The sequence below is a fragment of the Hordeum vulgare genome, chromosome 2H, assembly GCF_904849725.1.
Source record: "Hordeum vulgare subsp. vulgare chromosome 2H, MorexV3_pseudomolecules_assembly, whole genome shotgun sequence".
Taxonomy (NCBI): domain Eukaryota; kingdom Viridiplantae; phylum Streptophyta; class Magnoliopsida; order Poales; family Poaceae; genus Hordeum; species Hordeum vulgare.
The window spans coordinates 10800031-10872119 of NC_058519.1; the positions used below are offsets into that span (position 1 = coordinate 10800031).

General features: G+C 42.2%; 4 protein-coding genes across 5 annotated transcripts; 2 read left to right on the plus strand and 2 right to left on the minus strand.

The window, feature by feature from the left end:
• Window positions 1-15369: 15369 nt before the first annotated feature.
• On the plus strand, window positions 15370-18311 carry LOC123424400 (chalcone synthase 2-like). The gene is made up of 2 exons (XM_045108009.1): window positions 15370-17002; window positions 17112-18311. Exons 1-2 carry the CDS (start codon window positions 16813-16815, stop codon window positions 18107-18109), a joined length of 1188 nt encoding a protein of 395 aa, XP_044963944.1. The 5' UTR covers window positions 15370-16812; the 3' UTR covers window positions 18110-18311.
• A 521-nt stretch (window positions 18312-18832) lies between these two features.
• LOC123424401 (glyoxylate/hydroxypyruvate reductase HPR3-like) lies at window positions 18833-21013 on the minus strand. Its single transcript, XM_045108010.1, has 2 exons — window positions 20502-21013; window positions 18833-19723 (listed from the first exon to the last, which is right to left on the minus strand). Exons 1-2 carry the CDS (start codon window positions 20955-20957, stop codon window positions 19187-19189), a joined length of 993 nt encoding a protein of 330 aa, XP_044963945.1. The 5' UTR covers window positions 20958-21013; the 3' UTR covers window positions 18833-19186.
• A 2808-nt stretch (window positions 21014-23821) lies between these two features.
• Window positions 23822-27578, minus strand: LOC123424402 (glyoxylate/hydroxypyruvate reductase HPR3-like). Of its 2 annotated transcripts, XM_045108011.1 has the most exons (3): window positions 27008-27578; window positions 25334-25823; window positions 23822-24425 (listed from the first exon to the last, which is right to left on the minus strand). In XM_045108011.1, exons 1-3 carry the CDS (start codon window positions 27473-27475, stop codon window positions 24367-24369), a joined length of 1017 nt encoding a protein of 338 aa, XP_044963946.1. In that variant the 5' UTR covers window positions 27476-27578; the 3' UTR covers window positions 23822-24366. The 2 variants fall into 2 exon arrangements, with proteins under 2 accessions (XP_044963946.1, XP_044963947.1); XM_045108012.1 differs by lacking the exon at window positions 23822-24425 and having other exon boundaries at window positions 25222-25823; window positions 27008-27577.
• Window positions 27579-28878: 1300 nt separating this feature from the next.
• On the plus strand, window positions 28879-29832 carry LOC123424903 (probable carboxylesterase 15; the record flags this gene model as incomplete). The annotated part of the gene is made up of 2 exons (XM_045108595.1): window positions 28879-29339; window positions 29565-29832. Coding segments are annotated over 2 exons (729 nt in total), but the record flags the coding sequence as incomplete, so codon positions are not given.
• Window positions 29833-72089: the final 42257 nt, after the last annotated feature.

Genomic DNA, 72089 nt, shown 5'->3' on the forward strand with positions numbered 1-72089 from the left:
ATAAATAAATACCCGGAAGGTTTTCAGAAAATTAAGGACGCATTCTAAGTATGTGTGCGGATTTAACTTTTTCTCTAGAAACACAACACATGCATAGGGGCTCATAACACGTACACAGACAATCACCACTATGAACACACACACACAAACACACTTTTTGTACACATATGGACAAATATGTGGATCAAATTGGGCTAACTTATGTTGTTTTGGCTAAAAAATTGTCTCTTTTGTGTAGCCAACGAATCATTGGACTATTTAATGAGTTTTACTAATACGTAGAGTACATCTATATGTACCGGAAGAAAATTGCGTAGCTACTAAGCCCAAGAATCAACTCAACCGAAACAAATGTACTCGAACAATTTTTTTCTGATTTTTTGAAACTTTCGGGTAGTCTTTTCAAATAAAATAGGGGTCGGGTCAAATTGCGTCACAAATTCAGGCAGCTTTATGATTTGCACCGGTTACGTTGATGATGTGACTATCCTTTCAATTTTCACTTCTACTCGGTACATCTCCCCTAAACACAAGAACGGTTCAGATTAATCGATACCTCTTCATATTAAATGGTAGGATGGTCATATTCACGTATACGCTGTATTTTTTTTCATACGTGCACGTCCTCCGGGCAGGCATGTTCATGTTTTCTCTATTTTTTAAACCGTGAAAAAATAATGTTAGAAGCATGATTTGAACCATGCACCTTAAGGTATTATCACAACTGCAATAACCATCTAGCCAATAACCATCTAGCCAACAAGACCTCAAGGGCTATAGTTATTTTTTACTCTAATAAAAACTCCGGGAACGCAGTATTCTCTATATCTTTTCTTTTTCTCTTTATTTTTTCCTTTTTTTTATTTCCTTTTCCTTTCCAAATGTGTTAGCTTTTTAAACCTCGCTCCATTTGTTTTTTAAAATGATGATTTTTTCAAGTTTGTCATTTTTTCTTTAAAATAGGTGATTTTTTTAACAAATTGATGATTTTTTTTTCTAAATTCGTGAACTATTCCTCAAATAGGCGAACTTTTCTTGAAAGTTAATAAACTTTTTATAAAGTTGATGATCCGTTATTTTAAAAATTGATGAACTATTACTTAAACCGTAATTTTGGTATTCTAAACCCTAAATTGTTAGGAAGTTGTTAACAACTTTGGAAAATGAGCATAACTTTATAAAAAAATCATACATAATTTAAAATTCCAAAATTGTGCACAAACTAAAATTGGGTCCATTTCATGACTCAGAGTAACATCATCGCATTATAACACCCCTTTCGCCGTTACCAACATGCGCGCGTTTCACATGATGTACATGCATACGTTTATCAAATCTATCCAAGTTTTGCCAGCAAGTTAGTATGAACATACAAATGATCCATGCAAAATTTGAACTATTACTTAAATAGTAATTTTGGTATTCTAAATAATTTTTCAATTTATTGAATAAGTTTCTAAAGAATAATAAATATCAAAAAGGAGTAAATGAATTTAAGAAAAGTTCAAGATATTTAAAAGTCACGAATTTTAAAAATAAAAATAGGGTGAAAAGGAAATAAGAAAGAAAGAGGTGCTGACAGGCAAAATTTAAACCAAAAATTACGAAACATGGTACAGATATAGGAAAACCGCTATGGTTTTTATATAAGAGAGATACCATACTTGAATTTGTCACATCTAGTAATGTGTCCTGTAGGTCGCTGTCTCTTGCATAGTGGCTAGAGGTCAGGAGTTCAAAACTTGGGTCCACGGCCGGGCGTGTGGGTATGTAGAGTGCAGTGCACATGATCATAAGAGCATCTCCAACAGCCGCCTCAAAAGGCGCGCGCAGTAAGTAAACCGAGTTTTTTGCGCGCGGGGGGCATTTCGGCGTGTTCCAGCGGTGGCGGGAAACTCGCACGCGGGGGAAAAGTTTGCACGCGCCCGGGAAAAGGCGACAGCTCGCGCGCTATTTTTGGCGCATCGTTTCCGGTGCGCCTTTAAATTGTGGCGCTCGCCACACACCTATTCCACACACTTCTCTTCCTCTTTCTCTGCCACACGCGCCTCCACCGCTTCCTCGTTGCTTCCGCTGCCACGCGCGCCCCCGCCGCTCCATCGCCCCGTCACCGACGCGCCATCATGCCGCCGCGCCGCCGAGGAGCGTCGGGCTACCGCGGCGTCCGCGAGCACCTCGACGGCGGTTTCTACTCAGAGATATGGTCCGGCGAACTTCGGCTCGGCGTCGGCACCTTCGGGACGGCGCGTGAGGCTGCCCACGCGTACGACGTGGCGGCGTGGCGCCTAGGCAGGCCGCGCGCGCAGATGAACTTCCAAGACGTCTACTCGCTCCAGTAGACGCTAGACCGTGCCCCGCCGCGTTGTGTTAACACGACAGAAGACCGTGCGGAGCACGCCGATCGGTAGCGCCGCCTCCTCGTCGCCCAGGACGACGTGCTGGTCATGGCGGAGTGGCGCCGGTGCCACCCGGAGGACGTCACCTACGAGCAAACCTACTGGGCAAGGCGCCGAGAGGAGGAGGCGCAAAGGCTCCACGACCGGCGGTTGGACAGGCGTCGGCGGAAGGCCCTGGCAATATCGCAGTGCGAAATCGTTGAGAATGCTGGGCAGTCGATCTTTACGTCTGACGATGATCGTTGGACGGACATATTGCTCGATACCTCGGACGAGACCAACGAGGATGGCGACGATGATGATGGTGCCGACGACTGGGAGTAGGTTATAGTTGCGTTTTTTTTATCTATGTAAGCTATGGAACTATGTAAAATATATATGTATCTTTTTTTTATCTATGAATTTTATTTTAGTTATTAAAAAAATGTACGCAATGTATAGCGTGCTGCCTTTTTGCGTCGTCGTTGGAGCTACGCGTGCGCGCTCAATTTTCACGCCGCTGCTGGAGCCAGCGCTAGCGGCCGCGCAAAATCAGACGAAGCACGCGCGGCAAATAAATTTTTAACACGCGACGCGTTGCGCGGCTGTTGAAGATGCTCTAACTCTGGGCGACATCACACTCACGGGTAGTACGTGCGCGGCCGGCCAACCAACGAAAAATCCACTCATCAATCATGAGAGAGCCCGCGAACCAGGCGCGCACAATTCAAACTTCAAACTTGCGCGTACGTACGTACGTATGTTGTACTAGTCGTATATATGCTTCATCGCAGCCGTGCCGTACCGTGCATTTCCGTGTCAACACGTCCATTCGACCCTGTCTATGCATGAATTGCATGCACATCCACGCTTCGTCACCAAATATTTTTATCAGGAGAGACAGCAAACGTACGTACTACTCCCTCCGTTCCAAAATACAAGACCTTTTAGAAATTTCACTATGAGACTATATACGAAGCAAATTAAATAAATCTATAGTCTAAATTATGTCTATGTACATCCGTATATAGTTTAAAGTATAATCTTTAAAAGGTCGGAACGAAGCGAGTACCTACGTAGGAGTACGTGGGTACGTACGTGGATATGGATATGCATGCACGCAGACAAGAAGGCGCAGACCCATGCATCCAGTGTGTCGCGTACTCCTACGTACATGCACGGCGTTATTCACGTGCGTTACTGCGTGCATGCCAGCATGTGTACTGTGTACATACTTCCTTCGTTCCTAAATACTTTAGAGATACAAGTCTTTTTAAAGGTTTTCACTAATAGATTGCTTATAGATGTATATAGACATACTTTAAAGTATAGATTCACTTACTTTGTTTTGTATGTAGACTCTTGATAAAATATCTTAAAATACTTATATTTAGGAACGAAGGGAGTAGAAAGGAACTAGCTAGGGAACAAAGTAAGCCGAAAAGGCAGTGCAGAGACTGAGCTCCACATAGCTCGGTATCTTTTTTCCAGCCAAAATACTATTTCCGTAAACTGAAAAAATCTGAAAAAAAAGTATATACATAGAAGCATATTCATAGTATACACGTATAAATATTTGCGAGCATATATGCTCTCATGTATCGTATACAAAATAAAAACGTTGATTAAAAAGGGCTTTATCTTTATTGTATTTGGGCCAGATATTTATCTTTTTTATGTAACATGCCAATAATCAAATTGTCCGATGAAACTTTTTACATACTTGACTACCATGCATATGTATTTGTATAAACAAAATTGATAATTTTGAAAAAGTTTTTAATATATGTTGATTTTTTATATATATAACAGGTTCCATGGAGCCCCGCCTCTGCCAGGCCGCTCCCCAAGCGATTTAAAAGGAACAGAAAGAAAGAGCCCGACTGGCCGCCACTCGTGATGGGCGAGACGATTGCCGTCGACATGGCGGAGGGACTCACTGAGGCGATGTGGCTACATTTGCATGGTGGTGAGCAACACACGATTGACGGGGAATGCGCTGCGACTCATGAAATGAACCACACTCGAAACGAAGGATGTGTTTGGTAACATTTCCAATTTAACATGGTTGTTCTCCTTTGATACATGTTGAGTGTAGACACACGCTGAGCACGTGTATTTACTGTTGTTTAATAGCGGTGCATGTGTTGAGACATGCCAAACTTAGATTATACTCCCTCGGTCCCAAAATAAGTGTCTTAAGCTTAGTACAACTTTGTACTAGCTCTAGTACAATTTTGAGACAGTTATTTTTAGACAGATGGAGTATTTGACAACTTGCATCTGTTTAGACATGTCAATCTGTACTGTAGTAACCAATATTTTCAAATAAGTGAACAAAACATTTCAAAAACGTGATCAATTTTTTGAAACATGAATAAATATCATTTTTTGAAATACTATTTTTTTTAAAAAAAATTAAACAAAGTTTAAAAGTTTGATTTTTCTAGGAATTTAAACAAAATTTGAAAATTTGTTATTTATTCTAAGTTCAAAATGTAAATAATATATATATTAAAAAATACAATAATGTTTATGAATTGTTTTCGACAAATTTTAACAAATTTTTTTGAAAATTCTATGCAGGTTTTGAATTTTTTTCACAAAATTCAAAAATCTGGTTTTTAGAAAACAATTGAAGAAATTTCGACGATCTGAACATTTATTGGTATTCTTACTATTTTGTAAAAAATAAATTATTTTTTAGAATTCGAAATATTTTTCGCAACACATTGTTGCTCGCTTTGTTAATGCATGCTCACCAGCGAACCGTTGTTAAAGCGTTTCTCTTGGTGTATGTTAAAAGGGTTTTTTGGAATGAGTCCATGCACGCTACCAAGCATCCTTGGTCGGTGCGTCGCGTAGGCCTGGCTAGCTCGCTAGGAGAGGAGAGGAGAGGAGAGCCGACCCGTGGATGAAAACGACGATCGACATGCATGCCAGCATGTGACTTTTCGAGCAACGCCAGCCGTGTATGCATGCATGCCTGCCTGCCTGCCTGCCTGCCCTACCCTTCCATTCCGTTCTTGCATTGGCTTCCCAATTCCCATGCTCGAGTAGCCGTTGATACGCTGCCAGCAACCCTAGGCTCTGTACTGTACGTACGCACCTGCACTGCATGCGATGGTCATGTGCACCCGGCAGGGCGCGAGTCAACTAGCTAAGTGCTCCTCCAAGCTTGGACGGGAGGAGGAGGAAAATGTGTGAATGAGGTGGAGTTCATTTGTGCGATAAGGAAGCAATGCCTTTGTTAAAGAAGAAGGAAAAAAACGATGGTGGACGTCACAGCCAAGCTGATCCGTTAGCGGAGATGCCTGTACATCAGCAGGGTGAATGAATGGAAATAATGGGACATGCCGGCCAGCAAGGACGGCTGCCACTGCCGTGGCCCCGTCCAGCCCCATCAAATTAAACTTTAAACAGTGGATAATTCTTCCCATAAATTTGATCCAAGTTTGACTTTTCAGATAATTTATATGCAATACATTATACAGTAAAAAGGATGGAGTAGGAGTAGGAAATGCATGCAGTGGGCAGATGCATGACGTATTCGGTGCCTGCTGTGGAATGCAACATGCATTCGCGCCTCGCGCGCAGCGCTGGACACGCCGGCAAGGACGCGTACGCCTCTCTGACAGACCAACGCAATGTGCTGAAATTTCGTGTTTTGACCTTTTATAGAAGCTGATCCAGATTTAATCCCGGTTTATATAAAAATTCTGCTCTGACTCTTTTTTACCGTCGGACTCCTTGACGATAGGGTATGGCAACCTACCGCCGAGGTTCCTGACGGTAGAAAAATGGCATACCTCCGCAGGGATTGTCGGTATCATGTGTGACCTAACCGTCAAGGGGTTTCGTCGGTAGGCACTCAAGCACACTTTGTGTATGTAACTTATAAATTTTTGGCGGTACGACATGTGACCCTACCATCAGGATACGTTATTATTCCCCATCGTCATGGATCCCGACGGTAAAAAAAAATCAGATTTAAAAAAAATTACACATTAGGGCCAGATCTGAATAAACCTCATCAAAATGTCAAAACACGAAATTTTGCCATGGCTGCTTCCGTGTCGGGGAGGAGGGATGCTGGCCGGCGGCGACAGGCGAGCGCAAACGGCGGAGGAGAAACCGGCACGTACGGACCGGACAGATGGAGGGAGCTACACAGTGACACAGTCCCAAATACACTACACTACGAATTCAAATCTCCACGTCGATCCTCACGGGACCGACTCTGATGTAACGAGTGTCAGCCGTGCGCGTGCATGTGGACTGTGGTCCGTCTCTCGTGGTTGCATGCACGCATCAGATCGACCATCACCATGGAGTACACGCACTGTACATACGTACTCCATGGCCATGTCGTAGCCATGCAGGTCTAGCTAAGCTCGGGGTTTCTGTAGATGAGGTGCGTGAACGCATTCACTCACTACCCCGGCACTGAAATGGAGCAGCCTTTGTGTAGCTATATTCTCGCGCGAGCGAGACGAATCGGACGTACTCCAGCACTGAATTGCAATGTGCCAAACGAACATCAATTGGATTGATGGCGTGTTAATGTTGTGAGCGGCAGGCAGCGCCGCGCGCAGGCCGGCTTGCCGGCCAGACAGAAGCAATTTATTGTGTTTTCTCTGGCAACAGTTCAGACCCCTCATTCACCCTCATTCAGTACTCCCTGCCTATCTATTGGCCACATACATAGTACTTCTTCCGTCTCGGTTTATAAATCATCTTATAAATACGAAATAATCTCAAAACACTAAGACACGGTGCATTTATTTTCACCCCGTTTCTTGTTTTTTGACATGAATAAAGAAATCAATCAATAAGAGATGTGGGACGTGTATGTTTTTAATGACTTGAAATTAACTAACACTACATGCAGTGGTCAATTCATTGCATGCAATGGGATTAATTACTCCCTCTGTCATGGTTTAGAAGGCGTGCATGTAAATTCTCTAGGACCTAGGTGGTTATTGATTGACTGTGAAATGAGTTAAAAAATAGCATTCACACTACACATGCATATAGAAGTAGTACAACGAAGTACTAGTTAGCTGCTAGGAATAAATGCAACGTGCCTTAATCTTTGTCTATTTTAGAAACGCACGCAAGTCTAACTATGCCTTCTAAACCGTGACGGAGGAAGTAGCAAATTAACATTATTTTTTCTTGTTTTCATATCCGTCTTGGTCACGATGCACAATCTAAAATGACTTATAAACCGAAAGTCTGGTCATTCGTACGCCTGCCTGCCGGTGGACTTGGTGCTTCCCGTGTGCCCTGAGCCACGCCCATAGGCGTCAACTAGCGGACCTGCTATATTTCGTCTACTGCGGTCCCGCACCAGCAGCTGCCTATAGCGCTCGTATTTTAAGTTTTCATTCTAGTTTTTTAACACATGCCTGCCTTTTAAATACACATTATATTTATTTTAAAAATACACATTATATTTGGTCAGCATAGCATTAAATACACATGGCCGTCGCCACCACCATCGTTGCCGGCTCCGCCACCGCTAACGGCCCGGCTGCTTGTCCCCCCCCACCCCCCCGGCTCGACCGAACTAATGTGGCACTTGGTTTAAGTTAAATACACAGGGGTGCCTTGAGTTGTCTAGCACGGTTACTTTGATGCATAAACCTGTAAAATACACAAAATTGGTGTTATAAGTTGGCATGTGGTGTAAATACGGTGCCTCGTACTGTATCTGAGTATATGCTTTGCCCATTTGGCTTGTCAGCATAGCATTGCCCCACATGTCAGTGGGTGGGAGGACGGAGGAGTTGGGTGATCCGTGTGTAATGATTTTTTTAGAAAACCCTTCATGTTTTATTAATTTATTTACATATAACTGTATCTCAAATATGGTTGCAGGCAGACTGGTCCCACCTGTCAGGTGCGGGTCGCGCATGTTAACACGTGTTGGTGGGTGAAATATTAACAGACAAGAGTCTGAGCCTCCCGATTTCGAACACATGATCGAATGTGTAAGCTATACACATGCTAGCCACTACACAACGTACAAGCATGTATCAAGTAAGATGACGTAATTCTCGTTATAAAATGGAACGATACCGCGCGCAATAATGAAGGAAGATAAAGAAATAAAAAGCTGACAAAAAGAGATCCGAAACCATGACCTGAGGTGAAGTCCTTGCCACAAAGCCAATACCGGCTTAGTTCACGTAGTAGAGTTGGAGCAATATACAACATACCTATTACATCTTCTAACATTTCCCATTTTATTTTCACCCATGGAAACTATTTTATCTTTTAATTTTTTACATATGACGCCCCTATGGGTTTGTGTCAGTTTTCTTTTTATTTTTTTCAAATTCATGTTCATTTTTAATTATTTTGATGTTAATTTTTTCCCATTTGAAAAAATAAATCTCAGAAAAACTTACAACTGCCATAAGATTCAAAGGAAGTGTTACTGCATTTATAAAAAAATGTTCACCATGTTTTTTGAAAATGTTTTACGTGTATTTAAGTATTGTAAACGTGTTCGTGAAAAATGTTTTCTCATCCATTTGATATTTCACAGTTGGTCACCGTGTTTATAGAAAATGTGCAACATGTATATAAAATTATTTTGAGATTGTTCTTACATTTCTGCAAACGTGATTAAGATGTTAGTACATTTGTATATTAAAAAATAATTTTTAATATATATTCAACTGTCTAAATCCACATAAGTTTTAGAAAAGTTCATATTTACCTCTTCAAAGTACACAATAAGGAAAACAGAATAAATTTCTTACTGATGACTATTGTATTTTAAAAGGGGAAAATTATGTATCACAAAAGGTAAGGGATAGCAGAGCGATAGACGGCATTGGTCTATAGCTCGTCCTGCTGGCCAGATTGCGCTTGCACCAAGCTCGCATGTTGGAACCCATGATAGACGGAATTATACAGTAGTAATGTGATAGGTACAGGAGCTCCCATGTTGGAACCCAGCTCGCTGCATTTTACTTTAGTGATTTCTGTATCTGCCATTGATTGCATTTTTTTTTTGGGTAGCTAACCAAGCCACCCGTTTATTGATTTCTGTATCTGTCAAACTGACACATGGGGCCATGAACATTTTTTGAGTATAAATACTATGTTTTGTTAACATATGATGACATTGTTTGCAATATTTGTAGAACATTTTCCCAATAAAAATAAATAAATATTTAATATACCGATAATTGTTTTTGTAATATATGGTGAGTATATTTTTAATGTATGATGAACATGTTTATAATACACGGTGAACTTTTTTGTAATTTACGGTGATTGTTTTTAAAATACAAGCATAACTTCTTTTAGGAACATACTGTTTTTTTGTAATAAATGGTGATTTTCTAAAATATGTTTGCTTATATTATTTAAATTCCTAAAAAATTGTAGAAATAACCAATTATTTTTTGGAAAAACAAGAACCGGCAAGACCGTAGAAACAAAAAAAAAGATAACTACTCAACACCGCATGCCACAATTTGCCAAAGTGGGTTGGGGACTATTACACATAAATTCCACGAAGCCTCATCTTCTCGACGCTAACGAGCGTCAAAGGGGGGTTGGAGATAGTGTGGGAGTAACTAGTGCACACAAATCCAATGCAAATGGTTTAAATCTCCTTTCGCCGACACACTTTTAAACTACAACCTTGCGAAGGTGTGCAAGGGGGGGGGGGGGTCGCACACGATACGGGTTTTATCGTCAGTAATAGCACAAGCATGTATACATTTGGGAAAATTAAATCGTATGTGATGCCCAAACATACCCCACACGACTCGTGCGTTGAGATAGTGATATATAAAATGTCTCAAACACTTAATCTGTTGTACTCATGTGGGATGATATACCTATCACATGTGCTCTTCTGTGCAATGTTTACAACGCACACAACATTGGAAATGGTTTGTGATTATAGAGTGTGTGCGATATATAAGAAGCCTACCACAAACATTTAACTCTACTGTGCTATTTGTGATACGTCAAACATCATCCACGTTTTGGAAATGCTAAAAATTATCCTTTGTTGCACATGTTTGCCAAGGAAGAAATGTTTGTCTTGTTTTCCGTGACACATGTTACTCCTCGGCAAATCGCGTGCACTAGGGATTCATCGTGCATGTTATGATTTGAGAAACATGTCTGTTGTCGAGGTTGATTGCAGAAGTTTCGCTTTCTCAAATTGTGAGCACCATAATGACATGCATAGCTCATTTTTCTCCACAATTGATTCTTAAAAAATTAAAATTCTTCAGAGTTTATACTTGTGAGTAGGATATCACTTATTTCCTATCCATCTTATATACATATCTAATCTACAAAGGTTCAATAACCAATGCATAATTTTATTCACAAGTAGCAAATGTTCAAGAATTACAGAAGCATCCAGTAGACAATGATGATCCACAATAGGATTGACGATGGTAAAGAGAGAGACGAATACATTCTGGTTGTTGGACAAGGTGAAGTGGAATGTTCATATTATGCCCTCCTCCTTGCTGAAGGCATGCACAACTTTAGTCCAATTCCTTTTGAGGCTGATCACAATAAAAGTATCATAGATAGTATTATGCATGCTAACTAGTCATTTTTACTAAGACAACACACAATTAAATGAGAAAAGAGAGGACTCACTATCATGATATGATAATGTATCATATTAAAATGGTGTACTAGTATGTGTCATGCATGGCAATAACTGAGGTCACTATGATACTAGTATACGATACCATGCATTGTGAATGTAGGATAATACACTAGTATCATATGCATAATACTAGTATATGATAGTTTCCATCGTGCCGGTTTGATCTCCTCCCACCCATCTTTCACCATTTCGAGGAAGACTTCCATATAGTAATTACAATGTAGGTGAAATACTTTAACTTTCATTGCATCAACACCAATCATGTAGTTTGCAAGGTAATCTTAACTGCTTTGGAAACCATTGAAAATAAAAAAAAAATATAAAAATCATTGTCTAACAACTCAGTAACACGAAGGGTACATTCTCAGTCGAGTAGAATATGTTTTGCTAGGTTATATCAGCTCCACATTTTGAGGGTTACCCAACCACTCTTACAAGAGAGCAAACATGATTTGCTTAACCCGAGAAGGTTCACACTGAGTTAAATCAATGTGGTCTGGTTCGGTTCATCGCGAGGAATACACACATAGCTCATGTGGTCCGTTCCTTGTAGATCTAGGAACAGATCTTGAGATTGAGTCAACGGCCAATATTTCCATGACACATGGTCCCAGGGCCACCCGCCAGCGACTATGGCTTGCGCTCCGCCTTGATGGAAAACACCATGCACACGTGCACCGTGTCAGCACCCCCTGGCCAACTCATTAGTGATAGCGGCTACCTAAGTGTGGGTTAGGAAAAGTTTTTGGACTTTTTGATTAAAAGTTAATCTATTAATTTCATAAAATAGTTAAACTTCTATAAAACAAATTCATGCATGTCCTATGTCCATTTCCATGAGAAAAAAGAGGAACCTAAATTTGTCACTAGTTGCCACTTTTGCCCACCTTAAATTTCGTGTTATAACTCTGAAACCCATGAATTTTATGTTCATTTTGATCAGAAAAATGACATTCACTTATGACATTATCATGCATGCAAGAAAATACCATATTGTTTAGTACTAATTCAGTTTTCACTTCAATGTGCATATGAATTTCTGTTGTGAACCAATTGAATCCTGATTTCTAATTGTATTTAATTTAGTGGGTGAAGTTATAGCTCAATTAAATCACATTAAATTGTCATGTATTGCATTGCTTGAACATTGCATTTAGTCTTATGTTCATTATTTTTGTGGATATTTGTTGCGGAACACTTTCTATTTGCATACTGATAGGAGGACTTCGTGAAACGCCTCCAAGGCCGTTGATTCTATAAATCCATCCTCACGTCATATCCCCCCTCCTATATATCTCCTTCCCACCAGCTACATCTCTCCATTCACAACCATCAAACCATACCCACGTATTTGACGGCTCTTGCTCCCGATCTCCTCGAAGATGTTGGTCTCTCCATCCTCAAAGCATCGACAAATTCCCACACACCAATCTGATCCAAGATAGGCCGTCAGACGCCTTTGCAGCGACGAGGTCAAGAGGCACTCTGCTAGAGGTAGTAGCCGGAGCGATGAAGCCCATGTCGGCGGACTTCCAACACAAAGGTCTCCACGGACTTGCTCCGCCACCAGACATCTCCCTTGGCGTGCTACCCCGCCGACAAGCCCATATGGCATCGTGCAAACCACCACTGCTTTGATCGCGACAACACACGACATCTCCCATAATGTGTGTGTGTGTGCTCTCGGAGACTTGGGATATGTTATGGTTACTGCGAACCAGTGGCTTCGCTCATGATGATTCGAAGTGATCCACCCTAAGTTTTATTGTGATTCTTGTAACAGATGAATGCTTCAAGGATATGTATATTGACTTTGTGTCTCTATATGTGCTTCCCTTTTTTAATAACACACGTGTGCTTATGTGTCATGCTTCCAAATCCTGTAAAATAAGCATGCAAGTGTCTACATATGTGACGTTGGCTCTTGCGCGGGATCCGACGCTGAAGCGAATTGAGGTGCAAGGGAGTTGTGCAAGAAGCCAATCAAGTCAAGGTACAGTCATGGGTAAACCTGAGAATGGTTTCATGCTTGATCCATACTTGAACCATATCCATTCATTTATCTCTCAAAATCATATTTGAATCATAACATTTAGTGTTATTTTTAGCCCAACCAAAATCAAACCCACTATTTTTTCACCCAAACCAATTTAAACCCAAAACATAACCGTGGGTTTAAACCCAGTACATAACCATGGGTTTGCTTTAATGTAGATATGATAACACAAATTGACATGTTAAGTAACAAATGAGATAGAAAAAGCATAAGTGCATCTACAATGGTTTAGAAACAAAGTAATCCTTGAGATACAGTCAACACACAGTAAGAGGCAAAAAGAATATACCCATGGTTGAAAAGCTCACTAACAAGTGTATTAAAACCAAATTACTTAGCGAAAGCACAAGAAAACACTTCCGATTTTCATCTGTTGTTTTCCCATAATACATAATTACATAGTGCTTACAGCATGCACTCGGATAAATTATACTCGTTCTCGGTCGTCGTTGATTATTGCATATAACCAATGCATAGAAACCGGTTTGGACCCATAGTTTATAAACGCTAATAACCAAACCGTTTAAACCTATAACCAACTATACCCAAACTGCTTTCTCCAGATACCCAAACTAAAAACAAACTAAAAAAAATCTCAATCCAATAAAACCTGAAGATATGCTTTCTATGAAGAGAAACATGCAATGGGAAGACACGGATTGTGGAAGCATTTAAGAAGCAACAACTAATTAGGTATCATATAATAACATAGTCTCTCGCGTGGAACAGTTACCAGATCGGGAATATATCCGACTCTCACATACTTCATGTATATATGTAGATTCCACACCCATATCCGACGACCTCCTACTAATCTGATAGATGCATACTCTCAATAGTTTGGTGTCCAGCGGTGCCATATTTGTTTGTTTCCTTGCTAGACTCTGTTGAATTTGGCTTATTTAAATATAATATTCTTATGCATGTTTATTAAGTGTTCATTAAATGTTGCAATTATTCATTTATATTCGGAGTCGAGCTGGAAAATAGTAACGATCCATTATTTATACTAAGCATTTTCACTTTTCTCTTTTGACAAGATGTTTTATCAATATTTATGACTTCATCATTAATTAGAAATATATACACCCGCAAAAAATAGAAATATATAATTTCATTTTATGTATGCTGCTTTTTTAAGATGTATTTTCTGCTAAAATGAAACAGCGTCTGAATTTATAATATTTATTTTGGTTAACTTTAGAGTACGAGTTTCCTTAATTGAATTAGAATATTTCTAGTTTTTTCTTCTAAAAATGTAGGGAGTTACTCCAACATGTTTCTGACTGTGGCAATTATAATTATCCTTATATGCTAGCATCTATATTAGTATTGATAAACCTTGGTACATGGAGAAATAAATATCTTAAATGTTGTTTCTAGAGCGTGTAACTGCCTATTCTTTTCATATAAGTAAATAAATGATATACGATGGTGCATGTGTAATCTATTATGGTAAAAAAGGGCAGGGGAGGGGGAAAAAGAATGTAGAAAATGTAAAAATAAAAAAGATAAATAATGAAACAAGATTAGAAAAGTTGTGCTGGAAATCTACAACTGGTCAGCTCAGGAGCGTACTCCCTTGTGCGTTTTCCCGCCTTCTTTATTTGAAAAATAGAAAAAGATTTGCCAAATTCATTACTTAATAAAAGTGTATTACAGATAAATCAGGTATGCAAAAGAGAGGAAAAAAAGCCTACTGTCCCAGTATACAACATCCAAATGTTTACCCCGACCCACAAGGTGGCCTCACTACAAATGCACCAGATGATGCTGAAAAGGCTGAAACGGGTGATCATCCATGGGTTTATCTGTTTGGCATGGGAATATGGGATTTAAAAAAAACTGTTGGGCATGTTGAACGAGTGCTTGACAATGAACTGATGGCACGAGAGACCAACATGCAGCACGAGAAACAATGAATTGATCTCGATGGAACATGCACGTCAAGCCAAGGTTTTATGAAGAAGATGAAGTGCGATGGTGGCGTTGTGGCAAAGAATGAAGAGAAGGGAGAGGTCAGCTCGATTCGTGAGGATGAAGATGTTGTTTTTGAGGGCGCATGAGTGGTGACCTTGGAAGGAAATATCGGGGGCGACAACCCTCGAGGCTCTAGAAATCAGATGCGGGAAGCGTTGGCTCTTGCGCGGGATCCGACGCTGAAGCGAATTGAGGTGCAAGGGAGTTGTGCAAGAAGCCAATCATGTCAAGGTACATTCATGGGTAAACCTGAGGATGGTTTCATGCTTGATCCATACTTGAACCATATCCATTCATTTATCTCTCAAAATCATATTCCAACCAAAATCAAACCCACTATTTTTTCACCCAAACCAATATAAACCCAAAACATAACCGTGGGTTTAAACCCAGTACATAACCAGGGGTTTGCTTTAATGTAGATATGATAACACAAATTGACATGTTAAGTAACAAATGAGATAGAAAAAGCATAAGTGCATCTACAATGGTTTAGAAACAAAGTAATCCTTGAGATACAGTCAACACACATTAAGAGGCAAAAAGTATATACCCATGGTTGAAAAGCTCACTAACAAGTGTATTAAAACCAAATTACTTAGCGAAAGCACAAGAAAACACTTTCGATTTTCATCTGCTGTTTCCCCATAATACATAATTACATAGTGCTTACAGCATGCACGCGGATCAATTATACTCGTTCTCGGTCGTCGTTGATTATTGCATATAACCAATACATAGAAACCGGTTTAGACCCATAGTTTATAAACGCTAATAACCAAACCGTTTAGACCTATAACCAACTATACCCAAACTGCTTTCTCTACATACCCAAACTAAAAACAAACTAAAAAAATCTCAATCCAATAAAACCTGAACCAATCAAATCCAAAGTAAAAAACCGAAGCGTTACATCCGATTTTTTAATAACCAATCTCACGTTTAGTCATGGGGCGTTATTGCATGTCGATCAAGGCCGTAGATCAATTCACAGCAAGAAGCTTGCTTGAGGAAACTATCATTTACTCAACACAACCTCGATCGATACCCAATCTGGATACATAAGTGAGCAGAACGCACAGCCGTGACGACGATGGAATAATAATCCCGACCGGCCGAGTAGAAGTGTAAAGTCGCGGCGAAATAGTACTACAGTAGGAATTAGCACCAAAATCTAGATGAGCTGTGTTGGACGGCTGAAAGCGTCCCAACCGCCCGGTCCGGACATTCTGAGAGCTCGATTTGGCGAGCCGCATTGAAGTTGCCCTGACCCGGAGCCATAGCGGGGCCTGAAAGCGCAAATCACTGGAGCAAATATGGAAAAAATGTTGTTTCGTTGGTGACGCAGACGGCCACACCCCACACGAGCCTATCATTATACCTGTGGTAGTAGCTGAGCGGTTGAAGCGTGCAACTGTCTGGCCAGATGAATGCACACGAGTGCGTGCAACCGGGAGGGGCGCAAAGCCAAGCGACCCAACTAACCCCGGCTCGTCCACACGGACGGTAGACGTGTCTGCCACACGCGCCGCCCGTCTCCTGCCCCAGCATTCGTGTCCCTCCATCCGCCCGTCCAACTGACCAAATCACTTGTCCCCTCCCTTCCCGCCTACGAGTATATATCCCTTTCCCCACACTCGTACGTACCACCACACCCAACCACTACGGCCAGCACCTGTCACTGTTGAACTAGCTAGTCAGCCGCTGGTACGTAGAGGTAGAGGACTAGCTAGAGATCAATGGCGGCGGCGACGATGACGGTGGAGGAGGTGAGGAAGGCGCAGCGGGCGGAGGGGCCGGCGACGGTGCTGGCGATCGGCACGGCGACGCCGGCCAACTGCGTGTACCAGGCCGACTACCCGGACTACTACTTCAAGGTCACCAAGAGCGACCACATGGCCGACCTCAAGGAGAAGTTCAAGAGGATGTGTAAGCTCAATCAATTCCATTCCATTCCATTCTTCTTTGCCGTCGTCTCCTTTGCCTTTTCTCTCTCTGATGATGGACACGCGACCTAACAAACAATGCTCCATTGCAGGTGACAAGTCGCAGATCAGGAAGAGGTACATGCACCTCACGGAGGAGATCCTGCAGGACAACCCCAACATGTGCGCCTACATGGCGCCGTCCCTCGACGCGCGCCAGGACATCGTCGTCGTCGAGGTCCCCAAGCTCGGCAAGGCGGCGGCGCAGAAGGCCATCAAGGAGTGGGGCCAGCCGCGCTCCAGGATCACCCACCTCGTCTTCTGCACCACCTCCGGCGTCGACATGCCCGGCGCCGACTACCAGCTCACCAAGATGCTCGGCCTTCGTCCGTCCGTGAAGCGCCTCATGATGTACCAGCAGGGCTGCTTCGCCGGCGGCACCGTGCTTCGCCTCGCCAAGGACCTCGCCGAGAACAACCGCGGCGCGCGCGTGCTGGTGGTCTGCTCCGAGATCACCGCGGTCACCTTCCGTGGACCGCACGAGTCCCACCTCGACTCGCTGGTAGGCCAGGCGCTCTTCGGAGACGGTGCCGCCGCGGTGATCGTCGGCGCAGACCCCGACGTGTCCGTCGAGCGGCCCCTGTTCCAGCTGGTGTCCGCGAGCCAGACAATTCTGCCAGACTCGGAGGGCGCCATCGACGGCCACCTTCGTGAGGTTGGACTCACCTTCCACCTCCTCAAGGATGTGCCCGGGCTCATCTCCAAGAACATCGAGCGCGCCCTAGAGGACGCCTTCAAGCCATTGGGCATCGATGACTGGAACTCCGTCTTTTGGATAGCGCACCCCGGCGGGCCAGCAATCCTTGACATGGTGGAGGCCAAGGTAAACCTGAACAAGGAACGGATGCGCGCCACCAGGCATGTCCTCTCCGAATATGGCAACATGTCGAGCGCCTGCGTGCTCTTCATCATGGACGAAATGCGCAAACGCTCCGCTGAGGATGGCCACACCACGACTGGCGAGGGAATGGACTGGGGCGTTCTCTTCGGCTTCGGCCCCGGCCTTACCGTGGAGACGGTCGTTCTCCATAGCGTCCCCATCACTGCCTAGGCCAGCGCATGATCGCTCGTCCTCCATTTATCTTGGTCATGGAAACATCTACTACTGTTGCTGTCTACACACAAGTTTGCACTATATTCTACCGTATATGGTTTGTAATAGAAGGGAGTATTTCTCTATATGCATGATATTTAGAGATTCAGATAAATTATTGCAAGCACCAGAGTATAGCAAATGATATAAATATTCTTGAAACTTCAATGTAGTATCAGTTATCTATTCCCTTGCGTATTATGGAATTTCCAGGTATACCTCCTCTTGAAACTTAGTTACAACGTAGTTATCTCTTGGCTTACGCATTCCAGAAACATTGTAAATGATATATCAAATGCTCAAGCAGTTACAACTTAGTTATACATGGAATTTACAGCTATATTTAATTGTGAAGCATGTTTTGTCAAATAAATATTATCTAGCCAAAACACAAAGGATTAAAGCACAATAATATATCAACAACAGAGCAGGAAACATGTTTCTCAAAGCATTTAGAGCAGAGTTTTCACTGCACAACGAACACAATACTCAAATTCACTGTCCACTACTGTGTATGGAAAACATCTAGCAACATAAATAATTGAAGAACTTTACCAAAATAAATTAGATGCTCCTAACACTTGACTCAGTACAAGAGAACAGGGGAATGGAGATTCCATCAGTTTTACACAAGAATAATTATTTATAGCACGTGATGCAAGAAATCAGGCACTATTTTTGTTATATAAACCAGGCATTACTAATGGTTGCGAAATAATATTCAAATCAAAATGCAGCAGCACATAAAGCAGATAAGCATGTTAATGGTAAGGACCATGCAGTTATCACCTTGGTGGCTCGTATTTGATTATGCAGAATACAAATAAAAGGTGTATAATTTGTACTCTATTATTCAAGAAAAGAGGACTACAGAGAGAATAAAGAGAGAAGGAAGTAGTGGCACCTTTGTGGGGTAAATGGCTTAGCCTTTCATGGAATATCTTATCCGTCATTTTGGTATTTTGCTTAGGTAGGGATTTGTGGCAATCTGTATAATATCACTCCCAAACAGATCTAGTAGGACCAGACTTGCCCTCACTGCACTAGAGAATCAGCATGCACTGGAGTGAGCAATGGCTGACCGGAGAAGAAGGCTTCAAGGTTGCCAATGGTGTGCAGACACAGGTCCGACCTGGACTCCTCCGTAAACACCGCCACGTGGGGCGAGAGAACCACATTGTCCATGGAGAACAGCTCTGCCGGCACCTTGGGCTCGTGCTCGAAGACATCAAGGCCCGCGCCTGCTATCTTCCCCTCCCTGAGTGCAATGACCAGTTCCTCCTCGTCGATGTTTGCTCCTCGGCCGATGTTGACGACCACACCATCCTTTCCTAGAGCCTCTAGCACATCCTTATTCACGATGTGCTGCGTGGCCTTGTTCAGTGCGCACGCGACAACGAGCACGTCGGATTCAGCAGCAAGATCATGAGCATTTGGGAAGTATTTGTAAGAGACCGAATCCTTTGGTTTTCTCGAGTTGTAGTGGATGATGCAGCCAAAAGCTTGAAGCCTCTTTGCAATCCGTGAGCCGATGTTCCCCAAGCCGATGATGCCAACACGCTTGCCACCAAGCTGAGACCATCAAAATAACAGAGAAAATGTTATTTAAATTTTTGTTTTTGTTTCCTCAGGCTAAATAATTCTTTGGCCCAGGCATGGGCTGTTGTGAATTTGAAATTGTCTTGTAGATGTGTTATGTGACACGACTGAGCATGAGGAATGAACTGCTGCCTCTAGTACAGCAGACCATTAGTCCATTACCCTGTCCAATATATCAGATAAGCTGATTCGGTTATATGAACCTCCTGATATCTCCCCTGCACCAACCTTTTATAAAATTGTTAATTTTGGTGGAATTTCCTCTCAATGGGGGGTCTCCATGTGGAAAATTTGTGTACCTCGTAAAATTCATGTGTTCTTGTGGTTGTTGATCCATAGCAGAATCTTAACTAGAGATAATCTTGTGGTTGTTGATAAATCTATTGTCTGTTCTCTACTGTACTAAGGAGGAAAAATGTGCAACAGCTCCGTTGCACACATCCTCTTGCTTAACCCTTCCTCTAGCTAATTTCCATCGATTGGTGCTAGACTCATAGAAGCGGTTAAGAACAGAAAAGGATGCTGCTTCCAAACGCTTTCTGAAACCATTCAGATTACTGTCTACAACAACTGGAGTATTTGCCACATTTTGCAAGTTAACTGTCATCATTTGGCATGTCGGTTTGTGTACTGATGATGATAATTTACCACGGATCTGCTATCGATTGCACGACGAAACGGATTTGGATCGGTTGCTGCTGAAAATTACTATTAACAGCAGGGAAATTCATCAGCAAGCAAACAGCCGAACCTTAGATCCGAGAGGATAATCCCCCTGCGCCGGCCAGGACCCGCGCCGGACGTACTGCTCGGACGCCGACACGCGCCGGAGCACGTCGAGAAGCAGGCCTACGGCGTGGTCGGCGACGTCGGTGGAGTAGACCTCCCCGGAGTTGGCGACGGCGACGCCGCGGCGCGCACACTCGGCCAGGTCGATGTGGTCGAGCCCGGCGGCCGTGCTGACGACACAGCGGAGGGAAGGGGCGGCATCGAGGAACGAGGCGTCCACGCGCACGCCGGCCCAGATGACCGTGGCGCGCGGGGGCTCCGGCACGGCGGCGGCCGCGGCGACGAAGGCCAGGACCGGGAGGGTCTGTCCCGGCGCGTACAGGTCGAGGACGCGGTAGCGGTCGCGCAGCGCGGCGGCAAAGGCCGCGTCGACGGGACGGAGCAGCAGGACGTGCGGCTTGCCGCCGGCTGCCGACATAGCCGCGAGCTCGAGAGTTGTAACCACTGGTGCACAAAGGCGAAAGCTTTGTTCATCCTTTAAGCAACTTTTTAGGCAATCCTTTAAGCTACTGTGAGTGATACGGCTTACTTGCCGGATGACCGTCTTGGCCCACTGGTGCTGGTGCATATGCTCCATAATGACCAGTAAATTTGAACTAAATAGTATTCCCTCCGTTTCCTAAATATTTATCTTTTTAAAGATTTAATTATGGACTAAAATGAATGAATTTACACTCTAAATTATGTATATATATATATATGTATGTATGTAGTCTATAGTAAAAAAAAATTAAAAAATAAATATTTAGGAACGAAGGGAATATTTCGTTGTCTCAAAATAACTATCTCAACTCTATACTAGCTTTCTATTATAAAATTATATTAAGCTTAAGACGTTTATTTTGAAATGAAAGAGTTCTAATTTAATCAATTCTGATTCTTTGTAGATGTCCTTGTTAGTGTAACAGACATGCTTGACAATTTTGATGCGAAACGAGAAAATAGTGCTTCATCGGTGATAAAACAAAAAATGTGCGTAACATCTAGAGGTAACATTTATTGGCGTTTGACCTGCTTAAACTTTTTCCCCACATTTTTTATGTAGCATTTGGAAGTTACAATGGACACATTCTTTTAAGGAAAATGACATTTGCAAAAGAATTTTTTATGCTAGGAACATATATTCCCAAAAGCCGAATTGGATTTTTGCTTACTTATCTTTTCTTTCTTTCTTAAATTTTATATTGATGGACAACTCTCGGCATCCATGCTCTCCATAATGGCAACATTTGAGGGGTAAGTGCCCTTCTGCTCCCGAACTCATTTGAGCTCGGTGAGCAGTAAAACTGAAAATAATTTGAAAAATAATGATTTTTTATGAATAACAATGACAAAAGTTTTAAGTGTGTGTAAAAATTTGGTCAGAAATAACATTTTTATAAGGCATGACAAAAAAATCAATACTTTAATAATGCGCATTTTTAGAGTATCAATTTTGTTTTTTACCATGCCTTATAGGAATGTTATTTTAGGTTGAATTCTTGCATGCACTTAGAACTGTTGCCAATGTTGTTAAAAAAATCAGATTATTTTTTTATTTTACTATTCACCGAGCTCAAGTGAGCTCGGGAGCAGAAATGCCGCATCCCATTTGAGGTGCCAATTGCTTGCCTTCAAGCACGAAACTTATGACAAGAGCAGTGAACTATTGAAAAAGCCCAAGATCAGAAATCATTTCAAGTGTAGAATGAGAGTAGGCAGGAAGTAGTTATCTGTCGGATGTGGAAGAGTCAAGCCTATCATGTGGGAAAACCCCTAACCAGCCACCAATCATCCGATCCTTACCTTCCGACCAATCCTTTCCAATCATGCAGTTGTTGGGTATATAATCTTAGTCCACCCCTTACCTTGAAGCCCTAACTCAGTTTTTTTAGTAAGAGAATATATTAATATCGCGAAGATACCAGTTACACCCAGCCTCTGCACCAACAAAGATGCACATAGCTGAAAACAAAATAAAAAAGTATCCATGTTCTGCTTTTTATTTTTCCTTCTTCCGAATGGCATCATAGCTATACAAGGAAAAGTGATGTTGCCCACTCTGCCTCAAAAGGGGGCAGCTTTCCTCCTCCCCAAAACATGTCGGTTCAACCATCGAGGTCTAGCAAGCATCATAACTCTGGGGAGAGGCTGCGTTTCATTCCAATAGCAATAAAAGATTCAAAGCGCCCTATTAGATAAAAAAAATTAAACTAGTATAAAAAGCGCCTTACATTATGGGTCGGATAGAGTATCATTCTTCTGGCTTTTATAGCCTCGACACAACCAAGGCCGGTACGGGGGTCCATGTTGGGCTGAGTGGGGGCCCAGGCCCTAGTCAATTTCTGTTTTTACTGCTATGAAGCCAAATATTTTACTAGTTGGGTCCCAAGTTAGCCAAATATTTTTGCCCCCAGTCAATTCTGCTCTCGCTGAATTCTTGGGCTGGGTTCGCCCCCTGCACCGGTCGTGGAATTTTAGAGGCCCCGGGGCAAGCTGAAATGAATAGGCCCAGCAAAGACACTAAAGGAAAAAAATTGATTCCATACAATGATAAAAAACAATCCTGGAAAGCTATAATTATGATAGCAATGTCTTAGTTCAGGTCTAAATCAAATGTCATAGAAGCTACAACGCATAACAAAAAATAAATGACATGCTAACGAACCTCCAAGCCTCCAATAATCATGACAAACGGCTCCTTCGTGCATGTTTTGATGAAAAATCATTAAAGACAGTGTCAAGATCAATGTTATCCAACACATTCTTCTGAATCCAACATATTGCCAATCCATTCAGTCTTTCTTGTGACATAGTTGACCTCAAATAATTATACTGTCATATCAATTACTTCCAAAAAGTTTCACTTACTAACTTGGTATAGTTTCTCATTTGATGCTCGAAAAGCCAAATTATGCTTAGCAAGAAACTTCACTCCAACAACAATTCTAATTAGAACATGTCTCCATTTCTCTTTCTCCTTTGCAATTTCTTGTTGCAGATCTTTATCAATTGTTACATTTTTTACTTAGCCTCAGTCTTACCTCATTCCAAGTATTCATGTTAGTGATATGCTCAACACTATTCTCATGAAGTTTGAGCTTCTCACTTAGATGCTTCCAATCCATCACTCCCTAAGATGCTAGTAAACTTTTGCTACTTTTCGATTTGAACAATTTGCAGCAAAAAGAGTAAACTTTATTCACATGTTTAGAGTACACCAAGCACTTCCGACCACTGACCTCCCTGATACTGGGGTTTCTTGAGTAGTAGGCATACGAAAAATGTATGCCAATATTGTCCTTTCAGAACACAAGATTGTATTTCCTTGTAGGCCCCTTTTTAATCAGAATATCTCATGAATTATTGTCAAGAATGCCCCACTTTCTAGGGTCATAGATTTCAAAAGGAGAAGATGCTTGTTCATCTAGAATTGCAGGATTCTCATGGTCACTCGAATTTGTAGGAGTCTCATGGAAATTATTCTCCTCCAGTTTGGTTTCGTTCCCATCAGGTTGTTGTCCTTCAGCTGCACTGACATCTAATTCCTCAAGATCATCAGTGGTATCAATCCTCACAACACATTTATTCATAGCCCTCTTCTGCAATCCGAATAACTCATCTCTTCGTTTCCTCTTTCTTCTTTTCTAGGAACTAGATAAATGTTTTTTTGGGCAACATGTTTGCAAGAAAAGGAACAAAGGGACCTGAAGGTTGCTGTTCAAATCAGTCAGAATATGTGTTCTTCAGCTATCCAAATCTAATCATCAAGGAAACTAGGAGTCGAGGACCAAGTCGGCAACACACGATCGAAATGACGAACCCTTGCACGAAAGCTATTACTTCCTTCAATACTGTTGTAGAAGTTCGTCGTTTACAACAGTGTTGGATAACATTGATCTTGACACTGTCATTAATGATTTTGCATCAAAAAATGCACGAAGGGTTGAATGACTTGAGGGATATATATAATAAAGGCGAGCCAAATGCAACACAAGATTTTCATCTTTATTAATTAATATCAGAGATATTCTAGTTACAAAACACATGATGTGACAATGCAGTAATTTCATCTAGCAAATGGGAGGCTGTAGTCGACACAAGCAGACCAGTATATAATTCTAGTATTCGAGAAAAAAGATCTAGAGTGAAAAGAGAGAGACGCAAGTAGTAGCATCTTTGTGTGGGTAATGGAATTAGCGTTTGTATATATACTACTAGCAGATTCAAAGACTGAAAAGGAATGATGCTGGTCTTTGTTTAGTTTACTTGTTTTGAATCATTTGTACGTACTTATTAATGAAATATCTTCTCCCTCATTTGCGTGGTTTGTTCAGGTAGGGAACTAGGGACTAGTGGCAATCTGTACTACTCCCTCCGTTCCTAAATATAAGTCTTTTTAGAGATTACACTAGTAGACTACATACCGATGTATATAGACATACTTTAGAGTGTAGATTCACTTATTTTGCTTCGTATGTAGACTCCTAGTGGAATCTCTTAAAGACTTATATTTAGGAGGGATGTTTGGTTGGGCTTCCAGCCAGCTTCCGGCTTCCGGCTTCAAAGCTAAAAGCTCCTATTTAGGGGCTTCCGGCTGCAGCTGTGGCTTTCGGCTCCGGCTGTGACAAGGGCGAAAGCCACAGCTGCAGCCCGAAGCCCCTAAATAGGAGCTTTTGGCTTAGAAGCCGGTAGACGGAAGCTGGCTGGAAGCCCAACCAAACACCCTCACATCCAATTGATCTGATATGAGTGGCCTGACTTGCCCTCACTGCACTAGAGAATCAGCATGCACTGGAGTGAGCAATGGCTGACCGGAGAAGAAGGCTTCAAGGTTGCCAATGGTGTGCCCGCGCAGGTCTGACCTGGACTCCTCCGTAAGCACCGCCATGTGGTGCGTCAGAACCACATTCTCCATCGAGAACAGCTCTGCCGGCACGTTGGGCTCGTGCTCGAAGACGTCAAGGCCCGCGCCTGCTATCTTTCCCTCCCTGAGTGCACTGACCAGTTCCGCCTCGTCGATGTTTGCTCCTCGGCCGATGTTGATGACCACACCATCCTTTCCTAGAGCCTCCAGCACATCCTTGTTCACGATGTGCCGCGTCGCTTTGTTCAGTGCACATGCGACAACGAGCACATCGGAATTAGCAGCAAGATCCTGAACATTTGCGAAGTACTTGTAAGAGACTGAACCCTTTGTTTTTCTTGAGTTGTAGTGGATGATGCAGCCAAAGGCTTCAAGCCTCTTTGCAATCCGTGAGCCGATGTTCCCCAAGCCGATGATGCCGACACGCCTGCCACCAACCTGAAATCATTAAAATAACACCAACAATATTGTTTAAGTTTCTATTAGTGCCAAAAGGAATAAGAAAAACATGCCTTTAAGCCATAGACATACATGCATGGTATCAATTACTGAATGAGGAGAGTACAAAGAAGTGCACGGATTGTGGACGCAATCACTATAACATATGTCAATATGGAGCTGCGCAAGCAGTAGCAGTAGCAGTGTGGCACACTAACAAGTCTTAGGCTACAAAAAAATAGGGAAATGAGATCAACAAAACCTCTTGGATATATGACAATGAGTTAGTGTAATTGATGCTCTAAGGTCTAATCAATATACTCATATGACGCTTGTACCATTATATTGTTGCTAATTAAGACTGGACAGGCGTTCCCTCTTCCGTTTCCCTGTTCCTCTCTCACATTACATTGTAATCGCCATTGATTTCCACCCCGAGTTTCCTACTCCATCCGGTCCTAAATATAAGTATTTTTAGAAGTTTCACAGGACTACATACGAATGTATATAGACATACTTTTGAGTTTTGAGTGTACATTCACTCATTTTACTCCGTATGTAGTCCTCTTATGGAACCTTTAAAAAGACTTATATTTAGGAACGGAGGGAGTAATATGTATTGTAGAGTCATAGAAGCGGTTAAGCAGCAAGGGTGCGCTGCTGCCGACGCCTTCTGAAATATTCAGTTCGGAGTCTGCAGCAGGTGCATTTGCAGTAAGCTGTTCATTTACAAAACTAACCGTGTTATTGACAGGTCGGTTTGGACTGATGATGATGTGTTACAGTCTTACAGACCTATGCAATGGATTTGGGTTGATTTGGTATTGGAAATATTAGGATGTTAAAAGGATAGTGAACTGTTGGGTTTTTGACATGATGTTAACCTTCAGAAAGTAACAATAAAATGCCCATTGTGAACCCCAAATTTAGTTTGTGACCGGTCTGCTCACTCAGATATAAACTCCACAGAGGAACTGGCAATTATACAAAGGAGGTTAATTTGGCGCATTTGGGAATCTTGTTCACAAGACTGAGGGATCAATTGACACCATATTGTCTCTGAATTCCTCTCAGATTATGTACTTCTACCAAGATAGTTTTGCCTACGAACATTGGAAGAACCAGAAACATAATGATGCCAAGGCATGCCTAAGCTCAACAGGGCAGGAAGTCAAGAACTGGACCTTGGATCCGAGGGGATAGTCGCCCTGCGCCGGCGAGGACCCGCGCCGGACGTACCGCTCCGCCGCAGACACGCGCCAGAGCACGTCGAGCAGCAAGCCGACCGCATAGTCGGCAACGTCCGTGGAGAAGACCTCCCCGGAGTTGGCGACGGCAACACCGCGGCGCGCGCACTCGGCGAGGTCGATGTGGTCAAAGCCGGCGCCCGTGGTGAGGACGCAGCGGAGGGAAGGGACGGCGTCGAGGAACGAGGCGTCCACGCGCACGGATCCGCCGCCCACGACGACCGCCGCGCGCGGGGGGTCCGGTGCGGCCGCGGCCGCGGCGAGGAAGGCCGGGAGGGGCTCGCCGGACGCGAAGAAGTCGAGGACGCGGAACCGCTCCCGCAGCGCGGCGGTGAAGTCTGCGTCTGACCGGCGGATGTGGAGGACGGCCGGGAGGACCAGCGAGTTGCCGCCGGCCGACGCCATAGCTGAGAGTTGGAAGCTTCCTCCTTGGACTTGTTATTTTTGTGCAACGAAAGCAACACCAAAACTATAACAAAAATGGAAATAGACCCACGGACTCAACAAGATGCTACGGTCGACTAGGAATGGCAATGAGCATGCGTTAGCCACCTACCGCGGATAAAATTCCTATTAAGATAAGAGTATGACCGAAAAAAATATTCATGGATACATCTATATCTCTCCTCTCTCCCTATCTTTACATATTAATAAAACAATTAGTGCTTCTGTCGTCCGTCATTAACATTGCCCATAAAGTTGATGAAAATTACCCACAATTGCCATTTATAAGTCATAGAAAACATTTCAAACATGAAAATCTCTGGACTAGGCCGGCCCATGTAGACACCTCCTATATTACGCTCTGGGCATTGAAAAAAGATGCATCACACCTATTTGGGCCGGCCCATGCGTGGCCGACTGTTCTTTTAGTTTAGTTTTTTTATTTTACTTTTCAGTTCCATTTGTTTCTACTTTAAATAATTTAGAACTTAAAATAACTTTTTTAAATTTTAAGAAACTAAGAATTTTGAAATAACATATTAAAAAACATAATTTTTTTGAGAATTCAAAAACTACTCAGGAGTTTTGAAAAAAGTTTGCATATACAAAAAAAGTTTAAGTTTTTAGAAAATGTCTGTAAAATGAAAAAAGTCAATAATTTTAAACAAAAGTCCGTGTAAAAATCTTAAAAACAGTTCGTGCTTCTGTTTTTAGTCTCATTTTTTATTTTCATTTTCTGTTCCTTTTTTAAATTTAAATAATATCGACTTTTGAAAAACTTTTGCAACTTATAAAACTGAGAATTTTGAAATAGAATTTTGAAGAAAACTTAAAATGTGTTTGAATTCAAAAAATGCTCGGGATATTTGTAAAAGTATTCCCATATTCAGAAAAATGTTCATAATTTTGAGAACAATGTTGGTGAAAACAATAAAAGTCCATGATTTTGAGAAAAAAGTTTGTGTATTATTTTTTGAGTGCAATTGAAAAAAATGTTTGCTAATTCAAAAAATATTCATGCATTTCAAGAAATGTCCTAAAATTTTAAGGACGTAATATGATCAACATCCTTGAAGATTATAATTATTTTTCTCCCGTTGCAACGCACGGGCCCTTTTGCTAGTAATAATAAAGCACGCAGTGCTTCTTCCGTTCGTCGTAGTCGTTTTGCAGAAAACCCCCTGAAGTTTCTCGAAATCAACCCGCAGTCCGGTTTTAAGTAAGAAACGAATCGTTTTTTTTCGTTTTTACATGAAACCCCATGTGCTTTCCCGAAATCAACCCGCAGTACATAATACAGTCAGAGAACGAATCGTTTTTTGGATTTTTTATGGAAACCTCCTTCAGTTTTCATAAAATAAACCCACCTCGTGGCCGCGCGCGTCGGTGAGGACGGCGCGGACGCCTGGGCGCCCCTCCGCGTCGCCGGCGGCGTCCCGATCCACCCGGGGTTCGTGCGCGCCACGCGGAGCAAGTCGGAGCTGCATGTGACGCCGGACTCGGTCTTCTTCACGCTGGACATGCTGGACAAGTTCATGGCCATGGCGCTGCCGGAGGGCACTACCAAGGACCACCCATACGCGTGCCCGATGGGCCCAAACGCATCGCCGCTCGAGTCCGTTCCCCTGCGACCGATGCTCGTCGCCGTCGGGGAGAAGGACCTCATCCACGACACCAACCTCGAGTACTGCGACGCGCTGCGTGCCGCCGGCAAGGAAGGGGAGGTGCTCATCAACCGCAGCATGACCCATTCCTTCTACCTCAACAAGTTCGCCGTCGACATGGACCCCACCACCGGGGAGCGAGCCCAAGAGCCACGCTCTGGGTATTGTTCGTTTCGTATACGTTGGCCCAAGGAAAGATCGTGTAGGGTTGACACAAGAACCAACTCATCAAGCCGGATCCTAAAATAAAATCATCTAGCGGAGGTCTACAAAACGAAAATCAAATTCAACTCCTGCTCCACCTTATGGACGGTTGCCATCGGGAACCTTCTCGCTCTCATATAACTGCTCTTCATCAATCAACTCAATGATCGATTGCAAGCTAGGTCACCAACATCTCAGGTGGTCGCACGCAAGAAGGGCAGCACAACATTCTCGATTGACAGGCGGACGGAGGGAGAACGCCCGTTCACTGCATCTGTTGAAACTTGGATTGAAAAAGAGACAAATAATGAGGCAATCGAAAGACTGCTCTTCTTTACCTTCGTTTTCGTGGCTAAATCCCAGCTACAGGACCGCGTGAAGCTCCGCCACCAAGTTGGCTCCTGTGTTCCAGGAGAAATTGAACTACAGGTTGTTGGTGGTGTTGCTTGATAGGTCTTCCGAGCCTGCCCAAGTGCCGATGTGTTGCCTCTCTCTCCCTCTCTCTTCCTCTCTCCCTCCCTCCCCCCTCTCTCTCTCTCTCTCTCACTGAGTACCTACCTACAATCGTATACTTTTTCATCCCCATATAGTTTAATCTATTTTGAATATGCTATGTAGTGTTTTTTGTGTGTGATATGCACCTTACATGGTTGCGTTAATGCTTATACAAAGGAAGACAAGAGAGATGGTAAGTAATTTCCAACGGGGCGAGACACGTGTTTATTTGTACAGTGTGAATATTCTCTTCTCCATATAGAATGATCTTTCAATTGGAGTCGCTTTGTTCTGGGATTAACTTTTTTAATGATGCTCTTAGTTTAGAAGAAAATAATGCTCACTTGGATTGGGCTAATTTGCATGTCTAGCTATGTAAAGAAGGAGCTCAACAATTTCTTTTTAAACACAATACAAACGGAAACGCTTATATACATGCGCATACACTCACTTGTATGAACGCACATACGACACCATATCCCTATGTTCATCTCCAAGAGACTGAACCGACATATCATTTTAAAATTTACGAAGTCATCATAGATACCTCGTCGTCGATGGAAACGTCTCTTCCTACTGAATGCACATCGCTGAAAATCCTAAAATAAATTCAGAAATAAATGCGAACACCGAAATTTAAACAAAAGGTTAGTTTGCTAAGGAGCTCAATAATTACATGTGCAAGCTCCCATGCATAGAATAGTAACATTTAATTAACACAATTTCATAGGGGCAATTTTCTTTAACACAACTTCATACTTTGAATTCAAGGGTAACAATGCTTGATACCATTGGTAGGAAACTATTCTATACCTACTAATAAAGGAAATAGGTATTCTTAGTCCGTCGTGACATTTTACAAAATCTCCTTTTTTAATAAACCCATGATACTAATATTAATTAAAAAAAAACGATTCAGATTTTGGTGCAGTTGAAAATAAAAAGATTCAAATTTTGGTGCGCCCAATCAGAATCAAACCAACGATCTCTTTGGACAAGCCACAACAGAATAACCAACTGAGCGCTACAGACTTCCTGCTCAAATTGATAGTCCGAGTTAGTTAAACTTATGCATCTAGCACAGCACGGGCACAACTCTTTCTCCTTTCTCTGAACTTGCACGAACACACTCACACGTTCACAACTCCTCCTTCCTCTCAACGCCGCCGCCGATCTGGACTCTCCTCCTTCTCTCCAGCCCGTTGCTCTTCTTCCCCTCCTCACCCACCCTCAATCCTACCCAGGGCCACACCCAGCCTCCTCTACGGCGATCTCCTTACGCTGGCGGCCATGTCTGATTTGGATTAAAATCAGATTCATTGTCAGGTCCGGGAACTACTCCAACAGGATTGATATGGGTGTCCGACCCGAATTCCACATATTCTTTGGTGTCATAAAAAGATAGCCTCCACCGGAATAGATCACAAGTTTTGAAGACCAACAAATCAATGTCGCCTTCGCGTACTTCGCCGTCGCCTCCGCGTACTTCGCCTGAAGACCATCAGCCATCGTCTCCGTCGACTTCACCGTCGTACAGATCAATGTCGTATCCGCGTACACTAGTGGGGACAGGGCCTATAGCCCCGGCCCGTAAGGGGCTTTAGTCCCGGTTCACCAACCGGGACTCAAGGGACGGGACTAAAGGCCTAACCTTTTCGTCCCGGCCCTCTTACACGCCGGGACCAAAGGTGCTCCACGTGGGTGCCTCGTAGCGCCCCAGGGGCAGGCCCTTTAGTCCCGGTTCGTTACATGGTCCGGGACTAAAGATTTTTAGATTTTGCTGGCTTCTGGGTTTTTTTTTGAATGAAATTATTTTTGGGTTTTAGGGGTTTAGGGTTTATGTGTTTAGGAGATTAACGTGATGCCTCGTTTGGTGTTCGGGAATTAGTTTTCATATAATTTAAAATAGAAATAATTATGCATATATATATATATATAAGATTAACTTATTTTACGAGCGATCATATATATACAATTATATGGAGATCTGAATTATCGGGACTAGAGCCCGTCTATTCGATTACATGGACGAACATCAGTAATGACCCTTAGCTACACTAAATCGTCCTTTGTCTTCTATAGCTTCCGTCCTCAGAAATCTCGCAAGCTCCTCTGCAACAGCAATCGCGCGTTGCTCTGGTAGGACCTTCGTCCTCATGGCCGTGTGCTATATAAGAAGAGGAGATGAATACGAATATCAATCATGATAACAAAGAATGACGGGTAAAAATAGAGGTGTGAATGTTCATTGCTTAAGTCGAATCTGTGATCCTTGAACTCAGAGGTAAACGTGCGAATGGTCTCGCAAACATAGTATCCACATAGATGCGTTCCCCGTGGCTGCTGGTCGCACTTTACGAGAATAGAATATATATAATCAAAATAATAATCTAGCATCATAAATGTATTGAAATTAATATAAGTATATCATACTACTACTTACCTGAGACGCTCTAAAGGTCAGTTTCTCATCAAAGTTATCGGGAGTCACGCACTTGAACCGATTCCAAACCCTGCCCGACAAGGATAATGATTTGCTAAGTTTTTCACTAATTGATATATCAGAAAATCATCGAAAGAGACCGATAGAGCGCAGGAATGATTAAAATTACCCTTGGAGCATGTCCTGCAGGCTTTGGAACTGTTCCAAGGGTCTCGATAATGGGTCGAAGGCATCAACTCTTCCCTTATCAATTTGAATGTCCAACAGAATCCAATGGAAGCTGCACATGTGTGTGTGTGTGTGTGTGTGTGTGTGTGTGTCAGTAACTTATCAATTACACTTATAAGTGAATGGACACAACAGAGTAAAGACCCTCACCTGAAGTTGTATGGAAACAGTATGTGGTCACAGAAATTTTGATCTCTTAAAAACCTTAGAAGGTTTTCCTCCGTCTCCTTGGGATAATTAGTTTGCGTCCCTATATGTATTTTATCTGGATCAATAAACCCAATATTTAGGATGCTCTTACTTTTACACTCCAGAATCTTCATTCTGCATAATAGAGTACAAGTTATATATAGACAATGAATTAAAATAACTAAACAAGTTATATGTAGACAACGAATTGAAAAACTTACAGACAATAGCAACTCATAAGCGATTTGTCGAGGGCGTCGCCATTGTACATCTGGAAGAGTTCATCAAAGTCGATATGGATTTCTTCGGAGCGGCCGTAGTACTCCTGTGGGACACTCAGCACGATTATCGTTCTCCCATTCTTTGATTCACTTAAGTACCATTTATGCAAGTAACGCATATTTGTTGGGAGGGGCATCGTAAAATGAACTAAAAAAATAAACTAGTTCTATTAATTTTCTTGCTAAAAATAAACTATTAACACTTAAGCATGTACAATAGCAAAATTAAACTATTAACACTTAAGCATATACAATAGCAAAATTAAGCAATAATCTAAGAAACACTATTAACACTTAAGCATATACACTATACAATAGCAAAATTCCTCCTCTTCTTATTTTCATTTTTCTTCTCCTCCTCTTCTTTTCTTCTCTTCTCCTCCTCTTTTTTTCTTCTTTTCTTATACACTATACACTATATACACTATAGCAAAATTCCTCCTCTCCTTATATACTATACACTATATACACTATACACTTAAGCATATACACTATACAATATACACTTTTTCTTCTTTTCTTCTCCTCCTCTTCTTATTTTCATTTTTCCTAATCTTATTTTCTTATTTTTGTTTATATTTCTTCTTCTTGTAACCCTAACCTAATTCTAAATATTACTAACCCTAATAATCTAGCTCAAACCTAATAACAATAGGAATTAAATGACAAAAAAATCTTTTCTTTTTCTTCTTTTCTTCTCCTTTTTCCTCTTTTCTTCTCCTTTTTCTTCCTTTCTTCTCCTTTTTCTTCTTCTCTTCTCCTTTTTCTTCTTTTCTTCTATACTGGCCGGAGTGTTGGGGAGGAGGGGGCGGGGGGCTTACTGGCCGGAGTGTTGGCGAGGAGGACGGCGCGGAGGACGGTGCGACGGCGAGGAGGACGGCAGGCGGCGGCGAGCAGGACGGCGGGCAGACTGACGGCGTCGGTTAGTTCGTCGATGTGTCGCGCCGGGCAGGAGAACGAGAGGAAGAAGAAGAGAAATGGACGAATTGGGTTGGAAAATTTTGAAGTCCCGCTTATATAGGTGGATCTATAGTCCCGGTGCGTGGCTCGGGCCGGGACTAAAGACCCCCTTTAGTCCGGGTGGAGCCACGACCCGGGACTAAAGGCCTCTTTTCGGGCAGACCAAGAGGCGGGAAGCAGGGGGTCTTTAGTCCCGGTGCGTGGCTCCAGCCGGGACTAGAGGGTGTCTTTAGTCCCGGGGCGTGGCTCCACCCGGGACTAAAGCCCCTCCTCGGCTGCACGATAAGTTTAGTCCCACCTCGCCCAGCGAAGTGGACTAACACTTGTTTATAAGCCCCGTCGCAGCTTGTCCATCGAGCTCCTCTCTAAAGCAGGCTTACGGGCCTAAACTTACTGAAAATTGAAACTACATTCGAAATTGTGGATAAAATTCAATCTGAATTCAAAGTGAATTCAGGTTGAATTTTGTCCATGATTTCTCATATAGTTTCAATTTTTTTTTTCAAAATTAATTATTTTGACTATCCAAACTATTAACTTATTTTGTTATTTTCAATTAAAAACTATGTTTATTAAAAATTCTTTTTGCATATTTGAGAATTTGACAAAACTATGATAATGAAAAGTGTTTGAAATTGAATAAATAATTCAAAACTATTTTCTATTTTCAAAATTAATTATTTTGACTATCCAAACTATTATCTATTTTATTATTTTCAATTAAAAAATATGTTTATTAAAAATTCTTTTTGCATATTTGAGAATTTGACAAAACTATGATAATGAAAAGTGTTTCAAATTGAATAAATAATTCAAAACTATTTACTATTTTAATAATTAATAATTTTGACTATCCAAACTATTATCTATTTTTTCATTTTCAATTAAAAACTATGTTTATTAAAAATTCTTTTTGCATATTTGAGAATTTGACAAAACTATGATAATGAAAAGTGTTTCAAATTGAATAAATAATGCAGAACTATTTTCTATTTTCATAATTAATAATTTTGAATATCCAAACTATTATCTATTTTGTTATTTTCAATTAAAAACTATGTTTATTAAAAATTCTTTTTGCATATTTGAGAATTTGACAAAACTATGATAATGAAAAGTGTTTCAAATTGAATAAATAATGCAAAACTATTTTTTATTTTCATAATTAATAATTTTGACTATCCAAACTATTATCTATTTTGTAATTTTGACTTCATTTGGTATATTTCGTGCATTTACTTATTTTTTTTGAGCTACTTGACCCTGAAATTGAAAAGCACTACAAATGAACTCTGAAAATGTTGAAAGTTGGCATGCTATCATAATTTCATCCAAATAGCATGTGTTAAATAGTTGAGAGGGCTACGACAAAAACTGGATGCAGTTCGTGTACAAAATTGACAATCTCTCTCGAAGTAGCAGGGTTTCGAACGAGAACTCGTCTCTTACAAAGGGATTTCATTTTTTGTAACTTATTTGAACTCCATACTTTTTGTGTGTTCAAAATTCACCATTCAAAGGCACATCACAAAATTTGAACAATTTCTGACTTCATTTGGTATTCTTCGTGCATTTACTTTTTTTTTTGAGCTAGTTGACCCTGAAATTGAAAAGCACTACAAATGAACTCTGAAAATGTTGAAAGTTGGCATTCTATCATCATTTCACCCACATAGCATGTGTTAAAAAGTTGAGAGGGCTACGACAAAAACTGGATGCAGTTCGTGTACAAAACTGACAATCTCTCTCGAAGTAGCAGGGTTTCGAACGAGAACTCATCTCTTACAAAGGGATTTCATTTTTTTGAACTTATTTGAACTCCATACTTTTTGTGTGTTCAAAATGAATCATTCAAAGGCACATCACAAAATTTCAACAATTTCTGACTTCATTTGGTATATTTCGTGCATTTACTTATTTTTTTTGAGCTACTTGACCCTGAAATTGAAAAGCACTACAAATGAACTCTGAAAATGTTGAAAGTTGGCATGCTATCATCATTTCACCCACATAGCATGTGTTAAAAAGTTGAGATGGCTACGACAAAAACTGGATGCAGTTCGTGTACAAAACTGACAATCTCTCTCGAAGTAGCAGGGTTTCGAACGAGAATTCATCTCTTACAAAGGAATTTCATTTTTTTAAACTTATTTGAACTCCATACTTTCTGTGTGTTCAAAATGCACCATTCAAAGGCACATCACAAAATTTCAAGAATTTCTGACTTCATTTGGTATATTTCGTGCATTTACTTTTTTTTTGAGCTAGTTGACCTTGAAATTGAAAAGCACTACAAATGAACTCTGAAAATGTTGAAAGTTGGCATGCTATCATCATTTCACCCACATAGCATGTGTTAAAAAGTTGAGAGGGCTACGACAAAAACTGGATGCAGTTCGTGTACAAAACTGACAATCTCTCTCGAAGTAGGAGGGTTTCGAACGAGAACTCATCTCTTACAAAGGGATTTCATTTTTTTTGAACTTATTTGAACTCCATACTTTTTTGTGTTCAAAATGCACCATTCAAAGGCACATCACAAAATTTCAACAATTTCTGACTTCATTTGGTATATTTCGTGCATTTACTTATTTTTTTTGAGCTAGTTGACCCTAAAATTGCAAAGCACTACAAATGAACTCTGAAAATGTTGAAAGTTGGCATGCTATCATCATTTCACCCACAGAGCATGTGTTAAAAAGTTGAGAGGGCTACGACAAAAACTGGATGCAGTTCGTGTACAAAACTGACAATCTCTCTCGAAGTAGCAGGGTTTCGAACTAGAACTCATCTCTTACAAAGGGATTTCATTTTTTTAACTTATTTGAACTCCATACTTTTTGTGTGTTCAAAATGCACCATTCAAAGGCACATCACAAAGGGATTTCTTCTTCTCTCATATATGGTGGGCACTAGCTCACCTGATTTTTCAACCGTCGATGATGGTCGCTACTCCTACTTCCCCTAGTGCATAACCAATATCTAGCACAAGGAGAAGAAGGAGAAGCGACCCCCACAACAAAAGTGGTTCCGCGGCACGCCACGTGGGACTAATGGTCTTTCATTTTTAAATGATTGTTTTAATCAAAACAGATCTGTTACAAAAGGGATTTTATTTTTTGAACTTATTTGAACTGAAGACTTTTTGTATATATATGTGGTCGAAATGCATGATACCATGAAGTTAGAAAGGGCTAAACCATTCAAAAGTTGCAAATGAAGTTAGAAAGGGCTAAACCATTCAAATTTGGAAACTATAATGGCACAAACTGAAACTAGACATATATAAATTGGTCCAAGAAGTACATAATACTAGCCCAAACAATACATAATAATAGCTACCATAGATATATATGCTAGTGTTCGACGTTTAGAACACTACTCGTCTGAATCATCTAAATCAGAATGTCCACGTTCCTATTGGGGAACGTCGCATGGGAAACAAAAATTTTCCTACGCGCACGAAGACCTATCATGGTGATGTCCATCTACGAGAGGGGATGAGTGATCTACGTACCCTTGTAGACCGTACAGCAAAAGCGTTAGAGAACGCGGTTGATGTAGTGGAACGTCCTCACGTCCCTCGATCCGCCCCGCGAACAATCCCGCGATCAGTCCCACGATCTAGTACCGAACGGACGACACCTCCGCGTTCAGCACACGTACAGCTCGACGATGATCTCGGCCTTCTTGATCCAGCAAGAGAGACGGAGAGGTAGAAGAGTTCTCCGGCAGCGTGACGGTGCTCCGGGGGTTGGTGATGACCTTGTCTCAGCAGGGCTCCGCCCGAGCTCCGCAGAAACGCGATCTAGAGGAAAAACCGTGGAGGTATGTGGTCGGGCTGCCGTGGAAAAGTCGTCTCAAATCAGCCCGAAAACCTCCGTATATATAGGTGGGAGGGAGGGGGCCTTGCCTTGGGGCTCAAGGAGCCCCAAGGGGGTCGGCCGAGCCAAGGGGGAGGACTCTCCCCCCCCAAACCGAGTTGGACTAGGTTTGGTGGGAGGGAGTCCCCCTTCCTTCCCACCTCCTCCTTTTTTTTTCTTTCTCTCTTGATTTTCTTCTCCTTGGCGCATAGGGCACTTGTGGGCTGTCCCACCAGCCCACTAAGGGCTGGTGTGTCTCCCCCAAGGCCTATGGGCTTCCCCGGGGTGGGTTGCCCCCCCGGTGAACTCCCGGAACCCATTCGTCATTCCCGGTACATTCGCGGTAACTCCGAAAACCTTCCGGTAATCAAATGAGGTCATCCTATATATCAATCTTTGTTTCCGGACCATTCTGGAAACCCTCGTAATGTCTGTGATCTCATCCGGGACTCCGAACAACATTCGGTAACCAACCATATAACTCAAATACGCATAAAACAACGTCGAACCTTAAGTGTGCAGACCCTGCGGGTTCGAGAACTATGTAGACATGACCCGAGAGACTCCTCGGTCAATATCCAATAGCGGGACCTGGATGCCCATATTGGATCCTACATATTCTACGAAGATCTTATCGTTTGAACCTCAGTGCCAAGGATTCGTATAATCCCGTATGTCATTCCCTTTATCCTTCGGTATGTTACTTGCCCGAGATTCGATCGTCAGTATCCGCATACCTATTTCAATCTCGTTTACCGGCAAGTCTCTTTACTCGTTCCGCAATACAAGATCCCGCAACTTACACTAAGTTACATTGCTTGCAAGGCTTGTGTGTGATGTTGTATTACCGAGTGGGCCCCGAGATACCTCTCCGTCACACGGAGTGACAAATCCCAGTCTTGATCCATACTAACTCAACCAACACCTTCGGAGATACCTGTAGAGTATCTTTATAGTCACCCAGTTACGTTGCGACGTTTGATACACACAAAGCATTTTTCCGGTGTCAGTGAGTTATATGATCTCATGGTCATAGGAATAAATACTTGACACGCAGAAAACAGTAGCAACAAAATGACACGATCAACATGCTACGTCTATTAGTTTGGGTCTAGTCCATCACATGATTCTCCTAATGATGTGATCCCGTTATCAAGTGACAACACTTGCCTATGGCCAGGAAACCTTGACCATCTTTGATCAACGAGCTAGTCAACTAGAGGCTTACTAGGGATAGTGTTTTGTCTATGTATCCACACAAGTATTGTGTTTCCAATCAATACAATTATAGCATGGATAATAAACGATTATCATGAACTAAGAAATATAATAATAACTAACTTATTATTGCCTCTAGGGCATATTTCCAACAGTCTCCCACTTGCACTAGAGTCAATAATCTAGTTCACATCACCATGTGATTCCAATGAATCCAACACCCATATAGTTATGGGGTCTGATCACGTCTTTCTCGTGAGAGAGGTTTTAGTCAACGGTTCTGAAACTTTTAGATCCGTGCGTTCTTCACAAACATTTATGTCATCTTATAGATGCTGCTACTACGTGCTATTTCGGAAATGCTCCAAATATCTACTCTACTATACGAATCCGTTTCACTACTCATAGTTATTCGGATTAGTGTCAAAGCTTGCATCGACGTAACCCTTTACGACGAACTCTTTAACCACCTCCATAATCGAGAAAAATTCCTTAGTCCATTAGTTACTAAGGATAAATTTTGACCACTGCCAGTGATTCAATCATGGATCACTCTCTGTACCTCTCAACATACTTTGAGTCAAGGCACACATCAGGTGTAGTACACAGCATGGCATACTTTAGATTCTACGGCTAAGGCATAGAAGATGACCTTTGTCTATTCTCTTTATTCTGCCGTGGTCGGGTTTTGAGTCTTACTCAAATTCACACCTTACAACGCAACCAAGAACTCCTTCTTTGTTGATCTATTTTGAACTCATTCAAAAACTTGTCAAGGCATGCATCTTACTGAAACTTTCATTAAGCGCTTTTGATCCATCTCCATAGATCTTTTGATGCTCAACGTTCAAGTAGCGCAATCCAAGTATTCCTTTGAAAACTCATTTCAAACAACCTTGTATGCTTTACAGAAATTCTACATTACTTCTGATCCAAAATATGTCAACCACATATACTTATCAGAAATTCTATAGTGCTCCCACTCACTTCTTTGGAAATACAAGTTTCTCATAAACCTTGTACACACCCAAAATCTTTGATCATCTCATCAAAGTGCTTATTCCAACTCCGAGATGCTTGCACCAGTCCATTGAAGGATCGCTGGAGTTTGCATACTTGTTAGTATCCTTAGGATCGACAAAACCTCATGGTTGTATCTCATACAATGTTTACTCAAGGAAACCGTCGAGGAAACAATGTTTTGACATCCTACGTGCAATATTTCATAAATAATGCAGCAACTACTAACATAATTCCAACAGACCTTTAGCATCGCTACGAGTGAGAAAGTCTCATCATAGTCAACTGTTTGATCTTGTCGAAAACATCTTTGCGACAAGTCGAGCTTTTCTTAATAGTGACTTATCACCATCATCGTCTGTCTTCCTTTTAAAGATCCATTTTACTCAATAATCCTATTACCATCAAGTAATTCTTCCAAAGTCTACACTTTGTTTTCATACATGGATCCTCTCTCGGATTTCATGGCTTCCAGCCATTTGTCGGAATCTGGGCCCACCATCGCTTTCTCCATAACTCGTAGGTTCACTGTTGCTCAACAACATGACCTCCAAGACAGGGTTACCGTACCACTGTGTAGTAGTATGCGACCTTGTCAACCTACGAGGCTTGTAGTAACTTGACCCGATGCTTGATGATCACCATCATCAGCTTCTACTTCAATTGGTGTAGGCGCCACAGGAACAACTTCCTGCGCCCTGCTACACACTGGTTGAAGTGATGGTTCAATAACCTCATCAAGTTCTACTACCCTCCCACTCAATTCTTTCGAGAGAAACCTTTCCTCGAGAAAGGATCCGTTTCTAGAAACAAACACTTTGCTTTCGGATCTGAGATAGGAGATGTACCCAACTGTTTTGGATATCCTATGAAGATGCATTTACCCGCTTTGGGTTCGAGCTTATCAGACAGAAACTTTTTCACATAAGTGTCGAAGCCCCAAACTTTCAAGAAACGACAATTTAGATTTCTCTAAACCTCAGTCTATACTGTGTCATCTCAACGGAAATACGCGGTGCCCTATTTAAAGTGAATGCGGTTGTCTCTAATGCATAACCCATAAACGATAGTGGTAATTCGATAAGAGACATCACATCATGCACCATACTAAATAGTGCATGGCTATGACGTTCAGACACATCATCACACTATGATGTTCCAGGTGGCATGAACTGTGAAACAATTTCCACATTGTCTTAACTGTGTACCAAAAACTCGTAACTCAGATATTCATTTCCATGATCATATCGTAGACACTTCATCCTCTTGTTACGACGAACTTCACTCTGAAACGGAATTGAACTTTTCAATATTTCAGACTTGTGATTCATTAAGTAAATACTCCTGTATCTACTCATGTCGTCAATGAAGTAAGAACATAATGATATCCACTGCGTGCCTCAGCACTCATTGGACTGCATACATCAAAATGTATCATTTCCAACAAGTTACTATCTTGTTTCATCTCAATGAAAACAAGGCCTTGCTTATGTGGTATGGTTTGCATGTCACTAGTGATTCGAAATCAGGTGAGTACAAAGATCCATCAGCATGGAGCCTCTTCATGCAATTTATACTAAGATGACTCAAGCGGCAGTGCCACAAGTAAGTGGTACTATCATCATTAACTCGTATCTTTTGGCACCAATATCATGAACATGTGTAACACTACGATCGAGATTCAATAAACCATTGAAGGTGATTATTCAAGCAAATAGAGTAACCATTATTCTCTTTAAATGAATAATCGTATTGCAATAAACACGATCCAATCATGTTCATGCTTAACGCAAGCACCAAATAACGATTATTTAGGTTTAACACCAATCCCGATGGTAGAGGGAGCGTGCGACGTTTGATCATATCAACCTTGGAAATACTTCCAACACGTATCGTCACCTCGCCTTTAGCTAGTCTCCATTTATGCCGTAGCTTTCATTTCGTGTTACTAATCACTTAGCAACCGAACCGGTATCCAATACCCTTATGCTACTAGGAGTACTAGTAAAGTACACATCAACATCATGTATATCAAATATACTTCTTTCGACTTTTGCCAGCCCACTTATCTACCAAGTATCTAGAGTTGCTCCGCCTTAGTGACTGTTCCCCTCATTACAGAAGCACTTAGTCTCGGGTTTGGGTTTAATCTTGGGTCTCTTCATTAGCGCAGCAACTGTTTTGCCGTTTCACGAAGTATCCCTTCTAGCCCTCGCCTTTCTTGAAACTTAGTGGTTTTACTAACCATCAACTATTGATGCTCCTTCTTGATTTCTACTTTCGCAGTGTCAAACATCGCGAATCGCTCAAGGATCATTGTATCCATCCTTGATATGTTATAGTTCATCACGAAGCTCTCACAGCTTGGTGGCAGTGACTTTGGAGAACCATCATTATCTCATCTGGAAGATTAACTCCCACTTGATTCAAGTGATTGTCGTACTCAGACAATCTGAGCACACGCTCAACGATTGAGCCTTTCTCCTTTACTTTGTGGACAAAGAATCTTGTCGGAGGTCTTGTACCTCTTAACAAGGGCACAAGCATGAAATCACAATTTCATCTCTTTAGAACATCACTTATGTTCCGCGATGTTTCAAAAACATTTTCGGCGCCTTGCTTCTAAGCCATTAAGTATTTTGCACTGAACTATCGTGTAGTCATCAGAAACGTATATGTCGGATGTTCACAGCATCCACAGATGACGCTCGAGGTGCAGCACACCGAGTGGTGCATTAAGGACATAAGCCTTCTGCGCAGCAACGAGGACAATCCTCGGTTTTACAGACTTAGTCTGCAAAGTTTGCTACTATCAATTTTCAACTAAATTTTCTCTAGGAACATATAAAAACAGTAGAGCTATAGCGCAAGCTACATCGTAATTCGCAAAGACCATTAGACTATGTTCATGATAATTAGTTCAATTAATCATATTACTTAAGAACTCCCACTCAAAAAGTACATCTCTCTAGTCATTTGAGTGGTACATGATCCAAATCCACTATCTCAAGTCCGATCATCACGTGAGTCGAGAATAGTTTCAGTGGTAAGCATCTCTATGCTAATCATATCAACTATATGATTCATGCTCGACCTTTCGGTCTCATGTGTTCCGAGGCCATGTCTGCACATGCTAGGCTCGTCAAGCTTAACCCGAGTGTTCCGCGTGCGCAACTGTTTTGCACCCGTTGTATGTGAACGTTGAGTCTATCACACCCGATCATCACGTGGTGTCTCGAAACGACGAACTGTAGCAACGGTGCACAGTCGGGGAGAACACAATTTCGTCTTGAAATTTCAGTGAGAGATCACCTCATAATGCTACCGTCGTTCTAAGAAAAATAAGGTGCATAAAAGGATTAACATCACATGCAATTCATAAGTGACATGATATGACCATCATCACGTGCTTCTTGATCTCCATCACCAAAACACCGGCACGATCTTCTTGTCACCGGCGCCACACCATGATCATCCATCAACGTGTTGCCATCGGGGTTGTCGTGCTACTTATGCTATTACTACTAAAGCTACATCCTAGCAAAATAGTAAACGCATCTGCAAGCACAAACGTTAGTATAAAGACAACCCTATGGCTCCTGCCGGTTGCCGTACCATCGACGTGCAAGTCGATATTTCTATTACAACATGATCATCTCATACATCCAATATATCACATCACATCATTGGCCATATCACATCACAATCATACCCTGCAAAAACAAGTTAGACATCCTCTAATTTTGTTGTTGCATGTTTTACGTGGTGACCAAGGGTATCTAGTAGGATCGCATCTTACTTACGCAAACACCACAACGGAGATATATGAGTTGCTATTTAACCTCATCCAAGGACCTCCTCGGTCAAATCCGATTCAACTAAAGTTGGAGAAACCGACACTTGCCAGTCATCTTTGAGCAAAGGGGGTTACTCGTAACGATGAAACCAGTCTCTCGTAAGCGTACGAGTAATGTCGGTCCAAGCCGCTTCAATCCAACAATACCGCGGAATCAAGAAAAGACCAAGGAGGGCAGCAAAACGCACATCACCGCCCACAAAAACTTTTGTGTTCTACTCGAGAAGACATCTACGCATGAACCTAGCTCATGATGCCACTGTTGGGGAACGTCGCATGGGAAACAAAAATTTTCCTACGTGCACGAAGACCTATCATGGTGATGTCCATCTACGAGAGGGGATGAGTGATCTACGTACCCTTGTAGACCGTACAGCAGAAGCGTTAGAGAACGCGGTTGATGTAGTGGAACGTCCTCACGTCCCTCGATCCGCCCCGCGAACAATCCCGCGATCAGTCCCACGATCTAGTACCGAACGGACGGCACCTCCGCGTTCAGCACACGTACAGCTCGACGATGATCTCGGCCTTCTTGATCCAGCAAGAGAGACGGAGAGGTAGAAGAGTTCTCCGGCAGCGTGACGACGCTCCGGAGGTTGGTGATGACCTTGTCTCAGCAGGGCTCTGCCCGAGCTCCGCAGAAACGCGATCTAGAGGAAAAACCGTGGAGGTATGTGGTCGGGCTGCCGTGGAAAAGTCGTCTCAAATCAGCCCTAAAACCTCCGTATATATAGGTGGGAGGGAGGGGGCCTTGCCTTGGGGCTCAATGAGCCCCAAGGGGGTCGGCCGAGCCAAGGGGGTCTTGCAATGCTTGTGTGTGATGTTGTATTGCCGAGTGGGCCCCAAGATACCTCTCCGTCACACGGAGTGACAAATCCCAGTCTTGATCCATACTAACTCAACCAACACCTTCGGAGATACCTATAGAGTATCTTTATAGTCACCCAGTTACGTTGCGACGTTTGATACACACAAAGCATTCTTCCGGTGTCAGTGAGTTATATGATCTCATGGTCATAGGAATAAATACTTGACACGCAGAAAACAGTAGCAACAAAATGACACGATCAACATGCTACGTCTATTAGTTTGGGTCTAGTCCATCACATGATTCTCCTAATGATGTGATCCCGTTATCAAGTGACAACACTTGCCTATGGCCAGGAAACCTTGACCATCTTTGATCAACGAGCTAGTCAACTAGAGGCTTACTAGGGATAGTGTTTTGTCTATGTATCCACACAAGTATTGTGTTTCCAATCAATACAATTATAGCATGGATAATAAACGATTATCATGAACTAAGAAATATAATAATAACTAATTTATTATTGCCTCTAGGGCATATTTCCAACAGTTCCTCGAGGTGACGCTGGCCATAGTTGACGACTCGAATCTTGCGGTACAACTCATATGAAATGTATGCATCTTTTGCTGCATACTCAATGTTGATATCATCAAGTGGGCCCTTCTCCCAAAGTTTGTGCTGATACTTTGGGAAACTGGTCTTCATATCACCATATGACTCGTCGATCAAGGCAACTGCCATATGAGCCATCGAAGTCCTGTCATGTCGAAGCCTGAATATCGTTTGGAGATCAACGAGGCAACCAGCTGGTATCTCAATACCGAAGCTGTGCCTCATCTTCAGCTTGTCGTTCCTTATGTCAACGGAAGCAAAAGTGATGCCGCTGCGAAGGAACTCCATGAGTTCTGGACAATGCTTGTCACTCCTGCAACAGAAACAAATTAAAATGGAACAAATGTTACATACTGCTGCAATAAGGAAACATGTTTCACTACAACTAAAGAGAAACTTATCTTTAGGATTCAAATAGAACATATGCAATGGAACCTAGAGAGATCACTATAGCTATCCAATGGAACCTAGAGAGATCACTAGCTATATGCAATTTTCATGACTATGACATATCATATTGCTATCCAGTGGAACCTAGAGAGATCACTAGCTATATTCAATTTTCATAACCTTGGATCAAAGAACACCGCATAAAATTGTATCACTACAACTATGATTTCAATGGAACATATTGAACCAATCAGATTTTTCAGATTATGGAACACTATTCCAATCAGATTGTGTTCCCTTCAACTAATCAAAATTGTTTCACTACAACTATTTGAAGCGAACCAACTATGATTCGAATGGAACATATTAAACACTAGTTCATTCTAATACGATTTTTCAGATTATGGAACACTATTCCAATCAGATTGTGTTCCCCTTCAACTAATCAAAATTGTTTCACTACAACTATTTGAAGGGAACCAACTATGATTCCAATGGAACATATTAAACACTAGTTGATTCTAATACGATTTTTCAGATTATGGAACACTATTCCAATTAGATTGTGCTCCCCTTCAAGTAATCAAAATTGTTTCACTCCAACTATTTGAAGGGAACCAACTATGATTCCAATGGAACATATTAAACACTAGTTGATTCTAATACGATTTTTTAGATTATGGAACACTATTCCAATTAGATTGTGCTCCCCTTCAACTAATCAAAATTGTTTCACTACAACTATTTGAAAGGAACCAACTATGATTGAAACAAATAAACTTACAATGTCATTATCTTGGATCAAAGAAAGCCTCAAAACTTACCTCGCCCATTGGAAGATCAAGACATGGCTTGCAAAGCATATTTGGATGACGGCAACACCGCGTTGATCGGCCGTGTACTCCAGATCAAGCCCGAAGAACTTCTCATGATCCGCTGCGTGGTCAAAACATCGTTCCTTCAACTTTTGAAGAAAAAGTGGCACCTCCTTGCTCAGGTTCGTGTACACGACACGGAGCTTGGTCGTGCCATGTGCGAGCACCTCACGAAAGATAGTTGGCATGGTGGAAGAAGAGAAGGTAAGAAGTGAGGAGAAGAACAGAGAGGACGACGCGAGAGAGAAGAAGAATAGAGAAATGGCGACTGTACGCTTCGGTTCGTGCTTTTCATCGCCCGAAACGACGCGGGATGCAAACCGTTTGGGCCTTTAATGCCGGGTTGAGCCACCAACCGGGACTAAAGAGGTATACCAACCGTCGCCACAACCACGGCAGGCCACGTGTTAGGCCTTTAGTCCCGGGTTGAGCCACCAACTGGGACTAAAGGGGGATACGAACGGTTGCCACCACCACTGCCCGCCGCATAGCCCTTTGGTCCCGGTTTGGGACACAAACCGGGACTAAAGGCTCCTTACGGGCCGGGACTAAAGCCTCGAGGGAGGCATTGAGAATTGGGGCGACGTGGCCGGGCCTTTAGTCCCGGCCCAGAGGCAGGCCGGGACTAAATGGTCCAGGCCAAAGGCCCGTTTTCTACTAGTGGTACTTGGCCGTCGCCTCTACATACTTCGCCTGAAGACCATCCGTCATCGTCTCCGTCGACTTCGCCGCCGTTGTTTCCGTCGACTTCGCCGCCATCGTCTTCATCGACTTCGCCGCCGTCGACTTTGCCGCAAGACCATCTGCCATCGTCTCCGCCAACTTTGCCACATGTATATGCGGGTATCTTTCAGAGATTTTGGTACAGTCTGTTTATTATTTGTGGTGCTTCATCTATATTGTACACATGGATTTACAATACCACTGTCTTCTTATTTTTTATGTTAATATGACATATATAGTTTGATCAAAGTCAGCTTGCTGATTACATATGCACATAGTTTTCTGCCCATATCTTGCTGGAATCTGAAAATCCATGAAGAAGATGTAGTAACCATGAACAAGAATTCCAGATTCTGTAGTATGTGTTGTACAATATAATTCTTTCTTTCTGCAGTATAAATGTATCACAATACCGTCTTCTTATTTTTTATATTAATATGAGATAGATAGTTTGATCGGAGTCAGCTTGTTGGTTACATATATACACAGTTCTTTGTCCATATCTTGCTGGAATCCGAAAATCCACCTTATAATTAGCTTTTTAATATTATTAGATGATTTCATAATTGAAGGTTTAACTTTAAATTGCGTTGTTATTACAAAAAAATGAATGTCGTGGCTGAATTGACCTTTGTAGAGGATTTCAATAACCGGCCTTCAAGAAAAAATGTTCTAGATTAACTTTGTAGATAGATCATGATCCATTGCCATCACCTTATTCTCTAAACAGCTTGACATTATAAAGACTTCGCTTTTTGGCATCTTCCAGCAAGGGCACCAGTTGATATAGAAATAAATGTTTGCATATTTAACTTTCGCCCGGTGCAACGCACGAGCATTTGTACTAGTTACTAATAAACAAGCAAACAAAACCTTTTTTATGTACACCCAATAAAACATATACGGATATGTTATCGTCGCATAATTAGGCCCACTAAATTCAATCTAACGGCTAGCCTTAACCTAATCCATTCTCTGTGTGCACTTAACAATTTGCATTGACTGACCGTGCTTCACCGTGGAGAAAAATATGAAACTCCACACCCGATTAATTAGGAAACTATAATCACGATGACATCTTATTAGGAAACCAATGACGATCGCGTCTTATTAGGAAACTAATCGGGTATTCGCACATATTGACACGTCCATCACCTCAACCTGATCCCGACTGCGGCGGCGGGGAAGGAGATGGGGCGCGCTTCCTACATCCGGATCAAGCACGAGGAGGAGCGGCGCGACGCGTCCTGGGACTGGGAGAAGCCCAAGGGCCAGGTCTTCACTGCCACCAAGGACACAGATGTCGCTGCGCGCCTCGTCGAGCTCCGCAATCAGATCCTCATCGGCAGCGCCTCCTTCGCCGACCTCGCCGCTGCTCCTCCGTGAGGTGCGGCGGCAACCTAGATACGCCTCCACTTGCCCTGCCTACACGCTTTGCGGGCTTCTAGATAGGGTCTCCGATCGTGGTGAACTGGAAGCACTAGAGTTTATATTACTATTTGTGTCTGTATGAAATTTCTCACATTAGTTGATGCAAAATATGTCTACATTTTTACCAAGGGGTTCTACTGATTCGAAGACTGCGATATGTGCAGATCTAGAAACTCTTTCTTCCCATGATGGGCAATGGACCAAACCGATCCGTTGTTGCCTTTGAAAGTGCACAGGCATTGCTTCTGTACAGTACTAATTGTTAGAGGATTATGGAGCTGTTTGGACAAGAGCCAAGGGTTGCCCAACCAAAATTTTGGGCTTGACCAGCGCGTTGGCGGATGTTTGGATCAGCTCCAAATATTTGCATCGCCCCGAGCCCATCAGCTCTGCATGTTGATTAAGTAGTCAAAATATTGGTGAGACCGTGGCGGCTGAATTGTCCGCCAATTTTTTGGTGTGCCGATGGTTGGCAAGGCCACCACGAGCAGCAACCAAACATGCCCTATAATCCTCTAATAATTAGTACTGTACAGAAGCAATGCCTATGCACTTTCAAAGATAACAACGGACCGGCTTGGTCACGTCAACCATGACCGGCTTTGCAAAAAGCCAAGGTTAGTGACAATTGTCTTTCATTTCCTCACAAAGGTGTGTGCATGTGTGTTGAATATCATCTTTCACTTTTTAGTTGGAGGTATTGCAGTCGGTAACAAGGTCCTTTTGTACTTATGACCAGGTGTTAGGTACATATCAACTTAATCTTTATATTTGAATGAATACATAATTGTGCTTGATCTTCAAATAGAGGCACCGATTGGGAGGTAACTCACACTACTCTAAACACCTTATGCTTATGGTGTAGCCATATATAACACATTTTGCACAAGGAAATCACATATCTTGATTCACATGCATTTCTTACCACACGCATAATAGGAAACCTTGGTATGTATGATGGGACCCTGGAACATAAGGTGGATAAATACGGTAGGGTATGGACATATCGGGAAGCTGTTCATCACATTGATTTCTCTCAATGGATTCATATTAAGGCCCGGGTGTATCTGACTGCCCAACATATTATGTGGCTGCAACTGTACGTCAGGGAGTTACAGTTATCTCAAAGCTAATGGCAGGCCAGTTTTTTTTGATTGTTTGCATCTCAAAGGATGAACACATTTGTCATGACCTTCAGATTATGAGTAAGCGTGGTTCTACCGTCAGCGAGTTCTACGACTGGTTTCACGTGTACGGTGTACCTGACATTGCTTGGACAGCCGCAAGATGTCATATTGATGCAACTTGATGGTTTGCTTCTGTATGAACTAGCAATATTCTGTTTCTTACATGTACAAACTTGTATCTCAGAAATTTCATGAAATTTGTCATTTGGTCGACTTATATATGGATTTTCATTGGAGTGTGGACGTACTGAACCCATGGGCATATGAACCTGTTTTCTAAAAGTACATTTTAAACGTGTTTTAAAATGTAAAAAAATTGAAACAAAATTCCACACATACATCTTCACAACTTGTGTGCGTGGCACAAAGTTTTATGGAAGAATGTCTTTTTATTATGCCTTCGTAAAAAAGACAAATTTCAAGGATGCTAAATAGCGTTTCATTACTTTTTTTTTTCTTTTTTGCAAAGGCCAAACAAAAAGTAGATTTTCCACAAAATTTCCCGTGCACGCATAAAATGTGAAGATATATGCATGAATTTTTTTTCAGAATTTTTAGGCAATTAAAAATGAATTTCTCAAAATGGGTTCATATGCCCATGAATTCATCCATGACTTTTCCTTTCCATTGCCTCTATACACACACTTGCATATCTTTCTTTCCTGGTGCTTATTGGCAATGGCCCATTCGTAGGTTCCAACTAGAAGAAAATAAGATTAAAGATATATTTAGTTCAATGTGGATACAATGATGACTAAGTTCTGAATAATAGGTGAAGAACGTAAGTTATATAATTTAAGAGGTCATCTCTGCGATATACGACAAATAGTTATGTCTGTGATACAGGACAAATACCTATATTTTACTAAATTTTTAAACATAAATACAATCCAAATCGCTCATATACACGTGTATACACACATTCCTATGAACGCACACACAGACCTTGTTCGTATGAGCATCTTCGAGAGACTGAGCCGACAAGGTGTTACGATGGTGTTGGTTGACGAGATAAACACGTTGGGGGGGGGGAATTTTTAGTGGATTGATATTCTATCAGTTAGTTAATGATCTTTGTTAGTTTCTAAGCAATGGGCGTGGTCACGTTGATTTATCAAGCAAAATATTTTTAGTCATTTGTATGACTTGGGAATTAGGAATCAGATGTTGTTTGTATGAGATTTAAGTTTTTCAAGTAGATTTATGTTATATAAGAGTCATCATCATTATATTATAGAACAGTATCTTGGTTTAGGATGATAGAACATATTTTAACTGAGACGTGCAAACGTGCATGCTTACTAGTAAATAGAAAAATTTCAAACTCATCAGATATAATGGGTACGGTTATTGTTTAGTATAACTCATACCCATGTACTCCCTATGTCCAAAAATAACTGTCTCAAGTTTATACTAGTTTTAGTACAAATTTATACTATACTTGAGACATTTATTTTGGAACGGATGGAGTATCATGTAACCATATATAATCTAAAAAATAGACCTTAAATATTATTTATTCACATATCAGATGTATTATATATACATAAATCATGTAAGAAGCCAACATCCCGAATGTGATGTTGTATATGAGTATGTGTTCTGGTCAGTTGTCACGAAGTGTTATTGTTTGTAAATTATTATAATAAATTGTTGTTTATGATTGTGTAATATCCAAATTAACATAAATTATCATAAATTAATGTGTTATTGTTTATAATTTTATCCGCGGGTACCCCGTTTAACCTAACGGGTCACGGGTATAGAAAAAAGTATACCTATCGACAAATATGAATACGGATGATGGGTAATGTTTGGAGCGGTGGGCAAGGGTATGGGTGGCTCCACCCGTATCCAGACCCGACGGGTGCCATCCCTACAATTGACAACTTTAAACCCACGGACTCAAAAGACACTACACCACAACACTGATTTGATGACAATTAAACTGTCGGGAGAAATCTCTTAAAAGGGCAGATTTACTGCCGGGACATTGGTTCTCTTGACAGAAAGAACCGCCACACGAATGGCTGCCGGCGATTACTTCTCCCTGCAGTTCTCCTGCCGGGACCTACATATCTGCCGTCAGTTAGTTTTCTCCCGACAGGTTCGTTAGGCCAACCAAATTTCAGTTAGAGGCAATGTACTATATTTACCCGTCCATTCTTGATCAGATTCACTATATTTACCTAACATACGAAATAAAGTTTACTTCTATTAAGAGGGGAAATCCAGTGACAAAATGAATGCCATTTCATATCTAGTGCATGCAAGGAGAATTAAAATACGGACCAGCAATGCAATCTAACATAATAGATTATATATTTAATTGAAACATGTCATTTCAAGAACTGCGAAAGCTAAAATAGTTATCTATATGATAAAAATAAAACACTTGTTATGTCCAGACATCTGATTTCGCAAAACACAAATAAAAAAGCTGCAGCTTTGAGAATCTTGTATTTGTACAATCAGAGAACTTACTCGTTGGCACCTTGCAGCGTGGAAATAAAAAAACGCAATCAGCAGGGTGGGTATTGCAGATCAAAAAAAAAGCACCGGAGGTGGGCTAGTGGCGGGCTAGCTGCTCGCGGCGGTAGGGGGTGGCTGACAGCGAAGAGGGTGGCTGGAGGCGGCAGTAGGGGACGTGACTGGCGATGGAGGGGGGTGGCTGACGGCGGAGAGGGTGGTTGGCGGCGATGGAGGGGGGTGGCTGACGATGGAGAGGGTGGTTGGCGGCGATGGCAGGGGATATGGCTGGCGGCGGAGGGTGATGGCTGACGGCGGAGAGGATGGCTGGCGGCGGCAGGGGATGTGGTTGGCGGTAGAGGGGGGGTAGCTGGCGGCGGAGGGGGTGTAGCTGGCGGCGGAGGGGGTGTAGCTGGCGGCGGAGGGGGGTGGCTAGCGGCGGGCGGACCTGTTGGTGATGGCCGTTGGCTGCCGAAGATCGAGCGGCCGATGGTGGGGTGTGGCTAGACGCGCGGGGGTGGGCCGATGGCTAGGGCGGAGGTGGTGGTGGAGTGGCTAGGGGTGGCGTGGGAGGACACCGACAGCAGGATTGTATCGATGGCCGGCGGGTCTTGCGCTCGGGATTGATCGAGGAAATGCGAGGATGCGGTCTCAGGGAGCAGCCGGCGTGTTTTTTTATGTCGGGCGCTTTTTTCAATGCGTGCGCTTTTCCCCTCACTTGCGCGCGCTCAGACCCAATTTTTTGGTGTGGCGCCAAATGTGAACCCTGGCAGAACATATGTCGTAGTACACTTCTCCCGGCAGATATGGCGCCCTTAGGTGTACTGGCAGTTCATTTGCCCGTGTATCATTTATTCTGCCGACAGTTACATTGCTCTCAACAGCTTGTACCGGTAGTAATAGATGTACCGGCATTTTTTCCGCCCTTGACCAGATATATCTCCCAACAGTTATCTGCCCCTAATCAGGTGTTGTGGTGTAGTTAGATTAAAAAAAGGAAATGTTATTTACAGACATCAGATTTTTTTTACGTTATCAGCGAACTACCCTATGTTTGATGGATCGAAGATGAAGAGAAAAGAGTGATTAAAGTGAATGGAGTGATTTCATTGATAGTGACTGCATGTATTTATATGTCCTGAACAGTCGTGAGTACATGCCGGTTACAATAGTTGCGTCGTTTGGAAAAGGCACGACGATGGTTGAGAGACACAGCGTATGGACAAAGCCAATATCCTAACTGCAAAATAGAATATTCCAAGGAATATGCTAATTGCCTAATTAGCCTAAATCTAAAGATATTTTATTCCTAACACTCCCCCTTGGACAACGCTGTTATTAATCTTCATTGTCTTGAGTGCTTGAAAATCTTGCATTTTCTTGATTGTCTTGATCTTGTAACTTCGAGAATCCTTGATCTTATATTGTCTATATTATCCAAAACAAATCCTGAAAAATATAAGGAAAACAAATAGAATTCGATATATACTGTTAGGATAATTAATTATTTCATTCAACACTACATGAGAAATCGGTTGGAAAGCTCATAAGTTTAATTCTAGGAAATTTCTCCCCCTGAATTTTGCAAACTTCGTTGTCGTCTCATACCAATGCCATGAATGCATTTTTCAAATGATGTTGTTGGTAAAGACTTAGTGAACAAGTCTGCAAGATGGTCACAAGATTTTATTTGCAAAATATTAATTTTTCCATCTTTCTGTAACTCGTGAGGGAAAAATAGTTTTGGGGAGATGTGTTTTGTGATATTACTTTTAATATATCCCATATGCATTTGGGCAACACATGCAGCATTATCTTCATAGATAATAGTAGGTGATTCTAATGAACCAATACCACATGATGTGTGAATATGATTTATCATTCTACGAAGCCATACACATTCTCGTGAAGCTTCAAATAATGCAATTATTTCAGAATGATTAGTGGAAGTTGCTACCAATGTCTGTTTTGTTGACTTCCACGAAATAGCAGTTCCACCATATAAAAATACAAACCCTGTTTGTGACCTCGCATTATGGGGGTCGGAAAGATATCCAGCGTCAGTATAACCAATCAGGGTCATGTCTTGATTTTTCCGATAGAATAAACCAAGATCTTTAGTACCTTGTAAATATCTGAAGATATTCTTTACTCCCGTCCAATGACGTTTTGTTGGAGTTGCACTATGTCGAGCCAGTAAATTTACTACAAAGGCAATGTCTGGTCTAGTACAATTTGCAAGGTACATTAGTGCCCCTATGGCACTGAGGTATGGAAAATCAGGTCCTAATACCTCCTCGTTATCATCCCTAGGTCTAAAAGGATCCTTATTCATATCAAGTGACCGGACGACCATAGGTGTTTTGGACGGATATGATTTATCCATGTTGAATTTTTCCAAAATTTCCTGAATATAAGCGGGTTGATAAACAAGTATCCCTGAGGGAAAATGCTCAAGTTGTAAACCTAAGCAGAATTTGGTTTTCCCCAAATCTTTCATCTCAAACTCCGTCATTAAATGATTGCGTGCTACAGATATATCTGTTTCGTTGCCAATGATGTTGAGATCATCAACATATACTGAGATGATGCAAAATCCATTTGAGGATTTCTTTATAAATACGCATGGGCAATCATTGTTATTCAAGTATCCTTTACTGAGAAGGAACTCACTAAGTCGGTTATACCACATTTTTCCCGACTGCTTCAAGCCATAGAGTGACTTTTGTAATTTTACACAATACATGTTGCGATTTATATTAGGATTCGGAATTTTGAGTCCATCAGGGACTTTCATATAAATTTCTGCATCAAGTGACCCATATAGATAAGCGGTCACTACATCCATTAATTGCATTGATAGATTCATTTGTACTGCCAAAGATATTAAGTATCGAAATGTAATTCCACTCATTACAGGAGAATATGTATCGTCGTAGTCGATACCGGGTCTCTGCGTAAACCCTTGAGCAACTAGTCTCGCTTTATATCTCACCACCTCATTATTTTCGTTCCTTTTTTGAACAAAAACCCATTTAGCTCCCACAGGGAAGACTTTATGAGGAGTAGGCATTATTTTAGAAAATACCTCTCTTTTGTTAAGCGAGTGTAATTCTGCCTCAATTGCTTCCTTCCATTTAGGCCAATCCGAGTGCTTGAGGCACTCTTTCATAGATTTTGGCTCTGGATCCAATTGAAGGGTTTCAACAATTTTTGAGGAGAAATCTGTGTCGACAACTGTAGTGCTTCTATTGTATGTTTCTCCTGAATCAATATAATTTATGGAGAAGAGAAAAGAGTGATTAAATTGAATGGAGTGATTTCATTGATAGTGACTGCAGGTATTTATATGTCCTGAACAGTCGTGAGTACATGCCGGTTACAATAGTTGCGTCATTTGGAAAAGGCACGACGATGGTTGAGAGACACAGCGTATGGACAAAGCCAATATCCTAACTGCAAAATAGAATATTCCAAGGAATATGCTAATTGCCTAATTAGCCTAAATCTAAAGATATTTTATTCCTAACACCCCCCCTTGGGCAACGCTGTTATTAATCTTCATTGTCTTGAGTGCTGGAAAATCTTGCATTTTCTTGATTGTCTTGATCTTGTAACTTCGAGAATCCTTGATCTTATATTGTCTATATTTTCCAAAACAAATCTAAGTATGAATTGATTCATACATTCAAAATTTATTAAATATAATGTCCAGGAAATAGGATATTGGACATTATACTACATGTAGTAGTACAACTATAGGAAACAATATTTTGGGTATAATCGGATATTACATGAGGTCTCCCATATTACTAAAAAAATGAATTATGCAAACATATCATAGGCGCAAACGAATTAATCATTCTTTTATTGCACTATATTTTTGGTTCTCCTTCTGATGAAGATTTGAGAACATCATTTACCAGAATAGTTCCGGTCGTATGCTTCAAATATTTTCTAGCATTGAGAATACTATGCAAGTCAGTGGTCACAAAATAGAACCATGATGGATTCAAAGTAAAGTGGAGGCTAAAGACAACCATTGATAGAATTATCTTTTAATTGGGAATTGATCATTTCCAAATGATCACAAAGACAACTCTTAAGTTTGTCAAATGTTTGGTTACATAAGTATCGTACATATGATTACCAAACCCTCAAACATATGGATACTAGGAGAAAATGATATGGCATATAAAGATACTTGTGTTTATATTATCTCATTAAAAACCTTTTATGAGAAACCGTTAGGGAAAACTCATCAAGGGAAAAAGAGTACAATATATGCAATCTGATGATTGCTAACAAGTTATAGTTTGGGCAACACATGCAACATTATCTTCATAGATAATAGTTGGTGATTCTAATGAACCAATACCACATGATGTCTGAATATGATTTATCATTCTGCGGAGCCATACACATTCTCGTGAAGCTTCAAATAATGCAATTATTTCAGAATGATTAGTGGAAGTTGCTACCAATGTCTGTTTTGTTGACTTCCATGAAATAGCAGTTCCACCATATAAAAATACAAACCCTGTTTGTGACCTGGCATTATGGGGGTCGGAAAGATATCCAGCGTTAGTATAACCAATTAGGGTCATGTCTTGATTTTTTCAATAGAATAAACCAAGATCTTTAGTACCTTGTAAATATCTGAAGATATTCTTTACTCCCGTCCAAGGACGTTTTGTTGGAGTTGCACTATGTCGAGCCAGTAAATTTACTACAAAGGCAATGTCTGGTCTAGTACAATTTGCAAGGTACATTAGTGCCCCTATGGCACTGAGGTATGGAAACTCAGGTCCTAATACCTCCTCATTATCATCCCTAGGTCTAAAAGGATCCTTATTCATATCAAGGGATCGGACGACCATAGGTGTTTTGGACGGATATGATTTATCCATGTTGAATTTTTCCAAAATTTTCTGAATATAAGCGGGTTGATAAACAAGTATCCCTGAGGGAAAATGCTCAAGTTGTAAACCTAAGCAGAATTTGGTTTTCCCCAAATCTTTCATCTCAAACTCCGTCATTAAATGATTGCGTGCTACAGATATATCTGTTGCGTTGCCGATGATGTTGAGATCATCAACATATACTGAGATGATGCAAAATCCATTTGAGGATTTCTTTATAAATACGCATGGGCAATCATTGTTATTCCAGTATCCTTTATTGAGAAGGAACTCACTAAGTCGGTTATACCACATTTTTCCCAACTGCTTCAAGCCATAGAGTGACTTTTGTAATTTTACACAATACATGTTGCGATTTATATTAGGATTCGGAATTTTGAGTCCATCAGGGACTTTCATATAAATTTCTGCATCAAGTGACCCATATAGATAAGCGGTCACTACATCCATTAATTGCATTGATAGATTCATTTGTACTGCCAAAGATATTAAGTATCGAAATGTAATTCCACTCATTACAGGAGAATATGTATCGTCGTAGTCGATACCGGGTCTCTGCGTAAACCCTTGAGCAACTAGTCTCGCTTTATATCTCACCACCTCATTATTTTCGTTCCTTTTTCGAACAAAAACCCATTTAGCTCCCACAGGGAAGACTTTATGAGGAGTAGGCATTATTTTAGAAAATACATCCCTTTTGTTAAGCGAGTGTAATTCTGCCTCAATTGCTTCCTTCCATTTAGGCCAATCCGAGCGCTTGAGGCACTCTTTCATAGATTTTGGCTATGGATCCAATTGAAGGGTTTCAGCAATTTTTGAGGAGAAATCTGTGTCGACAACTGTAGTGCTTCTATTGTATGTTTCTCCTGAATCAATATAATTTATGAATACTTCATTAATTTCTTCAGGCACCGTGTGATTTCCCATAACAACGGAGTCTGATTGTTTCGATATCCCAACATTATAATTTGTGTGCACATTTATGTTGGGTTCTTGATTTTGAACATCTATTTGTTGTCCATCAACTTGAGGTTGATTTACATTTACTGTCATAGATTTTGATTTTCTCTGTTTCCGCGGAGGCTTTAGAGAAGCCTTTTCCCCTGTGACCAGATTTCTCCCCCTTTTATTTGTAATTGGGAGTTGAGTAGTTTTATTTGGTACCTCTACTCGTTCTGGTGCATTCACAGCGGGGATATAAGATTTAGTGACACCTTTGTGATCAGTAAATGCGTCTGGCAGGTTATTTGCAAAGTGTTGCCAATCTATAATTTTCTGAACTTCAGATTCCGATTCTTTTGTACGTGGATCTAAGGACTGAATGCCTGTAACATTCCAATCTATTTCCTGGCATTCTTTGTGGTTTGTTTCTCCCCCTAATGCCGGGAAATGGTCCTCATCAAAGATTGAGTCAGCGTACCGAGCTGTGAACAGGTCCCCTGTTAGGGGTTCTAAATATTTTATAATTGACGGAGAATTATATCCCACATAGATTCCTAGTTTCCTATGAGGGCCCATAGATGTACGCTGCGGTGGTGATATCGGTACGTATACAGCGCAACCAAATTTTCGCAAATGGGAAATACTTGGCTGATTGCCACGTACTATTTGAAACAGGGAAGTTTCATGATATGCAGTTGGTCTGACTTGCATGAGATCTGCGGCGTGTAAAACCGCATGTCCCCAACAAGAGGTTGGTAAATTGCAATTCTGTAATAGTGGTCTAGCAATTAATTTTACTCTTTTGATTAAAGATTCAGCCATTCCATTTTGAGTATGAACATAGGGTACTGAATGTTCTAGATGGATTCCTAAAGCCATACAATAATCATTAAATGCGCGTGAACTAAATTCAGCAGCATTATCCATTCTTATTGTTTTTATCCCGTGTTCAGGATGATTCGCTCTCAACTTGATAATTTGAGCAATTAATTTGGCAAAGGCATGGTTACGTGTGGATAATAGACACACATGTGACCATCTAGTAGATGCATCGATTAGCACCATGAAGTACCTAAATGGTCCGGATAGAGGTTGTATTGGACCACATATATCTCCATGAATTCTTTCAAGAAAAATTAAGTGACTCATTTTTAACTTTAAGATAAGATGGCTTAGTAATCAATTTCCCGGTAGCACACGCGGTGCATACAAAATCTGATGATTTGGGAAATATTTTAATTGGTAAATTATGACCAACAGAATTACTTATAATTTTTCTCATCATACCTATTCCGGGATGACCAAGGCGATCATGCCAAGTCTTGAATTTATCAAGATTTTGAAAAATTATTTTGTACGCAACATAAGGTACGGGTTTTATGTATGTAAAGTATAATCCGGATGAAAATGAAGGGAATTTTTCAAGAGTTTGTTCCACATATCCGTTGCTTTTTGTTAAAAGCAAAAATTCTTTGTTATCCACCTCTATTGTTTTTAGATGGAAATTGTTAGATCGGATATCTTTGAAACTTATAAGGGTACGTGTAGATTCAGGATACAAGAGTGCATTCTGAATTACGATAGTAGTACCCATAGGGAGTGTGAATGTGGCTCTTCCTGAACCAATAATTGCTTTGTTACTTCCTGTTATGGTCATAACATTTTCCTTTCTCTTAGTAAGAGTTTGGAAATATTTTGCTTCCCTTAGAGTTGTGTTAGTGGTAGCACTATCCACTAAACATAACTCTTCTTCCATCGGATTGTTCCCGTTAAAATTCTATAGATAGAAAAAGAATATTTTAGAATAAGTTTATGTTTATTCATATTCATTAAATTACATACATAATATTTATATTACAATCTTAAATATAAATTTATTACAACATTAAGTCTGATTCACATAATATAATATACATAGTCTGAAAGACTTTATTCTACTTATTGTTATACAATATATAACATCTTGTAGTATTAAATAGCTAAGTGACATCAACTTGTTTATGGAGATTAACTGAGGTCTCCAAAAACATCTCGGGTGTAATCCACAAGCATGTCTTCATCGAGGATGATATCGTCCTTTGGCTTGTATACTTGAATAGCACTTTGAGAAGGACCAGCTTGAGAGTTATCTTGAATAGCGTTGAAGTGAGCTTCAGCTTTATTTCCATGAACTTGTTTGCCTTTTCCTCCATACTTCATGTATAGATCCACAAGGTGCTTAGGAATTCGACAATGGTTAGTACGATGATTCATGCATCCACACCTTTGACAAGTTTGAGAGTTGTCATTTTGATCATTTTTCTTGAAATGACCTTTCCCCTTAGTTTGACCGTTGGTCTTTTGACCATTGTTCTTTTTCCATTTCCCTTTGAATTTCTAGAAGTTCCTTTTACGGTTTCCAAATTTACTAGTAAAATGAGCATTAGCATGTGCTTCAGGGATAGGCATGGCACCTGTTGCGCGAGCATTGTGATTCTTCATGAGAAGTTCATCATGCTTCTCGGCCTGAAGTAATGTGTATATCACCTCAGAATACTTTGTGTATTTCTATTGACGATACTGCTGTGGCAATATCCTCATCGAGGGATGGAAAGTGCATAAGGTTTTCTCTATTAAGTCCGCATCTGAAACTTGTTGATTACAAAATCTCAGTTTGGAGTTAATTTTATGCACGGCAGAATTATATGCAACAACAGACTTAAAGTCTTGAAACCTTATAAGAGACCATTCTCTTTGGGCTTCTGGCAACATTACTGCTCTTTGTTGGTCATATCTCTCCTTGAGGGAGTCCCATAAAGCTAATGGGTCCTCCTCCATCAAATATTCAGTTTTTAAATCAGGATGGAGGTGGTGCCTTATGTAGTGCAATGTTGCATACTTTGCCATTTGGATCCGTGATATGAACAAGCATTTTGAGTGTAGCAATGTGCGTCCAGAGGATTATGTCAAGTTTGCAACATTTCAGTTGAAGGGGCAGGCTTCTATTTTGTGGCAGCAGCTTAAGGACTCCAGAGGTGGCAGGGTGATGACTTGCGACGAGTTTTGTCGTGACTTCAGGTCCCACTACATCCCTTCCAGTTTTGTTGAGGAGATGCGTGAGAAGTTCAGGCGCTTGAAGCAGGGCAGCAATTCTGTGTACAAGTACAATGTTGAGTTCCACGAGTTGGCCCGTTACGCGTTGCAGGATGTTCCGGATCAGAAGAGCAAGATATACCAGTTCAGGGGTGGCTTGAAGGAGGATTTGCAGTTAGCACTCGCTTTTCATGATCCTGAGGAGTTTGACAAATTCTATAACTTAGCTCTCAGAGCAGAGGCAGCCTTGCTCAGGGTGGAGAACTCCAAGTCTGGGATGCTGGAAACATTTTCTTCCCCTGTAGATGAGGATGTGCTGGTCATTCTGTTGAGAACTGGCCTTGGTTCAGTGCTAGTATTTTCAACCTGGTATGTTTGTGAAGCTTCCTGTCAATTGTCAAGTCATTTGGAGTCCAGTAGCATGTGTTTTGATTTCTGTCAAAAAGCTTTAGAACAAAAACAGAAACTCAGGTGCAGGAATTTTCACGAAGTCCGTGAGATATGATGGTTTTGGGAAAGTTTGTGGCCTTGTATCTTCTAGAGTTTAATTCCTTTAGCTGTGATTCTTGCTGGGGCTTGTAGTGTTCTTGGTTGGCAACAGCCACATATATTATTTGTCATGTTTTAAGACCTGTAGCTATGTTGCATGTTGCTCCCAAATAGCTAAGATGCAGAAACTGGCAGATTATGTAGTTTTGCCATTTTGTTCAAAGTTTGTGCTTAATTGATGTTGTGGTGTTCTACCTTGCTCCATTTCATTCATGTTGGGTTATTACATGTCTTGGCAACCTGGGTATACCAGATTTGTGCTAATTGTGTGTGTGATGTTGAATCTTTCACGTAGAGCTTCATATCTTGTTTCGTTGATTCCCGTTGATCCGTAGCTCCGTTTGCAATGTACTTTATATGGTTTTGCAACGTTTTTACGAGCTGCATCTGTTCATGTCATTATCATGCATGTCAAAATAGCTTAGTGCACAGTTCTATCTAGAAAATTGCTGTAGTTTATTTTGCTTGTGCTAGTGATAGAAATAGTGGTGCATGCTCAACTTTCATCTCATGCATCATGTGATTGTTGCATTTTGAGGTGCTGCTGTTCATTGGCTGTTATTCTTATGTTGGGTAGCACCGGGAGCGGAGAACGAATAGGTGGAGTCAGGAGAGTACGTGCAGGACGATCCAGAACCATTCCAAGCTGAGGATATCACAGGCAAGATGATATGACCTTGATTCCATCTCTAGACTTGTTATGTTAGTTTCGATTCCATGTCATATTGCTCGCTGCCTACCATGAAATTAAATTGCCTCTTCATATGCCATGAGCCCAAACACCGTACTCTTTCCTAGCAAACTTGTATGGCTAGGTAGGCTTGCTCAGCTACTAATGTTAGCATTGTTAGTTGCAGGTGTTTTAAACTCATGTGGTGACATGAGCTTGATATCATTATATTAAATTCTGTTATTTAATTAATGCACCCATATACTTGGTGAATGACGGGAGGCCTAGCCTTTTGCTGGGTGTCTTGTTCCGTTATTGCCGCCTTAGTTACCGGTTACCGGTGTTTGATTCCATAATGATCGCTCCTAACACGTTCGGGGTTGTTATGGGGACCCCCTTGATAAATCGCGTAGTGTTAAGGCTTGTCCGGCAGGACCCAACATTGGTGTTAATTTGCTAACAACTTATTAATAATCTGCATAGGGAGTAGCTACCCCGAGGATCCTTAATCAACAACCCGGGCCAGTGCTCCTCATGAGTGTTGGTCCAATCCAGAGCAGCTTATTACGCTCCCCAGGGCAACTCGGTGTTTTGGCGTGGTAACCATCGCTCATCCGGCGTGTCCTGAGACTGAGATACGCGGCTCTTATCAGGGTCGTCGACACGTCGGGAGGTCCTGCTAGCCTTGCCTTACCTTAGCGATATATCTTGCGTATAGGAATCCCAGTGAAGCTTTGGTTTCCCCCAGAGTTGAGGTTTTCCTCTAAGGAATCCGACGAGATCGGGAGATTCGTGATAGAGGATGCCGTTGCGGCCTGTGTTCGTTTGTGATGGACTAGTTGGAGCATCCCTGTAGGGTTTAAACTTTCGGAAAGCCGTGCCCGCGGTTATGTGGCAACTTAGAATATTTTGTTAACATCCGGTATTAGAGAACTTAAACATAAACTACTAAAAGATGCCAACTGTGTGCGTAACCGTGACTGTCCCTTCGAAGATCTCTCTTCGATCGGGAACACGGTGGGGTTATGAATGTCGTAGGTAGGTGTTCAGGATCACTTTCTGATCAAATAATCTCGACCATTAGCGTAGACCACCTTCACTTCTCTTTTGCGTAAGTTAGCCACTTATTCAGTCATAGGTTGCAGCAGCCTGAAACACTTCATCCCTTACTTACCCAATAACATGACTAGTTCTGGCACCAAGGTCTTAGATTGCTGAGTCCCCGTGGCTCACGGATTCCTCCGAAACTCCCAGCAGGTACAGGTACCCCAGAGGCAGATGATCCCGACGGCACCCAGCTAGCGTGGCAGTACGACGAGGAGACAGATCGCCTTTACGTGAACTATCCAGAGGACTGAGCCGTGGTCGTGGGCCTGCAGCGGGTAGCATAGCATTTTCCTTGTTTTGTAGTCCGTACCGGAACTACCTTGTTTGTATCTGCGTTGTACTCTGTATTATTAATAAGAAGACAGTTGAATCCCAAATTGTCTACTTGTAATTATATTTCTGTGCTATGTTTACTTTCTTGTGAAACGCTTAGATGCGCTTCTTTCCTATTCGGGGCCTCGACCCCCAGATCGGAAAGGACCGCATCTTGGTCGTTACAAGTTGGTAATCAGAGCCTTACGACCATAGGAGCCTTTGTGTGATCGTATTTGGCCGAGTCGAGTCTAGAAAATGTTTTGAGTCTTAGTTATATCGGAGAGTAGGTTTCTTTTTTCTCCTCTTCTTTGCTCTGGTGAGGCTTCCGTCTTAGGAAATCTTTAAATCTACTCCTTTTCTCGCTCAAAATTTTTTTAGGATCACGCGGGTATTTGTGAAATCTATATGATTTTGATGTGACGGAATCATGTCCTGGTGCCTCCTATCTGCTCTAAGTATCAGGGGAGTTGAGCTCTAGGGATTATTGCGCACATCGCCATCATTCAGATTTCTGAGTATCTAAGAACGGAGGGTGTTCGTTATTGCTTCAATACGGGTAGTGGTGAGATAACCCCGACGTCCCCAGTACTGGTGTAGATTGTTCGGGGGTACTATCACACTTTGTATCGTTGTGATCACGAGGATCTGTTGTAGATGAAGGTCGGAGATGTTGGTTGTGTGTTGAAGGATGTCATACAGGTGACGGGTTAGTGTAGGAGTTGTGTGAAATACTCCTTGTATCCGTGTGCCTGATTGCATGACCAGTTATTTCGGGAATTCATAGGTGGGATATCTAGTAGTATCTTATAGGACTATCTTCCTACAGACGCTTGATTGAGGTTTGGGGAAATCTTGATCATATATTTGTTCCGAGCAGTTCTAGCTCACACTTGTTTGCAGTGGCCCTTATCGGAATTTTGTCGTCTGTTACTTTGAGGATGCACTCTTGCTATGTTGTTCGAGTGCAACGCTAAATTCTATTCAGATATCTGTCTTTTGATTCAGCATATCTTCAATTATTTCATGGACTAATATGATGTCCGTCTTCAGGATGGCTCCACCAACTCGTCAGACCCCAGCGCGTGAGGATATGCCGCCGCCACCTCCTCCTCCGCCACCGCCGCCGCCTCCTCCCGCAGAGGCCTGGCAGGCGATGATGGCAGCTACCAATGCAAACACTCAGATGCTGTTGCAGTTGATCCAGGAGAGAGCCAATCATCACCAGGGCAATTTCCAGCAGGGTGGCAATCACTTCGCCAGTCTGAGTCAGTTCCTGTCAAACCAGCCTAAGACGTTCACTTCTTGCGATCAGCCGTTTGATGCGGAAGATTGGATCCGTGATATGAACAAGCATTTTGAGTGTAGCAATGTGCGTCCAGAGGATTATGTCAAGTTTGCAACATTTCAGTTGAAGGGGCAGGCTTCTATTTTGTGGCAGCAGCTTAAGGACTCCAGAGGTGGCAGGGTGATGACTTGCGACGAGTTTTGTCGTGACTTTAGGTCCCACTACATCCCTTCCAGTTTTGTTGAGGAGATGCGTGAGAAGTTCAGGCGCTTGAAGCAGGGCAGCAATTCTGTGTACAAGTACAATGTTGAGTTCCACGAGTTGGCCCGTTACGCGTTGCAGGATGTTCCGGATCAGAAGAGCAAGATATACCAGTTCAGGGGTGGCTTGAAGGAGGATTTGTAGTTAGCACTCGCTTTTCATGATCCTGAGGAGTTTGACAAATTCTATAACTTAGCTCTCAGAGCAGAGGCAGCCTTGCTCAGGGTGGAGAACTCCAAGAAACGTTTCAGAGATTCCAGCTCTTCCTCGACTCAGGTGGTTCAGAAGCAACACAGGTTTTGGGTTTCTCCTCCTCCTCCTCGGCACTCTCAGCAGCCAAAGCACTCAGGTGGACGTGGTTCTTCCCACCCACCCAACCCTGGCTTCCAGCAGAGATATCAGCATCAGAAGCAAGGGCCTCCTCAGATTTAGTTCCGGCAGCCAACAGATGTCACTTGTCACAAATGTGGGCAGAAGGGTCACTATGCCAACAAATGCACTTCTCAGCTCCGTCTGCCGCCTCCTCCTCCAGGCAAACCTCCTAGCAACGCTCTTGTGAAGTTCAACCCCAGATCAGCTCGAGTCAACATGGTGAATGCAGCTGAGGCAGAAAATTCATCGGATGTGATCATGGGTAATCTCCTAGTCAATGATTTTCCTGCTAAAGTCTTGTTTGATTCTGGTGCTTCGCATTGCTTCATCTCCAAGCCTTTCTTAGCTAAGCATGATATTCCTGCAATTCATTTGGATAGTCCCTTCCGTGTGGTTTCTCCGGGCATGCGCATGAGTTCGTACATGAGGGTTCCGGACGTTTCTGTCAAAATGGACAATTATGCTTTTCTGGCGTCTCCTATTGTCTTGGGCAAGTCCGACATTGATTTGATCCTTGGTATGGACTGGTTGGCCATGAATAAGGCATCAATTGATTGTGAAGCTAAAGAAGTGAAACTTACCCACTCTTCGGAGGATGTGATTATATTCGCGGCGCGCGATGACACAACCCGCTTGTTCTCTTTGAATGAAAAGGGTGAGATCAATCCCATTGAGCAAGTTCCAGTAGTCTGCGAATATCAAGACGTGTTTCCTGAAGAGCTGCCAGGGATGCCTCCGCACCGTGAAGTGGAGTTCGTCATTGAGCTTGAGCCAGGCACAGAGCCAGTGTGCAAGCGGCCGTACAAGCTGGGTCCAGAAGAGTTGAAGGAACTCAAGAAGCAACTCGATGAGCAGGAGCGTTTGGGTTTGATCAGACCAAGCTCGTCTCCGTGGGGATGTGGTGTTCTGTTTGTCAAGAAGAAGGATGGTACGGACCGGTTGTGTGTCGATTACCGTCCATTGAACAAGAAGACAATCAAGAACAAATACCCACTTCCGAACATAAATGAGTTGTTCGAGCAGCTAAAAGGTGCTAAAGTATTCTCCAAGCTTGATCTCAGAATGGGCTATCATCAGATTCGCATTCGCGAGGAAGACATACCGAAGACGGCATTCAGGACCAGTTTTGGCTCGTATGAGTATACGGTCATGTCTTTTGGTCTGGCTAATGCTCCTTCGACTTTTTGCCGATTGATGAACTATATTTTCTCGCCATTCAAGAATGAGTTTGTCTTGCTCTATCTCGATGACATTTTGGTCTTTTCTGAGGATGAGGAAGAACATGAGAAACATCTCAGGTTGGTGCTTGATAAAATGAGAGAATACAAGTTGTATGCCAAGTTTTCCAAGTGCGAGTTCTGGTTGAAAGAAGTGGTTTATCTTGGGCATATTATCTCTGCTGAGGGCATTAAGGTTGACCCGTCCAAGGTTCAAGCCATTGTTGAATGGGAACCTCCGCAAAATGTGAAGCAGCTTCGAAGCTTTCTCGGTCTTGTCGGATATTGCAGAAGATTTGTTGAGAACTTCTCCAAAATCACCAAGCCGCTCTCTAGTCTTCTTCAGAAGGGTGTCAAGTATGTGTGGTCTCCAGAGTGTCACCTGGCTTTCGATACACTCAAAGAGAAGCTTACCTCCACTCCGGTATTGGCTCCTCCGGATGATTCCAAGCCGTACCAGGTCTTTTGCGATGCTTCTCTCCAGGGTTTTGGTGCAGTCTTGATGCAAGATAGGAAGGTGGTTGCTTATACCTCCAGGCAGCTGAAGCCTGCGGAGAAGAACTATCCTGTGCACGATCTCGAGCTAGCAGCTGTTGTGCATGCCTTGATGACTTGGAGACATCTCTTGTTGGAACGTAAGGTTGAAGTTTTCACCGATCACAAGAGCCTCAATTATATCTTCACTCAGCCTAACTTGAATCTTCGGCAAACACGTTGGGTGGAAATGCTCCAGGATTTTAATCCGAGTGTTGAGTACACGCCAGGCAAGGCAAATGTTGTGGCAGATGCATTGAGCAGGAAAGCATATTGCAACAGTCTAATTCTGCAACCTCTCCAGCCGGGTCTTTTTAAGTCTTTCAGGAAGCTCAATCTTCAGCTGGTTCCTCAGGGTTTTCTTGCGAACCTTCAGATCTCTCCTACCTTGGAAGATCAGGTCAGAGCAGCTCAACTACTTGATACTATGGTGAAGAAGGTCAAGATTGGTGTGGGAAAGAGTCTTCCCAAGTATAAGTGTTTCACTGTTGATGCCAGGGACACTTTGTTTTTCGAGGACCGTCTTGTTGTCCCGAAAGGTGATCTCAGGAAGGTGATCATGGAAGAAGCTCACAATTCTCTGCTTTCTATTCATCCGGGAAGTTCCAAGATGTACCATGACTTGAAGCAGACTTTCTGGTGGACCCGTATGAAGCGTGAAATTGCACGATTCGTTAATGAGTGTGATGTATGTCGAAGGGTGAAAGCAGAACATCAAAGACCAGCGGGCCTCTTGCAGCCTTTGCCGATTCCCGAGTGGAAGTTCGATCACATTGAGATGGACTTCGTCACAGGTTTTCCGAAGTCCAAGAAGGGCAATGACGCTATCTTCGTCGTCATCGACAAATTGAGTAAAGTGGCGCATTTCCTTCCAGTCAAGGAGTCCATTTCAACAGATCAGCTGGCAGAGTTGTACACCTCGAGGATTGTCTCGTTGCACGGTGTACCTATGATGATCTCATCAGATCGCGGGAGTATCTTCACTTCCAAGTTCTGGGACTCTTTTCAGTCTGCTATGGGCACGAAGATCCGCTTCAGCACAGCGTTCCATCCTCAGACTAGTGGTCAAGTGGAGAGAGTGAATCAAGTTCTTGAGGAAATGCTGAGAGCCTGTGTTATCTCGTTTGGCATGAAGTGGGAGGATTGTCTGCCTTTCACGGAGTTCTCGTATAACAACAGTTATCAAGCTAGTTCTGGCAAGGCTCCGTTTGAAATTCTCTATGGCAGGAAGTGCCGTACTCCGCTCAACTGGTCCCAGACAGGCGAGCGTCAGATCCTTGGCAATGATATGATAGAAGAAGCTGAGGAGATGTGTCGGATCATTCGCGACAACCTCAGAGCAGCTCAGTCCCGTCAGAAGAGCTATTACGATAGCAAGCACCGTGACATGTCGTATGAGCTTGATGATTTTGTCTATCTCAAGGTGTCGCCTACGAAGGGTATGCAGCATTTTGGTATCAAAGGCAAGCTTGCGCCTCGTTTCGTTGGTCCGTTCAGAGTGGTTGGCAAGAGGGGCGACCTCGCGTACCAACTAGAGCTTCCGTCAACCTTTGCAAATGTCCATGATCTGTTCCATGTTTCTCAGCTTCGGAGGTGTTTCAAGAACCCCGAGCGCACTGTGCATCTTCAGGATATCGATCTTCAGCCTGACCTTTCTTATCGCGAGCATCCAGTTGCGGTTCTCGAGGCGACTGAGCGCAAGACCCGTAACAAGTCTGTCAAGTTTCTCAAAGTGCAGTGGTCACACCATTCCGATAAAGAGGCTACGTGGGAACGCGAGGATCACCTCCGTTCCGAATTTCCTGATTTCTTTCAGTCTTAGATCTCGAGGTCGAGATCTTCTTCGTAGTGTGGGAGAGTTTGTAATGCCCCAAGTGTAGGTCTTTCCCTTTTTGTAACCTTCCATGTGGGACCACCTTGACTTTGTCATGAGAGTTTCTATGCATGTATGAATTCATGTGCCACCTTCTATTTTGCTTTTGCATGCATGCATCCATGCCATACCATCCTTGCCATACCTTATGATTCTATGTCATGTTATGATTGCATGTGATCTTGCTAGGTGTGATGTTGTGGTATTGTATTATCTTGTGTGATGCATGTGATGTTGGTGTGTGATGGGTAGGAGTGAGTGCTAGGTAATTTCAAAGCTCTTTGCTATTTAAAATCCTTTTCCCTCCTATTATCTCATGTCAAAATTCTATCTTCCCAAAAGTTATTCTAAAATGTCTTGTGGTTATGATGATGTGTGAATTTGCTGTTTTGTTCTTTGATTTTAAAGGTGCAAATAAACCCAAAACAGTAAATTAATTACTGTTTTGCATTTATTCCAAATGGCTCCAAATATTGTTTTCCTATTTTATTCTAATAGGCCATAATTCCTTATGGCCAGGGGCATTTTTGCTTTGATTTTTACCCCATCAGAACTGCTAGTGGATTTAAATCCTAGCTGAGTTTATTTTTAAAAGAATTCAAATCCCTCTCAGCCTTTTCCTCTATCTGACGCCTGTGGCAATCAACCCTCGCGGCCCAGCCCACTTCTTCCCGAGTCATGCGCGCGGGCGTCGTCATCTTCCTCTTTCCAGCGAGGCAGTGGGGCCCAGAGGTCAGCCTCTCTCTTTTCTTCGCTGTTTCACCGGAGAGAGAGAGCTCGCACGCTGGCCACCGCGGCGCGTCCCTCGTTCCCCTCTCGCCCTATAAAAGCCCTTGGCGTCCGTGCCTCGGCTAGGGTTTCCCTTCCGCCGCCGCTCCACCAGATCCCTTCTCCCTCCTTTCTCTCTCGTCGCGGTGAGGTAAGCCGCCGGTTCCACCATGGCCGACGGGTGAAGGAGATCACCGTCGTCGCCGTGGTACCTTCTCCTCCACGTCGAGGGGTCCAGGAGCATGCGGGCCTCACCACGGGCTCGTTCCCGTCGCTAGATCGACGTCCCCGACACTGCATCATCTTCCTCCCGGAGCCCCTTCTTCTCCGACGAGCTCCGCCGCTGCGCGTTCTTCTTCCTGCTACTTCCTCTACGGTCGCTCCCTCCTCGACTCGTACGCGAGGTAGTGCATCCCCTCCTTCCTCCGTGTCTTAGATCGGGCGACATGGCAGTAGAGTTCGTCGGCGAGATGTTTCTGTCACCGGAGCCGCAGGTCGCCGTGGCCACATCGCAGTAGAGCCCCTTGGGCATAGTTAATTGCGGGGATGGATCCGTGTGGATGAGGGCTTCCTCCCCTCCACGAGCCGGAGACGAATTCGACTCGCATCGCCGACGAGGCACCTCCCCTGTTCCGGCCAGTCGTCGGTAGCAGACGAGCAGGGGGTGTCCTCTTTTGTTTTGCAGCGTGTATATGTTCAGACATCGATCCGTAGTGCAGTGATAGCGCGTGGTTGTGCCTGATGAGAGGGCGCGGGTTCGATCCCCCTTCGGCCTCTTTTGTTTTGCTATTTCATTGCAAAGTGACCAGTTTAACAATTTACTCTGTTATCACCTCCACCCTGTCGACTAGGTGACAGTGGTGTGGTGGTTTGTTGCTGTTGCTGGACACCAGAGGTTCTGGGTTCGATTCCCAGGAGCCTATGTTTCTTTTTTTTGTTGTCTTTTCTTTTCTGCCTATTTTATTTCTGTTTTTCTAACTCTTATACAAAGTGGCATTTTAGTTCTGCTAATTTTCTGTTTAGCTAACTCTTAGACATAGTGGTGTTTTAGTTCTTTCCCTGCTAGTATAATTAGGGCAGATTTCTTTGTGTGTGTGTTTTGCACACTAGTGTGTGATAGATGATGTTGCTAGCCTTGTGAAACTTATGGTGATTGCACCTTTGTGATGTGAAGTTAACCTTGATAGGAGTTGGTGCTAGTTGTTTTGCTACTTGTAAGTGTTGTGCTTTAAGGTGTGAAAGTTGCACTAGTTAATCATGTATAGCCACATCTTTTGAGCTTTAGTGTGGGCCAAGTTGTTCTTGTAGTTTTATTTGCTTGTATAGATTTAGTGGGGGTGTGGATGCCTCCCCCTCACCACATGTTTTTGGTGTGTATGTGATGCACTAGGTGGCTAGCTAGGATAAGCATGTGTAGGTGGAGCTTACTAGTTAAACATGGGTAGATTATTGTGGGGGTTGCACCTTGAGGATGACATGATTCCTAGGGTGTTCCTTGTGGTGCATGTGAGAGTGTGTACCATCACATGCCCATATGTGAGGGTGTGCAAACTCTCTTGTTAGCATAGGAATTATATTTTGTTGTGCTTGATGCTAGTGATAGTGTGATATATGTGTGGGTGTTGTTGATGTGCATGACACAAACATGGGGTTCAAACCCCCATGTCACTTTGTCATTGTGCACATGAAACTCAACCTATGTGCTTGTCTTCTTAGAAGAAATACCTTATGGAGTTGCATTTGCAGTGTTGTTGAAAGTTTGGTCCTTGATT

Bases quoted from the DNA above. Each gene is read 5' to 3' on its own strand.
- LOC123424400 (XM_045108009.1), top strand. From the start codon at position 16,813: ATGGCGGCGGCGACGATGACGGTGGAGGAGGTGAGGAAGGCGCAGCGG. The intron at 17,003-17,111 runs GTAAGCTCAATC...GCTCCATTGCAG, and splicing joins GGAGAAGTTCAAGAGGATGT to GTGACAAGTCGCAGATCAGG.
- LOC123424401 (XM_045108010.1), bottom strand. From the start codon at position 20,957: ATGTCGGCAGCCGGCGGCAAGCCGCACGTCCTGCTGCTCCGTCCCGTC. The intron at 19,724-20,501 runs GTTCGGCTGTTT...TGATGGTCTCAG, and splicing joins ATTATCCTCTCGGATCTAAG to CTTGGTGGCAAGCGTGTTGG.
- LOC123424402 (XM_045108011.1), bottom strand. From the start codon at position 27,475: ATGGCGTCGGCCGGCGGCAACTCGCTGGTCCTCCCGGCCGTCCTCCAC. The intron at 25,824-27,007 runs GTCCAGTTCTTG...TAATGATTTCAG, and splicing joins ACTATCCCCTCGGATCCAAG to GTTGGTGGCAGGCGTGTCGG. The intron at 24,426-25,333 runs GTCAGCCATTGC...CATTAATGACAG, and splicing joins CCTTGAAGCCTTCTTCTCCG to TGTCAAGATCAATGTTATCC.